The following is a 72089-nucleotide window of genomic DNA, read 5'->3' on the forward strand; positions in this document are numbered from 1 at the left end:
TAAAAATTTATCGATAAATTTATTAATTTTATAGACGAAAATAATGTTCATGAGAAAATTTTGGGTGAAAAAATTTTGGAAATGTCCAATGAAAAATTTTCTTTTAAATTTGTTTATTTTTCAAATTTTAGGGATGTTCAAGAGGAAAGGGTGGATCTGCCCCAACTGCTTTTAACTGTGCAACATTCCTTTAATATTAGTATAGATATTTATGGTCATGCACTCCTGATTGAATTTGATGTCTCAAGCGATCGCAACTACTTAGGTGGCAAAAAAAATTATAACAAAAATTTTAAATAAAAGATACATATGTGTTTTCACTTTTAAAAAATTACTCATCTTTTTTTACATATTATTTTTTTTCAAAACATTATTTTTTTTTTCATTGTATCAAAAGGCTAGTGCTAATATAAATTTTTTGGTTAAAATTTATGTTATGAGTCAAATAACACAAATTTAGTTGAATAAATTGATAAAAAAGTAAAATATTATAAAAAACTCAAAATTAAAAGATACATACATATATCCACTTAAAAAAAATCTATCTACATACACTTTTCTACGTATATATATTTTTCGAAACAAAACATTTTTTTCAATACAATATTTTTTTCACCCGAATAGTAAATGTGTCAAATTTTGATAAATGAAAATGGAAAAGCTAAAGGTAAGTCATTAAAAGTTACTTAAATCTAAACTTGTTTGAAAAAACTAAGGTAATTTTTTTACAAAAAAAAATTATTTCCTTTTAACAAATGTATGTTTATTTTAAATGATACAAGCAAACAAATTTTTACAAAAACACAAAATGTAAAAGAGAGCAAAATCTTGAAAGGACAAAGAAAACTTCTATTCGTTCAACCATACCTTTAATTTTTATCGGCTCTAATATCTCTTCCATCAATATTTATCATTTTTTGTGTTAGAAGTTACAGCCATCTATAAGCAAAGAACAAAAGGGAATGGAATCAAATCTTCATTGGGAATTTTTTTCTAGATATAAGTGATTAACTTTTTATCTTTGGTTTTTATCAACCTTTTTAGATGAAGATGTGAGAAAATGAATTAGCTTTCCCTAATTTTTTAAATTTTATTTTAATTAATTATTTTTAAATAAGTTAATTAGTGTCAAATTTTAAAATCAATATTCATTTGATGTTGGTAAGTGTATAATACTTATAAACGATCATTATAATATAAATTTAAACTCTTATTTTCTTGATATTTGAATGTGTCAGGCATTAAATTATGCTCATAGAAATTAAGAGTTTAATGTTTTATTAAGTACCAAATGACTACAAGATTATTAGCATATTTTATATAATTCAACACTATATAAATTGATTATATTTTTAAAAAAATTATAAATGATAAACCCCTCTAACATTAATTTAACCCAACCTAATCTCCTTTCCCCAAATCTAAAATATGAATGATAAATTTAGATGTATTTTATGACATTATTATTAGAAAAAAATTGAATAACATTATTTTATAATTGCTAATCTCTATATATAATTGTTTGAGCGTATCCATGTATACAATTGGACAACTATTATAGTATAATAGATTTGACTTTTTTAGTCATTTTACTTCTATTTTGTTATATAAAAATAGATAAAATTTTATTTTTTAGTTATTTTTATTTTTATTTAAATTTAGTGGGATCAATGTAGAAAAAAAGCCAAACAATTCTATGAATATATTTTATTTATTTATATATATATATATATATTTATGTCTACGCCCCTGACTATAGCCATGGTTAGCAATCGATACCTCATGGCTGCAATCCCACCACCACCTCAGAGATCACACACATTATTAAGTTCAGTGTCTTTCTATCTCTTTAAAGTTCTTAAGCTCCACTACATAATTTTCGTAATTGATATGTATTTATTTGAATAATTATTTTTGTTTTATGATTTTTTTAGTTGTAGTTTAGTGAATATCAATAACTTAAACATTTTTCTTAAGTTTAATTTGTGCCCATGAACCATTACAAATTCAGTGGAATATATTTTTTTGAGGACAAATGTCATTAAATTAAATTAATTCAATTTACAAATGTCAAGTTAATGCTCGGGATCCTTAGTAGTAAGGTATAGATTAAATTTTTTCAGATTAATCTTAAGACTGAATCAAAACAAATTTTTAAACAATTTCGATCTCGCTCGACTTCACTAGATTCAGGTCCGTTTGATTATTACAGTCGATTGCTGTCTTGTTAGGTCTGATGAGTTTGGTTCGGCGATCAAATGGGTAAAATTGTAAATCAATCCAATTCTTAATTTTATTTAAGTGATTTGGGCTTAAAATCCATTTTCCAAGGTATTTGGGTTTGATGACCCAAGCCCAATGAAATCTTTTAAGCTCAAAACTACTTTTTTCATTTTTTCATTTATTTTTATTTTATTTTATTTCATTAATTAATTATACTGCCAATCCAACCAACACTTCATCCAACAACCCAACACCTCTCCGTGGTTTACCCATAACCAACTCACAAACCCAAATCCACCATCAGCTCTAAAACACCACCAAACGTTAGCCGAATCACCTGCCTAAACCTAGACCACCCAGCATCCACCGCTACTACCCCAATGCCTACCCGTCACCGATCAAAATGAATTTTTCAACGATAAATGCTTGTTTAGCCCATTTTATCAACTAATACTAATTTCAGAAAGACAAAAAATTAATATTAAGTAATTTTAAATAAAAATATAACCTTTATAAAAAAGCAAGAAATGAGAAATTGATAAATAAATTCATCGAGCAAAAAAAAAAAAAAACACATTATTGACTATTCCATATTATTTCAATATGATAGAATTTCTTTTAAAAATTCGATATATTCTTAATTATTGACTTACTGTGATGTATGTCATTTAAAATTCAAATTCGTACTAATACTACAAGTATTATTTTTGTTTAATATCCAATTTTTTAAGCATAAAAAATTTAAAAACAACTTTAAGTCTGGTTAAAACAAATGAATCCGATTAATTGAACTTTAAAAATTTTCTTGGTATGCCACAACTAGCAATCTTTGCCTCTATTACAATCTATGCCAAAAATCATTCGCTAGAAACCCAAAATTAATTCAAAAGTAACGAGAAAAAAATTTGCCAGTTTGAAAGATAACTTGGAAAAGATACTAATAATAACTTGGATAAGATGAAGAATAGAGAATTAACTATTTGTATACAAACATAAAATCAACAAGCCACAACACTACAAGCTTCCTTCAAAACAAAACAAATACAAAAATCAAACTTTGAGTTCTGACAAAGATAAAAAGCTCTGCTGAAAATTCAAAATCATCAAAGTACTCTCTAAATAATTTGACCAACAAAAATCCACACAACCATCTTAACAGAATACACAGCTAAAAGAAATTCCTCATTTAAAAAATCAAATCACCAAACTTTCTTTTGACAACAGGAATAAACTTTAACCAAATCTTCACCCTATTCAAATGAAAGGCAAATCATAAGAGCTCCGATGGCACCTAAATATATCTTTTGAAGATGTGTAACTCAAGAAAATTGCCCACAACTGAGTAGCGACAGGTAATGATGCAACTTTGAATGAAAGAAAACCATGCTTGTCACCAATATGGATTTATGTATAGAACAACAAAAATTCCCAATAAAACAACTACATATGAAACCAGAAAGCTCACACAAAAAGCATATGTGTCCATAAAACTGCCTTCTTCTTCATCATCTGATGTAGTTGTTTCTGTTGATGGTGGTTCAATATTAGTGCAACTTTATGCAATAAAGGTCCACAGAGAAAAGGGTTTCCCTCGTAACTATTTTCATCAAAAGTCCCAAACTGAGCTTTTGGTTCTGGAATACTACCTGACAAGTTGTTGTGTGCCACGCTGAAAACCTCTAGAAAGTGCAATTCAATCAGCTGTACTGGGATTCTACCACTCAAGTTGTCGTAAGAAAGGTCCAAACTCTCAATTTGCTTTAGTTGTGAAAATGATGAGGGTATAACTCTGATCAAGCTATTATGTGATAAGTTTAATGAATGGATTTCACTCAACTTTCCTAGTTCGAGTGGGATTTGCCCAGTTAACCTATTGCAAGATAAATCAATCCCAGACATGTACTCAAGAATGTCACCGCCGTACGAGTAAGACACAGTTTTTGTTGTAAACTCTATCCATTCTTCCATGTGGCTGGTGGGATAATGACGCGATACTCCATATTCCATTTTTGTCATCCCAATGTATGTTGATGCATCCTTTTGTATAGTTGCTATATATCAAAAATATTTGTCAAAGACTTCTCATGTTTCATTGCTAGAGTTAAATTACCCAAACAAGAAGGAATAAGACCAGAAAACATATTTTCAGAAAGATCTATGATGCTCAATGAATACAACTTGCATAATTTTTTTACTGGAATTTCACCATCTAGATGATTATCTTTCAAAAGAAGGACACTTAAAGTAGAAAGTGTGCCAATCCATTCTGGAATATAATCGGTCAGATTGTTACTTTTAAGATCCAATGTCACTAATGAAGAGCTGTTAAAAGCAAGTGTCAATGGACTGCTTAGTTTGTTCCCATCTAGGTGAACATGTCTTATGGATGGTAGATTCAAACAAGATGGAATAGAGCCAGATAAATTGTTTTGAGAAAGCTCTAAAAATTCAAGCTCATACAAGTTGCACAATTCTGTTGGAATAGAACCTTCGAAATGATTGTTGGCCAACCCCAGTCTCTTTAAATACGATACATTCCCTATCCATCTTGGGAGTTTTCCATTCAAATTGTTATTACTAAGATCAATGTCCTCTAGTGATGAATATGAAAAATCAGTAGTCGTGATATCAATATCAGGAATCTCTCCAGCAAAATTATTACCGTCCAAATACAAATATGACAACTTGCTTGTGTTGAACATCATAGGAACAATCTTTCCACTTAGGTTGTTGTTTGATAGCCCAAGAATACCTAATGAGCTTCTCATGATCAACTCTTTTGGTATTCTTCCAGACAAATGATTGTCCGATAGGTCTAAAACTGATAAAGTGTTCATGCCACTTAAACAAGGAGGGATATTACCTTCAATGGCATTCTTAGATAAGAATAATAATTCCAAATTTGGAAAAGTTGCACATATATTTGTTGGAATTTGACCATGTAATTTGTTATTAGATATGTCAACTGAAGACATATTAGGATTAAGAAACTGTGGTAACAAGAGAGGACCAGTGAAAGAATTACCCAACAAGAGGAGATCTTCTAATTTTTTGTTGTTTTCTAACAACCATAATGGGATTGCTCCACTAATTGTTATAGGAAAGATCAACATATCTCTAGTCATATTGGTAATAAAGGAACTTAGGAGGTTGTAGACTAAGTCCTTTATCTGTTGTACACTTTGACAAACTGATGATATTTAGTTGGAACTTTGGAATTGAAGCATGAAGGGAATTAGGTTCCATTATCATTTTGTTTCCATCACCTAAGAGAATCTTGAGTTTGGAAGGTTTGCAAGTGAGAAGAATGACATTAAAATTTGAAAGCGATTTGTTGAAAGGGAGATGAATCTAACTGATGAAAGATTTGCTAAAGGAGTCAAATTTCCAATAAATCGATTGTAGGAGATATCTAATAGACGAAGAGCTATCAAGTTACCCAAATAATAAGGAAGTATCCCCTCAAGTGCATTCCTATTGATATCCAACTCTTCAAGGTTTCTTAAATCACACCAACCTGAAAATTTTATAATTCATGGAAGAAAATTTAATTTCCAAAATAGAATATATAGGAGATATTAGATAAAAGAAATAGAATAAAGGATTATTGGAAAGAGATGTATTTAATAAGTTATGTTGGAGAAATTATGGAGCTTTAATTTACCTCAATTCGGTAAGGAACCAATAAGTCCACAGCTAACTAAATACAAAGTTTTAAGAGAAGTGAATACTCCAATGCTTTGCAAAATGTTGTTGTTAAGATAAGAAAAGTCTAGAAATATTTCCTCTACATTGCTCCACACATGCAATTCTGAGTAATCATAGCATAGGAGGTATTATTAGATGTTAGTCAACAAAAATCTACTAATTTTTAGTCTTTTTGGAATAAATTAATGACTTACCTTGACTTTGAGTAGCTATAGTCTTGTTTAAGTAATTCCCGTATAGATAAAAGATCTTAACTGATGAGAATGCCTCTACTAATTTTATTAGTAGTGGAATGCTTCCATTGGTGAAAACCTCGTCTAGTCGGAGAACTTTTAACTCAAATTCTTATATTCTGTGAGTGAAAAAGATAAACAAATATAATTTTATATTTTTGTAAATAAGATTATATATCTAAGATTTATGCAAGATAAATTTTTAATAGAGAAGAACATCAAAACATTAACAATTTTTAATATAAATTTTAATATATGAAACAATCAAGAAGATGAAAATCAAACAAAATGGTAACATGGAAAAGCAAAAATTTTTAAAGGGGAATAAAAATAACAGAATGACAAAATGCAAACAAATGCAACTTTAAAACACAACAAGCTAATACAAACAAAAAGGGAAATATTTGATATGCAGCTGCAACACTTCTTAAAGAAAGCAATTATCTAATGGAAATACATATCATTTTGTGATCAATAATCAAATGAATAATTAATTTCTTCCTTTAAAAAATGAGTATTTAATGAGAGCATTTTACCTATAATTATTTTAGTATAATTAACTAATCATAGTTTAGAATTATGTGGGTTCCAATAAAATTTTATGTAGAGATCACACTTATAAGTGGTGGATACCTAAATAATTTTTTGTTGTGATTGGAGAATTGCAGTATTGTAGTAAAAAGTATATAATAAATAATTAATTTTTTCTTTCAAACAATTGATCATTAATTTTTAATATGCTAAATTTGTTAATCGTTAAAACATATACATCATTATAAACCTCAGAATTAAAAATAGAAAAGTTATTAAATCCATACCTTTACAGGCCACAAATTCATTGAGATCATTAAAGCTCATATCCAGTTCCTCCAAGTTGATAAAAACACCTAAGTCTAGGAAAATAAAAGTAATAGATAAAGTTCATTAAATCATCCAAAAATTTGAAGTATGTATTTTTAAGTATTTGTAACAGAGTTGAAATTTTTGCTGAAAGTAATAATTAATGAGGTTATAACTTAATCAAGTTCTTTGAAATTGGTTAATTTCAGCTGTCTCCCAGTATCTATAGGTAATTTACATAATTTCATAATTAAAGAAAAGAAACTAATGAACTTGTTTGTTATATCGTCTTGAAACACAAATTAGGATTTTTGTTAACAAATTCAGAAAAAGTACTTTTACCTTTCATATCTAGTGATCCTTTTAACTGATTGTAACTTGCATCCAAAAACTTCAAATTTGAAAGCCCGCTAAGGGATGCAAATATGTTATCATTAATGAGATTATTACTCAAATTAAGTTCTTCTAAATGGGTCAAGTTCAGCTGTCTCCCACTATCTACATAAGATTTATATAATTTCATCACTAAAATTATTTACTTATTATTTAATTATATGTAAAAACTTAACTAATTGAGCAAATATAAGCGCATACCTTGGAAGGATTGAAGGCTTTCAATGTTGTTGTTGCTTAAATCCAACATCTTCAAATTCATCAAGTTATTCAATTCTATGTCCCAGTTCAATTCAAGTAATCATTATGTCAGCCTGGTTATTCAGATAATCTTTTGCTGAATATTTTTAATGACTTTATAACGAAACAAATGGCAAAACAAATCTAAAGCTTTAAGTGAAGAGGAAAATCTCCAAATGTGATATGAGATTGTACGGACTTGATGAGCTAAAGGGCTGTACTAGCTTTACCTTTAATATCTATTGAGCCTTGCAATTGGTTCCACCTCATATCTAAGGACTTTAAACTTGAAAGCCCCTGAAGGAAAGAAAATATGCTGTTCCTAAAGAGATTTTCTCTCAAATCAAGTTCTTCTAAATTAGTCAACCTCAGTTGTGTTTCATTTCCTGTACAAGAATATAAAATTCTATTATATGCTATTGTCAATGGAAAATTTTATGCACTGATTATATAATTAAGAACTTAGTTGAATGAATTACAATATAATTTATACCTTGCTTTGATGGTCGGAAGCTTTCAATTGTATTGTAGCTTAAATCCAAGTTTTTCAAATTTGCCAAATTAGTCAATCCTATTCAATGCCAATAAATAATAAATATTTCGTATAAAAGCAAATGATATGTAACATCTTTTCCTAAAACTACAATTGATTTTAGCGTAAAAGAAAGGTAAATCAAGTTTGCCATGAATATTTTTTAATGGCTTTATAAGGAAATAAAAGGCAAAGCAAATCAAACACTTTAAGCGAAGAGGAAAAATCCCAAATGTGAAAAGTGATTGTACCCATTTGATGAGTTTAAGGGTTCTAAAAAGAATTAAAAAAAAAAAAAAGGCTATAATAGCTTTACCTTTAATATCTATTAAGCCTTGCAATTGGTTCCCCCACATATACAAGGACTTTAGATTTGGAAGGCCAAAAAGGAATGCAAAAGTGTCGTTCTTGAAGAGATTATTATTTAAATTAAGAACCTCCAAATTGGTCATCTTCAATTGTATCTCCTTTCCTGTAGAAGAATATTTCTATTATATATTACTGTCAATGAGAAACTTTATATGTTGATCACTTAATTAAAAACTTAGTTGAATGGATTGAAATATATATACCTTGCTTTAGTGGTTGAAAGCTTTCAATTCTATTGGCGCTTAAATCCAAGTTCTTCAAATTTGTCAAATTATGCAATTCTATACAACCTCAATGAGTAATTAATTATATTATAAATAAAATCAAATGATATGCAAGAGCTTTTCTTGAAACAACAATTAACTTTAACATAAATAAAAAGTAAAACGAGTTTACCGTGAAAATGAACGATTCCTTCCAAGTGAATTTCACTCAAACTTAAAGTCTTTAAAGATAAAGAACGATTCATATGAAACAATATGTTATTTTTCAAAGAGTTGTCCCCTAAATCAAGAGTTTCCAAATTACTAAGTCTTGAAAGCCATTGGAAACCTGTAATGAAGATAGATTAATATTTTAATTACTGTATACCATTCATAATCATTAATAGATTAATTTTAACTTTACCATTTGCATGATTTGATCCAGTGAACAAGTTTCCTGCTAGATTTAAATCCGTGAGAGATGAAAGCTGACTCAAAGATAATAAAATTGTATCATTGAGGTAATTGTAACTTAAGTCAAGGATCTCCAAATTTAGTTTTGCAAAACCTGTAAGAGAGTTCTTTTAAATATATAATAAGGATTTATTGGCTTTTCATCAATAAAACAAAAATAGAAATAAATATGAAATTGTAAAAATGAAAAACTGATGAATGAATTTTCATATTGCAAATTAACAATGGAATAATTAAAGATTAAAAGGCAAAAGGGACCTTCATTTTCAACAAAACCAGCAATGTTATTTTGTGGCAAATAAAGACGCTTCAATTCCTTGAAAGGAAGAAACAAAGAGGCATCGAGATACCAGCGTTGGTCATTGAACCTTCTTGTGTAATTAAGAGAGAGTCCTATGAATCGCCTGGAGGAGGAGGAGGAGGTGTTGCACTCGACCCCTTCCCATTGGCAGCAGTCTGAATCCGTGACCTCCTCCGCCCAGCTGTTCAGATAATTATGAGAATTGAATAAAGGTTTGAGTTGCAAAAGAGCAATCCTCTCATCCTCCCAACAAGCATCAGTACTACACCATCTGCATCCTTCCAACAACAATAACAACACACTCAACCACAACCATTTGGGATCCATCATCTCTTTCTCTGTTATATCTCTATATTTTCCATTCTCCCTCAACTGCGACTTCTAAATATATAATAATAACCCTTGCATTGAGCTTAATATTTATAGACAATCAAGGAGTTAGGCAATAATAGCCATCCCTATAAAATGGCTTTTGAATGCAAAGCGATGAAATTGATGAAAATTTGTTATTTTCATACTGATAGAATATTTCGCTAAATATTTCAATTTCATTAATTTTTATTCAAAATCAACATTAGTTTACAGTGTATTGAGAGATTTGTCATTTGCGTAAATAAATTATTTCTTGAAATATTCCAATTTCTTTAGTTTTTGTTAAAAAGTCTCCGAAATTAAAAGTAAAATGAAAATATTCAACAAATTAAATTATAAGGACAAAATTCAATATTAATCCTTAGTACAATTTCAAATTTTTTTCAATGGTTAATACTATATCCATTTCAATTTATTTGTTTTTAATGACCTTTTTTTATTAAATGAACTTAACTTTAACTATTATTTTTCAACAGATTAGAATGCCATAAATTTTTAAAAACTAAGACTAGAAATTTTGAATTCCACAGTTTTCAAGTTATATATTTTTGAAAATTTATTATTACATTATATTTTCAAAATTAATGGTTAGAATTGAGTTAATTTGATAAAAGAAAATCAATGAGAGAAAAAAAAAGTGCTATTACATACTATTTCTTAGTGGAAAGAAGAAAATCTTATTGCAAGTTCCGGTCAACATCAAACATTGACAATGGCGTCAACCTTGAAATTGACATTGCCTTCATACGTGTGTGTGTGTGTACTTAGATTCTTAAAGTATGAATATAAAATATTTTGATTTGTTTATGATTATGAGTTTTTCTTTTTCTTTTCAGATTTTTTTGTAAACTCAAATTTATAACGTGCTCAAAAAATTGCTTGAGAAATGAACAATGATATTATTTCTACCATAATAAAATTTTGCAAATTTACTTTTATGCTCTTGTTGGTTTCATCAAATTCTTTCATTTAATTATATATAATTTATTTTGGGTTTATATTTGATGTATTAGCAATATATATTATATACACTATAAATAAATCAAAATGATGTTAATTCATTAATAAGTAAATATCAACTTTTAAAATAAATATATAAAAATTAATATTATTTTAAAAACTTATTTATTAATGAGATTGTATCATCTAATTTACCTCATGACATTAAATATATATATATTCTCAATATATATGATGCCGGCTCAAAGGCAACATGTTTAACTTTAAAGTCTCAATTTTAAATCTCAGCAAGAAAATGTTAGGAGTAACAGCTAAAGTAAGAGTAAATTACAAGGTTATTTGCTTTTATAAGATTTTATTATATATATATATATATTTATCTATACTATATTAAAAACGACAAACTTTAAAAGTGCAAATAATGGACATATATGTCTTTGATAATTTATTAAATTAACTATTTCATCTTTAATTAATAATGTTATCCTTAAATTAGTTAATATTTTGAAATGATAAAATTTTTAAATGCATATTTTAAGTCGAGTTTGCTTAAAATTTTAATGTACTATTTCTCAAAAAAATATTTTTTAAAGATTATTTTATTTGAATCTAAATGGAAATTTAACTTTTGTTTAAAAAAAAAATTTATTTTTGGTTCAATATAATTTTGATAATAGATTTAATCAAAACGGACTAATCGGCTCGAGCTCCCCTTGATCCTTTGGTTTTCATTTTGTCATTTTGTAATTAGCCAAAAGTGTGATTTGTACGTGAAATAGTGTAGTTTGGGTTAAAAACTCTTTTCACTCTTATCCATTTGGCTTCCTATTACATATTTCTTCGTGGAAAAAAATTTTATTGCGTAAAACTTCATGCTACTTTATTTTACTATTTAAAGATAATAAATTTAATTCATGTTGGTAGTTAGAAATTAAATTGCTTAAAATTTTAAAAGATAAAGTAGTAAAATGGAAACCAATTGAAGCGTTAATATAATGTATAAATTCTCTTCATAATACATTAATAACACATAATTGTAATTTATATATATAAATCTCTACAGTTACCTATCCCTTGCAAACAACATGATTAGGATGTTTATATTCAATAATTATTTCCCTTATTAACAAATTATTACTATGTTTAATTTGAAAGGCACAACATATAAAGACACTGAATTAGCCAATTGTATAGTTCCCTTGGATCTTAATTTTATTGGCACCCAACTAACTCTTTGATACTACAATTAAATGACCTGATAAACAAGACTTCATTCCATTTATTTTTTACAAAGTTGTTCAAAATCTTTGGATTTCTCAAATGCATTCTTGCATCTAGCTTTTTCTACATGAAAAATCCAATTCATACAAAAGTAATAACCGCGTTTGGGGTCAGAACGAAATTGTGTTTGGGGTCAAAAACGTCGATGGCAATTCAGGTCGTGCATTTAAGGATGTTGGGTGGTCCTGATAGACAGTAATTGGTGAAATTAACTCCAATTTGCTTGAGAATGAGTTTCTACTTTCTAGTTTGTAGAGTCAACAAAGTTTTGTAATTTTGTGGAAAATAAGTTCTTCTGTTTTGTTTTACACGCTAAGGAAACTATTTCTTGTTTTGTTGTAGACTTTTTTATAACGTTGTGGCTACGTTTGGAAGAGTGTGATATTAATAACTAATTCATTCAAATATTGAATTGAAGAATAATGAAATTTATCAACAACGAGAAAAACAACTTTGGTAGGATTCGCCAATATTAATTTCCTTTAAATTGCAATTTAGTCAAGTGCAATGTTAGAGTATTATATTTGCATTGGAAACGCGTTTGGGTCAAAACGTCACAGCCACTTCAATTCATGGACTTAATGATGTTGGAGAGTTTCTACCTTGACTTTGTAGCATGAAGAAAGTTTTAGTTTTGTGGAAATTAAGGTCATCTGTTTGGTTCTACACGCAAAATACTAATTGTCTCATTACATAATTTTTCTATAACATTTCGAACACATTCAAGATAGTGTGATGTTAGTTCTTTGAAGTGTCATTTCGAAGAATATATTCTAGTAAAATACATTTTCAATTAAGGTAAAAATTGTTGTTAAAAATATAAATTTATCACTATATAGTAAAATTTACAGCTGATGAGATCTAGAAGACAGAGATGCATTTGCCAAAGTTTCCTTCAATTTGCAATTTAATTAATTACAACTTATGATGTTGATGCATTTACTTTTCTTTTATCCTACAAATCTTTGATCATTGGGGTAAATGAATGGTCTTGCATTTTTTTTTAAGTAATATATTCGATTGCAATGAAATAAAGAACATGCATAGTTGCATTAAGTAACCCAATTGATAAACAGGCAAAATACCTAACCTGAAACACTTTTGTTGTTCAAAGAGGAGAAGAAAAAAAGAGAACATCGAGACGGTTGAGGAGACGAGCGAAAGAGAGAGGAGATTTATTTTTGGGGGGTAAAATATTATTTGAGGGATGCGTTTATTTGGTGTGCCTGACTGAGCCGTGAGAAAAGGTTGGGGGCAGGGGGGAGAAGTTTTCCGTTTTGGTGTTCTTAACGTTTTTAAGCTAAACATTTATTATGATATTTTTAAGTTAAAATATTAAAAGTAAATATTCATATTTAAAAAATTTGTAATATAATTTTAAATTAAAAATTTATTAATTAATTTAATATTTATTTTTAATCTCATAAGTTTAAATAATAATACATAATTAACAAATAATGTATCATATTATTAATAAAATTATAATTCAAATATTATATTAAAATTTTTTAAAATTCAAATATTACATCAAACATTTTAATCCTCCTCTTTTACTGTCAGATTATTTTCATTAAAAATTAAAATAAAACTTTTGTAGAAAACGCTTCACAATTATCAAATCTATGTGAAAAAAATATAATTTTGAAATTATCTAAATCAATTAACCATGAAAAATTTTGAAAATATTTTTAATTATCTTAAAAGAATAAAATATGTTTAAATTATATTCTTTTTCATTAAATAAATAAACAAATTTATGTATTTTCACTAAATTTAGGTGATAGTTTTACATTTAACAAGTTTTAAGTTAAAAAAGAAAAAGTAGTATTATAAGTTTTTTTTTCCAATGGCACCGTTATGAAAAATAAAAACAATTCATGCATCCATTAAGTATGGTTTTTACTTATAAAAGAAGTATTCCTAAAATCCCTCCTATTAATTTTATCCATTATTATTTGAGAATCATTGATCATCATCTTAATTCTTAACTTTTAATTCTTAACTTTCTTTTGGTGATTTTTTGTATTTAGCCAAAATAATATTCATTTAAACTTATTTTCTTTTTTTTTTATAAACATATAACCTCATTTTTCTAGCATACACTTCAAAAAATCAAGAATAGCAATTGATCATTTGGCTTATAAGAGTTTGAATTCTTTTCTCAAAAATAAAATAAAATAAAAATCAAGAGTAAAAACAGTTTTGGTTTTTTCCATTTTCCATTATGTCTTCTTCCATCCCTTTTTTTTTTTCTATTTTCCTCACCAAACCAAACATTGAAATTAAAAACTTAAGAATCCTCACACTAAAAAATGATTTTACAATATTCTATCTTAATAAACAAGGATATTTTATGTGAAAGTTATTTGTATTTGTGTAATTTCATTAGCCATAATAGTAGACAAGCAAATAAATAAAGCCTTTTGAAGAAAATTTTTTGCATATATATGCTATATTGAAAACATGTATCCTATAGATAAGACATAGCAACAAGGTTTTCATTTTTGACAAGAGTGTTTTGATATATATGTGTGTATCTCTGTGTGTGTGTGTGTGTGTGTATGAAAATTTAAGTTATAAATTTTTGTATTTTGACAAGAATAAATAATTCTTTTTTTGTAATTTTCTAAGATTGATTGTTAGCAGAATTAAATTATTAAAAACACTAAATATTTATTAAGAGTTTTTAATTTTTCAAGATTGTAAATGTGATTGAACTACTACATTATATACTAACTTCTACCAATTTTCTTAATTAATATTCCATAATTATGAAATTTAAGTGAGCAATTTTGGTATTTTGATAAAAGTAGATATATTTTTTTAATTTTCCAAAATTGTCAATGGAATTGAATTATTAAAAACTCGTAATATTATTAAGAGCTTTTAATTTTTTAAGATTGTTAGTGGGATCAAACTATTACATTATATATCAACTTCTATCAAAGTTCCTTAATATTCAATAATTATCAAATCTAAATTAGTAATTTTGATATTTTGACTAAAGTAGAAATATATTTTTTTTGTAATTTTTCAAAGTTGTTAATGGGATAGTATTATTAAAAATTTTAAAGCTGTTAATATTTTCTAAGAGATTTTAATTTTTTAAGATTGTTAGTGTGATTGGAACATTGCATCATACACTAACTTCCATAAAAAAAATAGTTTTTTGCAAAATATTATATAAATCTCGACAATGATAGATTCAAGATTTTTTAGGTGTTTACTTATAATTATATAAAAAATTTATGACGAATTTATTAATTTCATCCATAAAATAATGTCAAAGTAAAAATTTTACTACAAATTCTTTTATTTTTTTTAATTTTTGAAAGTTTCTGTAAAAATTGTGCTTGAATAAGTGCATCGGCCCTGAGTTTCAAGGGAAGTTTGAGAACTACTATTATAAGAAGCTCAAAAAAAAAAAAAAAAAGGTTAAGAAAACAACGTTTATATGCTAGCATCCTATCATAAAAAAATAAACAAAAAAATAAACAAAATAAATAAATCTATTATCAATTTTATATATATTTAAAAAAATTTGAAAGATTTTGCTTCGAGAATACCAATAAAAAACTTTATGTTTTCATGTGTGACCATGATTGTATCTATAGTACTAAAAATCGTAACGTGTGGCTCCGTGACCTCGATCATACGGCATAAAAATTTGTAAAAATTGAAAAAAAAGTCACTATCAATATTTTTTTTGTTAAGTATGATTGATCACTTAAGTTTTTTTTAATAAAACAAAAAAAAAAAATTTGTGATTTATTAAATAGATAATTTTGATTTTTGAAAATAGAGTTAAATTCGAGAGGACGATTGCGTATGAAGTAAAATTAGCATCCCTAAAGCACCTATTTTAAAAAAAATACTAATTAAAGATACGTTATCTTTGATATTGGGCAAAAAATGTTTCAATTTGAAATTTAATAATATTTCCATTAACTTTTATGAAAAAGAAAGTTAATTTTATTAAAAATTTTTATTTAAAAATATTGTGCAAGTTTTTAGGTTAAAAAATTAGCTAAAAATTTTCTAACATCTAGGTAGAATTTAAAGATAATTTTTTATGCTTAAAATTCATTACTATATTCCTTAAAAATGAAAATAACATTCTTTGTAGATGATAACTATTAGTGACTCTCCGATATTTAAGTAAGGTATCAAAAATTATTTTCCTTGAAATATTATACTGTTTCATTTCAAAATCCATTTTTTAAATAGCAATTTCCATGAAAAAAATTTTTATGCAAAAAGAATGATGTTATAATTAACCGAGAAACAATAATAACAATTAAAAGACATGAGCATGTGAATTAAATACAAACAATAATCTCAAAATAAACTTATGCAAATGAACGTCATGCTAAATGATGAAATGCAAATTTGAAATCAAGTCCTTAAATATAAAGAGATCACCCAAATTTCTTAACTTTTAAGCAGGGTTTAAGTGAGATTATTTATACTTAAAATTTCATTTTTATTTCTTTCCCTTTTATTTAATCTTATTATTATTTGGTTAAAGAATCATATGAAAAGTTCAATAAAATAAAAGTTTATTAGCATCTTTTTTCTACACTGGAGAATAAATTTCCGCTATTTTTGTAGCTGAAAATGACAATGAAAGAAAAATTTGTAAACTTAAGCAAGAAGATTACATGTGACCAAACAAAGACAATAACAATACTGTCTATTCTTGCAACAACAGGAGCACAAATTTTCAACTTCAGATTATACTAAATGGTAGTTTACCAACAAAATCAACAAAAAGATGAACAAATTCCAAAACAAAAAATTTCACTTTCACTTAATAACAAGGACAAAGCTTTCTATTCATAATAATAAAAAAAGATGAAATATTCAGGCTGAGATTCATTAACAAATAAGTATGAAAATATACTAAGTACCTAATGAGACTATTTCTTCATTCTCAAGCTGGCCTCCAACAATTGATAGCACACATGTCTGGTTGACATGGCAACATTTGTGAAATACCATGACCTGCAAGATACAATCATGAAGTCATTCTCTAGTTTAATTGGTGCTTGATTATTTAACTAGCAAAAGAAGAAAATTAAAAGCAAACCAAGACAGCAATTAAAAATTGCAGTACCCAAATTTGGAGCTCCAGCATGTAAATGATTGGCAGAAGCAATCAGAAAACCCATCTCATTTGAGGGTGGTCTTTCAACAGGTGTTCTAAAGTAACCTGCCAAAGAATTAACATAAGTGTCATCAAAAGGTAGAGACTATCTATAGAGGGCCCATAGATTCATCTTATCAACACTTTAAGGATATACACAAGAAAGAGGAGGCTACGCACATAAAATATGCATGAAGAAGTACAAACAACAGAACATTTCACATACTTATTCATGGACTTAAATCTGTGAGTTCTTAAAAGAGATTCCATACCAGCAAAGACCCATAAAAAAAAGTAAGAAATTAGCCATGACATCAGTTCAAAGCAAGATAATAAGGGGATACTAAAAGAGTTTCCTACAAATAGCAATGAAAATTTTCAGATACTGCACAAGGCATGCTTTTCATATTTATATGGTCCGCATGTTCTATATTTTTTGGATTTTTCTCTTTTAGTTTGGTAGAGGATCCATCACAACAACATGAAACACTTGAAATGAGTGAAGGTTTGATTGCCACCATCATAAATGGGCATATGTTTAATTTGCAGGAAATAACAATATGATCAGATCAAAAACACAAATTAATGCCCCTAAACATCCATCTGATAATCATGGAAACTTCATAAGGATTAGGATTACAAATTTCATTTAAATTTACAATGAGTCAAACACTCAAGCCAAAATTTTGTTTTAAGGACAAGATAATGCATACCTTCCTGGACAAACAAAGGACCAGCAGCTGATGGATTTCTTCCTGCTATCCACCCATCACACTGATTATCAGTGTCATATTCTCCTGCAGGCATGCTCCACTGTTCATCAGCAACAAATGGCCTTCGGCCATCATGTTGCAAGCAGAGAGTATTGAGGACATGAATGCTGATAATGTGGAGGCATAGCAGGCTTTGTGAATGAGAAATGGCTAGATGAGGTTTGTGGCAGACTAGGGGGTAAAGGTATTTGCACAAAGGCTGCATTACCAGGTTGAAACTGTTGACTTGGTTGAGAGGATTGGTCATTTAAGTACATTTCATTATGTCCATATTCCAGTTGCCTTGAAGAATTATATCCAGAAGGCTCTCAAGAATTGCAGACTCCTGTTGGAAAGCAAGGTGATTCCTGTGGAAACAATTCGCTTTTCACACCAGCATCAATATGGCCCCCAAGAGGAGTATTTCCAGCCATTTGAACTATTTGATTACCCTGCTTACAAAGGCATAGGTTATATAAATAAAAAAGTATCAACATACTCCATAACAAGCAAAGAAGGCATATTAGGAATCTCACATTTGGTGTGCGCCAGAGTTCATGAGGTACAGGTGGTTGATATGCCAACTGTGGTCAACACTGTACTGATGACTAGGGCGGTAGCATGGATTGAGATAGCAGTGAAGGTTGAGTTGGCACTGGTGGTTGAGGTATAAAGACTGAAGGGTAGGAAAGTGGTGCAGGGGGAGGAGGTGGTTGTGTTGGTAGAGGAGGAGGTGGAAGTGGAGGTGGAGGTGGAGATGAAGATGATGGAGGTGGGGGTGGGGGTGATGAAGGTGGAAAAGGTGGTGGGGATGGAGGAGAATCAGGGGGCAATCGCAGGGAACCCTCTGGTAGAGGAGGGAATTCATTGGAGGTATTTGAAGCTGGTTCCACAATACTATCAGTGCCCTGCTGCTGCAAGTCCATTTCAAGACTATCATTTGTCAATGATGGTCGATCATCCTTCTGGTGTCCAGAAACATCTTCATTTCGAGCTCACCATCCACATCTTCTTAGATGCAATGACACCTATCACTTGGAGTAACTGTACATGTTTCTAACTCTCCTAAAGCATGAGCTGGTTCTAATGGTGATGCATCAGCAGAATCTCTGCAAGGACTGTTTGAAAGATCTTCTTCCTCTTCATCTTCAAATGCATTAGAAGACAAAAGGCGAGGAAGCTGAAATGTAGCATTACTGCTTATAAGAACCAACAAAATTGATGTCAGAAAGTTCATATCCCTTTCAAGTGACAAACACTAGAAACTAGAGGATGGGACACAAATGCTACAAGAAACACTGAACTAACTTCAAATTTAGTAATTTAAAAAAAATATTATGCAAGATAACTAAAAACATAGTAGCTCTATATTCAAATCAGATCAAACAACAGTGGCATATCAGCGAAATGGTGTGTTCCTAATTTGGTTTCAGCTGAATATCAGATTAAAGTGACCAATATGGGTTGGTTGGTTTGGTTGGAAAAGCAAAAAGTTTTAGTTTGGCCTGCAAATCAAACTGACAAGTAAATTTGGTCTTTGTTTGGTTTCAAATATATCTGAAACCAAACCAAAACAAAAACCAAACTTCAATGGTAATATAGTAGATATTATATTTGTTATCATTATAATAATTTGGTGTAAATGGTTGAAAGTGTTTTCAGACCTGCCATACTCGTCAACAAGCATGCCTTCCATTTCCCTAATAGGATCATCTATAGCACGTTCAGCTTGTGACGGGCGCCATAGGGAAAATCCAGAAATTGTATCATCATTTGAAACTCCAATGTCGTCCATATAACACTGCAGAATAGATTCGGGTAAAATCTTCCTCTCAAGCCACAACCATAAAACCTGGTATAGACAAAGATCCCTTTATCCTTAAGAGAGTGGGGGAAAGGAAACAAAAGACAAATAATCTCTTACAATTGAAAAAAAATAATATACCTTGAGGCATTGGCAACAATTTTCACGAGCACTTGCTCCAGGTGGAGCAGCTGCACCAAGGAGACAGGCAATGCTGTTTGAACTGTAGGGATATATGAAGCACCAGCAATGCCTAAATAAACATTAACCACAATCATTTACATGAATTGCTGCAACAATAGATCACATATGACTATTTCAGCATGTGTGCACAAGTTAAAGAGCAATTCAAAGAGTGTTCTTGTAAAAATAAACATGCACTCATTCCAAAGTCTAAAGGAGAATTCATCTAGTAAGAATACTCTTTGTCATAACAAATATTAAGAAAATAATGCTAAACCAGCAAGAAAAATGATAAACTACACCCTTTTCTAAATAAAACTAAACATTTTTTCTTAATGCCTGCACCAAATAAATTCAGTATTAGAGAGTAATTGAACACATTCATCAAGACAGCACAACCAACCTTTCTGATTATGTGAACATTGGGTGATTGAATCAACAAGAAAGAACAGGTCAACTTTACGATGAAAACTGGGCTCGCTTTCCAACTTCCGGATGAGAAGTTCAACAACCTGCATACAAATAATGTATTCTAAGACTCCCTCCAAAAAGTAGTCTTCAATAGAATTTTGCCATCATGAACATCATATGCAATAATTACCATTTTGTTTAAAACACAATAAAAAATCATAATATATAAATCTGGGGTTAAACAAGCTCATCTTGACATTGTTGAACCAACACCAAACATAAATATGCATATTATTTAACTTACTTCATTTGCAATGCCATACTTGGCACAATCAATAGCAAGGCGAGTTGCTTGTCCAATACTTTCTTCAGTCCTTGATAAAGTCTCTATCATTCCTTCAAAAGCATCCCATGCAACAGCTGCCTCAGTACCACCACTGAGAGAGCCTCCAGGTGCCATGTGTCCTGAACTAGATCTTCTCTCTTCGATCTCTTCAGTATCCTGTTGATTTTGGGATCCTGAGTGGGGACCAAGAGTTGAGGGAGAATCTAGGTTTGTTTGATAAGCAAATCCCTGCACATCAGGCTGCATTGCATTGTTGATTGCAGATACAAAAGGCTGAACTGCAGGACTGGGACTTGCCCCCTGAATATTAGACACTGACACAAAAACAGAACAAGGATTTCCAAGAGAATATCGTTGAGAGTGAGCTTGTCTCCTTTTTGCCTGGGCAGCGGCAATAAGATGTTTCATAGACATAGCAAAATCCAGAGTCTTCAAATCAATCAACGAACCACTTCTATCTTCTCTAAAGACATCCAATCTGTACAGGAAGAGATTGGTCTACAATATGAAATGAAGATTAATATAATAGCTCTAAAAATGGTTAATTAGATATAATAAATAATAACAACAACACAGATAATGCAGAGCCATACTCCATTGAAGTTTCGGTAACAAAAGCAGTGTCATTAATACGTGAAATTACTTTTGGAGTAGATTTCAGTCTTCCTACAGAAGAAGCTGGGCTATATCTTTGACTCAAAACCTGATTTTGAGAAGACTTTGGACCATCAGAAACAACATCCAATCCCTTAACAGAGCCTGATGGAGCCTTTTTCTGAGTTCCATGACCGGAAACCTTAACAGTAGCTTTAGGAGTTCTGTGTTGTTCAACAACTTCTTTGGTGGCAGAAACCAGATAAGGAGACTTCGTTGAAGGCCTCCTTTCAACAGTTCATGGTTGAAGAGGTGACACAAAATCATTTGCTAATCGTAAAGAAGCCTCCTTAGGATCACTATTCTCATATTGGGTGGAATCTCCAACACTATGTTGAGCATTGATAGCACTTGCATGACTTACATAAATGCTCTTTGAAACAACAGAAGTTACCTTGACATTCCTGGCAGATCCTCCATGAACTGGAGTTTTGGGATCTTCTTCTTCATCTTCATCAAAAAGGCAAACAGCTCTCTGCCTCTTGGACAACTGGGTAGCTGGAATTTTCACATTACTAGAACTTGTAAGTGTCTCAACAAGATTTTTTTAAATTTTATCATTGGAAATAAGAGAGGCAGAACCAGAAATTGCCTCCTGAGCCCGCCAATGGCGATTTGATAAGGGCAGCATAGCTTCATCACCAGAAACGTAATGGCTGTTGGGACTCTCAATGCTAAAATATGCAATGTGGATTTTTTCAACTCTAATTGTTTAACTGCCTTGTTATTGACATTATTAGAACTTGGAGAATCTTTCATGTTTTTGGCAAGAGATCCCTGCGAAGCATCATTTTTCATATCTACAAACTTTGAATTTTTGGCAGGATGTAAAATTTCATCTGTTCCCAATTTTGGCTTTTCAAGTCCAGGTTCTCCCCTTTTTTTCTTGCCAGTAGTCTCACCTTTGGAATTGGCCACAGCATCCCATACATCATCCTCAGCATTGAAGTTGCTTTTGGTTTTCAGCAATTCCTTTGCATTTTTACTACCAGTGTAATTAGAATCTGAGTTGAGAGCATCTGGTGAGAATTTTCTTACAGCACTGCCCGAGACTTTGCCTTTTACTCTATCTTTCAATTGCTCCTCAGAGTCAGGCCGATCAAGACAACCACCAGATTTATCATCCCTCAATAATGTTGTGGCTGAGCTGCTGCTTTTGTGTCCTTCCTCAGTTCTTTTCTTTGGCCCAGGACCCATCTTCTTTGACTTCTGAGCATCCCTCAATGTTTTCTTAGTACAATTGACAGTAGCAATTTTATCATCAGAGAATTCCTCCTTTATATGAGAAGGCTCATCTAAAGATGAAGATAACACCTCCTTTTTAGGTTGTTCACCATTTGATATTTTTTGTTTCCCTCCAGAACACATAACCAGAGATAAGCCATCATTCACATGATCTGAAATTGATGACTTTACATCGTCATTATTATTCTCACCTCCACATGAACAGCCAAAATTAGAAGCAAGATAACCGTTTCTGTCACTAGTGGTTTCTGTGCCAAGAGCTAGTGCACCTGTTCCATTCATTAAGTCAGCCTCCGCATCATCATCCTCAACCCCATCAACAGATGAAGCCTCACAGCCAGGTGTCGATCTATCAGTTCCATCTCTCAAACCACTGGACTTCTCGTTATGTAATTCATCAAATGCCACACAGATTTCCTTCACAGCTTGGACAAAGTACTTAGTTTTAACACCTTGACACTTAGCCGAAAATTTACTCTTTGTCTCAATAGTAAATGCTTGAATATCGCCAGGTGCAACAAAAGCTCTGTAAAAGAAGAAAAACGTAGGGAGAAAAATAAGCAACTAGAACACAAGTGAACTAAAGTTCAAAGAGTAGTGTAAGAGAAAATAATGATGCATGCATGCATCTCTTGGCTGGGATGAAAAGCATTGCTCCTTTTTACACTAAAAATGCAGAGTCAAAAACTTCAATAATGAAATATGAAAATCCAATTACATAAACACTATCTTTAAGGAAAAAAAAGATGCAGATATTTAAATTTATCAACTTGCTCACATGTGCATGAACATGATGCCCTAAAGGAATATGAGAAAATACATCACCAAGTATTAAAAAATAAACAAAAGACAAGAATTCAACAAATTAAAATGTCTTCTACATAATTCAGTAGCAGAAGCATCATCATCTAAAAATTATGATCCAAAAGGGAATAAAGTTTTCCATCCAAGGTTTAAGGATTAAGCCTCACAGCTTAAGCATGATTAAAAATATGCAAATATGGATGGAAAAAAATGTCCAAGACTTTAGAAAGGAAAAATCCCAAATGAAGCCCTGAGCTTATGAAAGTTTCCAAAAAACAAAATATTCCCAAAACCACTTCAATGGTTCCACATAAATAAACCACTTATGCAAATGTTCTAAGGAAAACTCCAGCTGTACTTATTTTCAGGGCATTTAAAATGCCATTACTCAAAGGCTTCCCAGCATACCATATCTAAACCACCACATGTTGATGCCCAACAAACTTCACCTAAAATCTCAAACTGCTCAACTATAACATAGAGAGTATGAACAGAACCAGAAATGCTCCTCCAATTCATGGTTAGAATTTGGGAGGCTAATCAGACACAACTTAAGTAATTTATTCAAGCAAACCTTGACGTGATAGTAAAACTGAAAACCTTATATTTCCAACTATATACAAGATTGGTTTGAACTTTATTTCTTTTCAAGATACTTGTAGCTACAGAAACTGTCCAATCAACATTCAAGAAGATCCATTATACAAACATAAAAGTTCCATTGTACAAAATAAAGATCCATTATTGTGCCCTAAATATGTTACAGCCACATATTATGAATAAGTCTTCCATCAAGAATGGTCATTATCAACAATAAATTTAAAAAATAATTCTAAAATTCCATGTCAATATATATGTGAGAATAACATAGCATAAAAAAATAACTAAATCACAAATCCGTTTAACACCAACAATAAAAAAAATGGAAAATTGCAATGCCATTCAATTCAAACACCCAAAAAGCTACACCAACTTTCAAGTTCAGCAAGTTACAATTTAGTGATAAAGAAATGATCATGCCTACTAATTAAGCTAAACACATTGCTTTCTTGAATATGACTTCAACATTCACTACAAGCCACAAATACACATACATTAAGAGCCCAAGCATTGTTGAAATAGAGTATTTAAGAAAATAATAATAACAAATAAAATTATTTAAAATAGGTGTTTTGATCTGTTAAATAATTTTTCTTATATAGACCTGTCACCTTCTGCAAGCAGAAATTTCAATTTGGAGCTTAACCGTTAGCTGTCACAAACTCATTCCATTGGCTATAAAGGATAAAATCTAATTTCCCAATCCATGTTTCACCTACTTCAGTTTTCTAAAGTAGAGAAGATAGATATTTCAGAAGCCAAACCAATCATGAGTAAAGCACACATAATTGCCCATATAAGCTCACATCAACAAAAAAAAAATACTTAAATTATGAGAAAAGGTAACAAAATGGTCTGAGAATGAAACCACTAAATAGATTTTAACAATTATCAAATTCAACATCTACATAGCATCTAACTCCTTTGGTAACAGACTGGAGATTAGGAATAAACTTGAACCTCCAATCCTAACTAACCCAAGTATGCTATACCAATGTTCCTGAGCACAACACAAGTCCAAGACAGCCTCATCAACTAACATCAGCTGCTTAGCTAAAAACCACCACAAAATGGAGGAAAGACCAAAAGAAATAATAACTCAAATATTAAAATTACATTAAAAAAGATTAATTAAGGCAACGTGAGATGCACATGCTATATCAAGAACATGTAGAAGTAGAAAAATATTGCACCATTTGTCATTGTATCATTATTTGGTTTTCTGCATCGTAGATTGAAAAGCTTGGTTAGCTAAAGGACATCTCACTATTTCTCAAATTATCATATTAAAAAACTATAAGACGTAAATTTCCCAGATAATCTGCATGGCTATCACATCTGCCAAATAGTACTCCCTGAATATTAGAATGGTGAGCTCCATGAGTTTATATTATGCAATCTAAAGCTAAATGACAGAGCTGCCTAGAGTTCAGTACTTTAACACATAAAGGACTCAGCATAGAGCCCTCCCGATTACAATTTTTCCCCTATTGTAATCACAATGTGCATTCTACAATTTCTTGATCATGGGAGCCGGATGGAAAGAAAAGCAACAATGTATACAAACAGCACAGAGATAGAATAAATCAAGTCAGTTTCAATTTATTCTCTAGTCGGCAAGCACCCTATGTGAACAACATTGACAGGAAATTAAAAAGAGTACATCAAGGTTTGTCTGCTAGGATCGGCATAGGTAACAAGTTACTTGGAATACAACAAAATTAATATTTTTTTCACGGAAATTATCCCGTAACACCTTTCATGTATTTATCTCATGTTCCATCTTATGGTAAAATGTGGTTTCCCTCCTACCAGAAAACAGATGCAAACCATAAAACAGACATATCACATATCTTTATTCATCACGTTGCCATCTCCCTTATTCACTAAACATGTACAAATTGAACATAAGTATGCTTACATTTCTCATGTTCCAAAGAATTGGACAAAATATTTCCTAGAGTCAGGTTCTCGCTCCCAATCTTCAGGCTGGCTAATCTGAAATTCATAACCCATAGAATCTACCTCAAAAACCAACCGTAAACCAAAATCGCAAAAAACCAACTGAGTTCTAAGTAACAAAATAATAAAAACAAAAAAATAAATTGAAAATCTCTCGCTAAATTTCTGACGACACTTTCTAGGATCAAATCAATCTAGCATGCAATAAAAAAATACACATATTTGTCCCTTTTTTTTCAGACCCAAAATAAAGAACTTGCATAGTTGCATTAAGTAACCCAATTGATAAACAGGCAAAGTACCAAACCTGAAACACTAAAAACACAATCAGCTAACATACGCATGGCAAAACTTTTAACTCCAAAAATAGGCCTTTCACAAAATAAAACAAAATTTACTAAAGGAAACGAATTGAGTACAAAACCAACAAATAAAATACAAAGCAAGACAATGTAAGCATAAAATAAACTTACCTACATCATGCAAAAGTTAAAAAAAAAAAAATCCCAAACTCATCATGGATTTATTCAAATTCATAAGTTCAAATAAACATATAAGAAATTAAAAATATAATCATCAAAATATAAAATACCCATAATTCAGGATAAAAAAAGTAGCAATAATAATCAAATAAAAGGGAAGAGACCTTGGCAGGCCAAGCAGGGAAACCCTTGACTTTGGCAAGAACAAGATCTCCTAAACTTAAATTCTTAACTTTTGCTTTGTTTCCTCGCCTTTTACGAGTCCCAGCTATTGCCCTTTGGGGTTTCGGCAATGGAAGGCGGCTAAGACATTGGGAGAGACAGAGAGAGATATTAGAAAAATAAGTGAAGAAAGGCCTTTTTTTTTATTTTTCATAGTGGAGAAGAAAAAAATGAGAATATCGAGACGGTTGAGGAGACGAGTGAGAGAGAAGAGATTTATTTTTTGGGGGGTAAAATTTTGGTTCAGGGATGCTTTTGTTTGGCGCGCGTGACTGAGCCGTTAGAAAGGTTGGAGGCGGAGGGGAGAAGTTTTGTATTTTGGTGTTGTGGGAGTTTTTGATGTTGGACTAGCGTGCGATCGCCACTATATTGAGGATTAAATATTTTTTATTTTTAAATATAAAATTATTTAATTTTTTCATTTTAATAAAATTATAATTATTTAGTTTATTTGATAATTTAATTTTAATTATTTTTAATAAAATGATACATATTAAATTTTATAAAGTAATGATAAGAGTATTTTAATAATTTAATGTAGTTAATTTTATAATATAATAAATTTAATACATAATTTAATATGGATATTAGAATAATTTTAAAACAAAATGTCATATATCAACTTCTTATAAAGCACTCATAAAGATATTTACGTAATTATGATATAAGAAGTATTATAGTAATTTTGAAAAAAGATATTTTCATGAGTATGGTATGAGGGGTACTATAATAATTTTGATCAAATATAGTTTTTTTTTTTTAATTTTATTAATTTTGGTTAATTATAGTAGGAAAGATATATCTATAATTATGGTAGGAAGGTATATAATACTTTTGGCTAATTATGAAAAGAGTCATATTTTCCTAATTATAACTGGAAGGCATTATAGTAAAATTGGATACATGTTAAAATCATATCAAATATATGAAAAGGTGTTATAGTAATTTCAATGGGAATTATTTCAGTATATATTATTTAACATTTAATAAGTAATTTAATTAGACTATTATAGTGAATTTCAAACAAAATTTCACATGTCAAATTTTTATGAAGTAACGACAATGGTATTTTGATAATTTAGTATGTAGTTAATTTTATATGATGTTAAAATTTCATATGTAATTTAATAGTGGTATTATAGTAATTTTTAAATAAAATATCACATGTCAAATTTTCATAAACCAATTGTAATGATATTTTAATAATTTAATATGTGGTTAATTTTATATTATGTTAAAAATTAATATATAATTTAATAAAAGTATTATAGTAATTTTGAAACAAAATGTTACATGTTAACTTCTTATGAAGTACTCATAAAAGCATTTCAATATAAGATGCATTATAGTAATATGGTAGAGGTATTTTTGTAATTTTTATAGGATAGATTTTTCTGTAATTTTAGTCAATTATGGGGTATTTTGTAATTATTGAAGAGGGTATTATAATAATTTTAATTAATTATAAGAAGATAAGTATTTTGTAATTATGGTAAAAAAATATTGTAGTAAATTTGAACACATATCGATATCATATCAAACAAACAAAGAGTTATTATAGTAATTATCAAAGAATTGTTTTAATATATGTTATTAATTTTGAAACAAAGTATCACATGTCAACTTTTTATGAAGTACTCATAAAAGCATTTTCATATGAGATGCATTATAGTAAATTTTTACCAATTATGGTAAGGGTATTTTTATAATTTTTGTAGGAAAGATATTTTTGTAATTTAGTCAATTATACTTTGAGGGATATTTTGTAATTATTGTAAGAGGATATTATAATAATTTTAATTAATTATTAAAAAATAAGTATTTTGTAATTATGATAAAAAGTATTATAATAAATTTGAACACACATCGATATCAAATAAACAAAAGGCTATTATAGTAACTATCAAAGGATTGTTTTAACATACGTTATTAATTTTGAAACAAAAGTATCACATGTCAACTTCCTATTAAGTATTCATAAAATCATTTTCGTAATTATGGTAGGAAAAGTATTATAGTAGATTTGATCAATTATGAAAAAGGTTTTCTATAATTATGTTAGGATGGTATTATAGTAATTTGGATCAATAATAAGAGTTTTGTAATTTAATAATAAAATGAGTATTTTTGTAATTATGGTACAAAGGTATTATAGTAAATAATTATAAGAGAATAGTTATTTTCTTAATTATGGTATGAAGACATAATAATCAATTTAAGAGAAAAATATTTTTGTAATTATGATATGGGGTATTATAGTAATTTTTATAATTATAGTATGAGGGTAAAATAGTTAATTTAGTCATGTGTCGAATTCTTATTAAATCAAAAGAGGGGTAGTTTGATAATTTTTAGGGGTTTATTTTCAATCTATAAATAGATTTTTAAGTTAAATATTAAAAACTAAGTATTTGAAATTTTTAAAATTTTAATAATTTAAATTAAAAATTTATTAATTTATTTGATATCTACTTTTAATCTTGTAAGTTTTAAATAATGACACGTGATTGATAAATAGTACTTCATATTAATTAATAAAATTATAATTCAACTATTATATTAAAAATTTTTTAAATTCAAATCACATACAACATTTTAATCTTCCTCTTCAACTACTAAATTATTTTCATTGAAAATTAAAATAAGACTTTTGCAAAAAATCACTTCAAAATTATCAAATCAATATGAAAGAATATATTTTTAAAATTATCTAAAAATAAATCGAAGTTAAAATTTGAAAATATTTTTAATTATCTTAAAAGAATAAAGTAAAGTAGGTTTAAATTATATTCTTTGTCAATAAATAAAAAAAATTATGTATTTACACTAAATTTAATGGAAAAGTTTTATATTTAACAAATTTTAAGTTAAAAATGAAAAAGTAGTACTATAAATAAAATTAACCATGCAAAGCATGAATTTAGAAATTTTAGTTTTTTTTCTTTTTATTTTTTATAATAATAACAATCAAGTATTACATTCATATAATGAATTGAATAATCAATTATTACATCGTCATCAAGGTACAATCAAAAAATAATTAATTAACAAACTATACTAAGCCATGGTCTCATTGGCTAACACCTTATGTTTATTGTTGCTTTGGAAGATTATGCATTTAATTTATTTATTTGATGAGATTTGCATGTGTATGAGATATATACATTTTTTTTTTAATTTTGGAATAATTTGTAATCCTATAAAAGAAAATAATTGCATTTTGCGATCAAAATGATATTTTCAACGATCAATGCTTATTTGGCTCATTTTATAAACTAATATTGATTTCCAAATGACAACAAATATTAAGTAATTTTAAATAAAAATAAAACCTCTATAAAAGGGCAAGAAATAAGAAATTGATAAATAAAAGAAAAAGCACATTCTTAACTATTTCATATTATTGCAATATGATGGAAACTCTTTTAAAGATTCTGATATATTCTTAATTATTGACTTATTGTGATGTATTTCATTTAAAATTCAAATTCTTACTAATACTACTTGAATAATAGCTTGGAAAAGATATTAGCAATAAATTGGAGAATATGGAGAATAGAGAATTGAATATTTGTATACAAACATAAAATCAACAAGTTCCTTCAAAACAAAACGAATACCAAAAACAGAGTTCCGACAGAGACAAAAAGCTCTGTTGAAAGTGCAAAATCATCAAAGGACTCTTTCTCAACAATATGAGTAACCAAATCCACAACTCGTCCTACAACCATCTTAGAAGAATAGTGTGCTAAAAGAAATCCCTCATTTAAAAGATCAAATCCCCAAACTTCTTTTGATAACAAAAATCGACTTCATCCAAATCTTCACCACATTCAAACAAAAGGCAAATCATAAGAGCTCCCATGACACCTAAGCACATCTTTTAAAGATGTATAACTCAAGAAAATTGCCCACAACTGAGTGGCGACAAGTAGTGATGCAACTCTCGATGAAAGAAAACCATGCTTGTCGCCAATATGGATTTATGTATAGAACAACAAAAATTCCCAATAAAACAATTACATATGAAACCATAAAGCTCACACAAAAAACATATGTATCCATGAAACTACCTTCTCCTTCATTGTCTGTTGTAGTTGGTACTGTTGGTGGTGACTCAATTTTAGAGCAGTTATTTTGCAGTGGAGGCCCACAAAGAAGAGGATTTCCCTCGTAACTGCTTTCATCAAAGGTCCCAAACTGAGCTTTTGGTTTTGGAGTACTACCTGACAAGTTGTTGTGTGCCACACTGAAAACCTCTAGAAAGTTCAGCTCAACCAACTGTATAGGGATTCTACCACTCAAGTTGTTGTAAGAAAGGTCCAAACTCTCAATTTGCTTAAGTTGTGAAAATGATGAAGGTATAACTCCGACCAAGTTATTGTGTGATAAGTTTAACGAACGGATTTCACTCAAGTTTCCCAGTTCGAATGGGATTTGCCCAGTTAACCTGTTACAAGATAAATCAATCCCAGACATGTACTCAAGAATGTCACCACCGTATGAATAGGAAACACTCTTTGTTGTAAACTCTATCCATTCTTCCATGTAGCTATTAGGATAATGATATAAATAAAATGAATTGTATATTGAATTTGGTGTATACCAAGAAACATCTACGAAAGACTTCACCACATTCATTGCCAGAGTTAAATTACCCAAACAAGAAGGTATTGGACCAGAAAACATATTTCCAGAAAGATCTATGATGCTCAATAAATCCAACTTGCATAATTGAACTGGAATTCTACCGTCTAGATGATTATCTTTCAAAAGAAGGACACTTAAAGCAGAAAGTGTGCCAACCCATTTTGAAATATTACCAGTCAAATCATTCCCTCTAAGATCTAATGTCACTAATGAAGAGCTATTAAAAGCAAGTGTCAATGGACCACTTAGTTTATTTCTCTTCACGTGGACATGTGTCAAATATGGTGAATTGAAACAAGATGGAATAGAGCCAGATAAATTGTTTTGAGAAAGCTCCAAAAATTCAAGCTCATACAAGTCGCACAATTCCATTGGAATAGAACCTTCGAAATGGTTGTTGGACAATGCCAATCCCTTCAAATGCGATAAATTCCCTATCCATCTTGGGAGCTTTCCATTAAAACTGTTATTACTGAGATCAATATTCTCTAGTGATGAATGTGAAAAATCAATAGCAGAGACATCGATATCAGGAATCTCTCCAGCAAAATTATTGCCATCCAAATACAAATTTGACAACTTGCTTGTGTTGAACATCATAGGAACAATTTTTCCACTTAGGTTGTTTTTCGATAGCCTAAGAATATCTAATGAGCTTCTCTTGATCAACTCTTCTGGTACTCTTCCAGACAAATGATTGCCCGATAAGTCTAAAATTGATAACGTGTTCATGCCACTTAAACAAGGAGGGATATTACCTTCAAAGGCATTCTTAGATAAGAATAACAATTCCAAATTTGGAAAAGTTGAACATATGTTTGTCGAAATTTGACCTTGTAATTTATTTTCAGATATGTCAATTAAAGACACATTAGGATGAAAAAGATGTGGTAACAAGAGAGAACCAGTGAAAGAATTACCCAACAAGATGAGATTTTCTAATTTTGTGTTGTTTTCTAGCAACCAAAACGGGACTGTTCCACTGAAATTGTTATGGGAAAGATCAACATATCTCAAGTCATATTGGTAATAAAGGAACTTAGGAGGTTGTAGACTAGGTCCTTTATCTGTTGTACACTTTGACAAGCTAATGAAATTTAGTTGGAACTTCGGAGTTGAAGTATGAAAGGAATTTGGTTCCATTACCATATTATTTTCATCAGCCCAAAGACACTTGAGATTTGGAAGGTTTGCAAGTGACAAGAATGGCATTGAAATTTGCAAACAATTTTTGAAAAGGAAGACAAATCTAAGTGATGAAAGATTTGCTAAAGGAGTCAAATTTCCAGTAAATTGATTGTTGGAGATATCTAACTCAAGAAGAGATGTCAAGTTACCCAAACAATAAGGAAGTATCCCCTCAAGTGCATTCCCACTGATATCCAAACTCTTAAGGTTCCTTAGATCACACCAACCTGAAAATTTTATAAATTCATGAAAGAAATTTTAATTAAATTTTGATTTCCAAAACAGAATATATATAAAAGATATTAGATGAAAGAAAAAGAATAAAGGATTATTGGAAAGAGGTGTATTCCATGAGTTATATTGGAGAATAATAGTCTTTAATTTACCTTGAATAGGCAAGGAACCAATAAGTCGACAGTTACTTAAAGACAAAGTTTTAAGAGAAGTGAATACTCCAATGCTTTGCAAAATGTTGTTGTTGAGATAAGAAAAGTCTAGAAATATTTCCTCCACATTGCTCCACACATGCAATTCTGAGTAATCATAGCATAGGGGGTATTATTAGATGTTAATCAACAAACAACTACTAATTTACGTTCTTTTGGAATAAATTAATGACTTACCTTGATCTTGAGTAGCCATAGTCTTGTTTAAGTAATTCCCTTGTAGATAGAAGGTCTTAACTGATGGGAATGCATATACTAATTTTAGTAGTCGTGGAATGCTTCCATTGGTGAAAACCGCATCTAGATAAAGAACTTTTAACTTTTTCAAACTCTTATACTCTGTAAATGAAAAAAATAAATAAGTGAAAATTTTCATTTTTGTAGATAAGATTATATATTCAAGATTAATGCAAGATGAATTTTTAATAGAGAAGAATATTGAATCGTTAAATATTTTTAATATAAATTTTAATATACGAAACAATCAAAAAGATGAAAATCAAACAAAACGGTAAAAAGAATATGTAATAATCTAAAACAGAATGACAAAAGGCAAACAAGTCCAACTCTGAGACACAACAAGGTAATACAAACAAAAAGGCAAATATTTGATATTCAGCTGCAACACTTCTTAAAGAAAGCAACTATCTAATGCAAGTATCCATCATTTTCTAGTTAGTAATAAAATTATAATGAATTTCTTCCTTTAAAAAATTGGGCATTAATTTTAATGATAGCATTTCACTTACAATCATTGTAGTACGATTAAGTAATCATAATTTAAAATTGCATGAGGTCCAACAAAATTTTATATGAAGATCACACTTATAAGTAGTGGACTATTACGTAATTCTTTATTATAATTAGAGAATTGTAGTATTGTAGTAAAAGGCATATAATAAATAATTAATTTCTTCCTTTAAAAAATTGAGCATTAAATTTTAATATGCTAAATTTTTTGGTCATTAAAACATCTACATCATTATAAACCTCATAAATAAAAATAAAAAATTTATTTAAATACATACCTTTACAGCCCACAAATTCATTCAAATCATTATAACTCATATCCAGTTCCTCTAAGTTGGTAAAAGCACCTAAGTCTGGAAAAAAAAGTAATGAATAAACTTCATTAAATCATCTAAATATATGAAATGTATTTTTTTAAAAGTATTTATAATAGAGTTGAAAATTTGGTTGAAAAGTAATAATTAATTAGATTATGACTTAAATCAAGCGTTTAGAAATTGGTCAATTTTAACTGTCTCCCAATATCTATAAATAATTTACATAATTTCATCATTAAAGAAAAGAAACAGATGAACTTATTTGTTATATCATCTTGAAACATGAATTAAGATTTTTGTTAACAAATTCAAAATTTTTGCAAAAAAAATAATTTTACCTTTCATATCTATTGATCCATTTAACTGATTGGAGCTTACATTCAAAGATTTCAAATTTGAAAGCCCGCTAAGTGATGCAAATATGTTGTCATTAATGAGATTATCACTCAAATCAAATTCTTCTAAATGGGTCAAGTTCAGCTGTCTCCCACTATCTACATAAGGTTTGCATAATTTCATCACTAAAAAAAGATTTACATAATATTTAATTATATATAACAACTTAACTAATTGAGCAAATATAAATGCATACCTTGTAAGGATTGAAGGCTTTCAATTTTGTTGGAGTATAAATACAACTTCTTCAAATTCATCAAATTATTCAATTCTATGTCCATGTTCAATTCAAATAATCATTATGTTAGCCTGGTTACTCAAATAATCTTTTACTGAATATTTTTAATGACTTTATAATGAAGTAAACGGCAAAACAAATCTAAGCCTTTAAGTGAAGAGGAAAAATCCCCAAATGTGATATGAGATTTTACCTATTTGATGAGAAAAAAGGTTCTAAAACAGAATTAAAAAAAAAAAAAAACTGTAATACCTTTACCTTGAATATCTATTGAGCCTTGCAATTGGTTGTACCCCATATACAGGGACTTTAGACTCGGAAGGCCAGAAAGGAATGCAAAAGTGTCGTTCCTGAATAGATTATTACTTAAATCAAGAACCTCCAAATTGGTCATACTTAGTTGTATCTCCTTTCCTGTAGAAGAATATTTCTATTATATGCCATTGTTAAAGGAAAATTTTATACATTGATCACATAATTAAAAACTTAGTTGAGTGAATTGAAATATATAGTTATACCTTGTTTTGATGGTCGGAAGCTTTTAATTTTATTGTGGCTTAGATCCAAGTTCTTCAAATTTGTTAGATTATTCAATCCTATTCAATGCCATAAGTAATTAATATTACATATAAAAGCAAATGACACGCAACACCTTTTCCTGAAACAATAATTGATTTGAACGTAAAAGAAAGATAAATGATTCCTTCCAAGTAATTTCTCATCAAACTTAAAGTCCTTAAAGATAAAAGACCATTGATATGAAACAATATGTTATTTTTCAAAAAGTTGTATTCTAAATCAAGAGTTTCCAAATCATTGAGTCTTGAAAGCCATTGTACCATATTACTTTTAATCTTATAAGTTTAAATAATAATATACAATTAACAAATAATGTACCATATTAGATAATAAAATTATAATTCAAATATCATATTAAAAATTTTTAAAATTCAAATATTACATAAAACATTGTAATCCTCCTCTCTTACTGTCAGATTATTTTCATTAAAAATTAAAATAAAACTTTTGTAGAAAACACTTCACAATTATCAAATCTATGTGAAAAAATATATTTTTAAAATGATCTAAATCAATTAACCATGAAAAATTTTGAAAATATTTTTAATTATCTTAAAAGAATAAAATATGTTTAAATTATATTCTTTTTTAATAAATAAATAAACAAATTTATGTATTTTCACTAAATTTAATGGTGAGAGTTTTACATTTAACAAGTTTTAAGTTAAAAAAGAAAAAGTAGTACTATAAGTTTTTTTTCCAATGGCACCGTTATGAAAAATAAAAACAATTCATGCATCCATTAAGTATGGTTTTTACTTATAAAAGAAGTATTCCTAAAATCCCTCCTATTAATTTTATCCATTATTATTTGAGAATCATTGATCATCATCTTAATTCTTAACTTTTAATTCTTAACTTTCTTTTGGTGATTTTTTGTATTTAGCCAAAATTATATTCATTTAAACTTATTTTCTTTTTTTTTTTATAAACATATAACCTCATTTTTCTAGCATACACTTCAAAAAATCAAGAATAGCAATTGATCATTTGGCTTAAAAGAGTTTGAATTCTTTTCTCAAAAATAAAATAAAATAAAAATCAAGAGTAAAAACAGTTTTTGTTTTTTCCATTTTCCATTATGTCTTCTTCATATATCATTCCATCCCTTTTTTTTTTCTATTTTCCTCACCAAGCCAAACATTGAAATTAAGAACTTAAGAATCCTCACACTAAAAAATGATTTTACAATATTCTATCTTAATAAACAAGGATATTTTATGTGAAAGTTATTTGTATTTGTGTAATTTCATTAGCCATAATACTAGACAAGCAAATAAATAAAGCCTTTTAAAGAAAAATTTTTGCATATATATACTATATTGAAAACATGTATCCTATAAATAAGACACAGCTACAAGGTTTTCATTTTTGACAAGAGTGTTTTGATATCTATGTGTGTATCTATGTGTGTGTGTGTGTGTGTGTGTGTGAAAATTTAAGTTATAAATTTTTGTATTTTGACAAGAATAAATAATTCTTTTTTTATAATTTTCTAAGGTTGATTGTTAATAGAATTAAATTATTAAAAGCACTAAATATTTATTAAGAGTTCTTAATTTTTCAAGATTGTAAATGTGATTGAACTACTACTTTATATACTAACTTCTACCAATTTTCTTAATTAATATTCCATAATTATGAAATTTAAGTGAGCAATTTTGGTATTTTGATAAAAATAGATATATTTTTTTAATTTTCCAAAATTGTCAATGGAATTGAATTATTAAAAACTCGTAATATTATTAAGAGCTTTTAATTTTTTAAGATTGTTAGTGGGATCAAACTATCACATTATATATCAACTTCTATCAAAGTTCCTTAATATTCAATAATTATCAAATCTAAATTAGTAATTTTGATATTTTGACTAAAGTAGAAATATATATATATATTTTTTTTAATTTTTCAAGGTTGTTAATGGGATAGTATTATTAAAAATTTTAAAGCTGTTAATATTTTCTAAGAGATTTTAGTTTTTTAAGATTGTTAGTGTGATTGGAACATTGCATCATACACTAACTTCCATAAAAAAAAATAGTTTTTTGCAAAATATTATATAAATCTCGACAATGATAGATTCAAGATTGTTTAGGTGTTTACTTATAATTATATAAAAAATTTGACGAATTTATTAATTTTATCAATAAAATAATGTCAAAGTAAAAATTTTACTACAAATTCTTTTATTTTTTTTAATTTTTGAAAGTTTCTGAAAAAATTGTGCTTGAATAAGTGCATCGGCCCTGAGTTTCGAAGGGAAGTTTGAGAACTACTATTATAAGAAGCTCAAAAAAAAAAAAAGTTAAGAAAACAACGTTTATATGCTAGCATCCTACCATAAAAAAAAAAAAACAAAATAAACAAAATAAATAAATCTATTATCAATTTCATATACATTTAAAAAAATTTGAAAGATTTTGCTTCGAGAATATCAATAAAAAACTTTATGTTTTCATGTGTGATCACGATTGTATCTATAGTACTAAAGATCGTAACATGTGGCTCCGTGATCTCGATCATATGACATAAAAATTTTTAAAAATTGAAAAAAAATGGTCACTATCAATATTTTTTTTGTTAAGTATGATTGAACACTTAAGGTTTTTTTTAATAAAACAAAAAAAAAATTTGTGATTTATTAAATAGATAATTTTGGTTTTTAAAAACAGAGTTAAGTTTGAGAGTATTATTGCATATGAAGTAAAATTAACATCCCTAAAGCACTTATTTTAAAAAAAAAAATACTAATTAAACATGCGTTATCTTTGATATTGGGCAAAAAATGTTTCAATTTGAAATTTAATAATATATTTCCATTAACTTTTATGAAAAAGAAAGTTAATTTTATTAAAAATCTTTATTTAAAAATATTATGCAAATTTTTAGGTTAAAAAATTAGCTAAAAATTTTCTAACATCTAGACAAAATTTAAAGATAATTTTTTATGCTTAAGATTCATTACTATATTCCTTAAAAATAAAAATAACATTCTTTGTAGATGATAACTATTAGTGACTCTTCAATATTTAAGCAAGATATCAGAAATTATTTCCCTTGAAATATTATATTGTTTCATTTCAAAATCCATTTTTTAAATAGCAATTTCCATGAAAAAAATTTTTATGCAAAAAGAATGATGTTATAATCAACCGAGAAACAATAATAACAATTAATAGACATGAGCATGTGAATTAAATACAAACAATAATCTCAAAATAAACTTATGCAAATGAACGTCATGCTAGATGATGAAATGCAAATTTGAAATCAAGTCCTTAAATATAAAGAGATCACCCAAATTTCTTAACTTTTAGACAAAGTTTAAATGGGATTATTTATACTTAAAATTTTATTTTTATTTCTTTCCCTTTTATTTAATCTTATTATTATTTGGTTAAAGAATCATATGAAAAGTTTAATAAAATAAAAGTTTATTAGCATCTTTTTTCTACACTGGAGAATAAATTTCCGCTATTTTGGTAGCTGAAAATGACAATGAAAGAAAAATTTGTAAACTTAAGCAAGAAGATTACATGTGACCAAACAAAGACAATAACAATACTCTCTATTCTTGCAACAACAGGAGCACAAATTTTCAACTTCAGATTATACTAAATGGTAGTTTACCAGCAAAATCAACAGAAAGATGAACAAATTCCAAAACAAAAAATTTCACTTTCACTTAATAACAAGGACAAAGCTTTCTATTCATAATAATAAAAAAAGATGAAATATTCAGGCTGAGATTCATTAACAAATAAGTACGAAAATATACTAAGTACCTAATGAGACTATTTCTTCATTCTCAAGCTGGCCTCCAACAATTGATAGCACACGTGTCTGGTTGACATGGCAACATTTGTGAAATACCATGACCTGAAAGATACAATCATGAAGTCATTCTCCAGTTTAATTGGTGCTTGATTATTTAACTAGCAAAAGAAGAAAATTAAAAGCAAACCAAGACAGCAATTAAAAATTGCAGTACCCAAATTTGGAGCTCCAGCTGGTAAATGATTGGCAGAAGCAATCAGAAAACCCATCTCATTTGAGGGTGGTCTTTCAACAGGTGTTCTAAAGTAACCTGCCAAAGAATTAACATAAGTGTCATCAAAAGGTAGAGACTATCTATAGAGGGCCCATAGATTCATCTTATCAACACTTTAAGGATATACACAAGAAAGAGGAGGCTACGCACATAAAATATGCATGAAGAAGTACAAACAACAGAACATTTCACATACTTATTCATGGACTTAAATCTGTGAGTTCTTAAAAGAGATTCCATACCAGCAAAGACTCATAAAAAAAAGTAAGAAATTAGGCACGACATCAGTTCAAAGCAAGATAATAAGGGGATACTAAAAGAGTGTCCTACAAATAGCAATGAAAATTTTCAGATACTGCACAAGGCATGCTTTTCATATTTATATGGTCCGCATGTTCTATTTTTTTTGGATTTTTCTCTTTTAGTTTGGTAGAGGATCCATCACAACAACATGAAACACTTGAAATGAGTGAAGGTTTGATTGCCACCCTCATAAATGGGCATATGTTTAATTTGCAGGAAATAACAATATGATCAGATCAAAAACACAAATTAATGCCCCTAAACATCCATCTGATAATCTTGGAAACTTCATAAGGATTAGGGTTACAAATTTCATTTAAATTTACAATGAGTCAAACACTCAAGCCAAAATTTTGTTTTAAGGACAAGATAATGCATACCTTCCTGGACAAACAATGGACCAGCAGCTGATGGATTTCTTCCTGCTATCCACCCATCACACTGATTATCAGTGTCATATTCTCCTGCAGGCATGCTCCACTGTTCATCAGCAACAAATGGCCTTCGGCCATCATGTTGCACGCAGAGAGTATTGAGGACATGAATGCTAATAATGTGGAGGCATAGCGGGCTTTGTGAATGAGAAATGGCTAGATGAGGTTTGTGGCAGACTAGGGGGTAAAGGTATTTGCACAAAGGCTGCACTACCAGGTTGAAACTGTTGACTTGGTTGAGAGGATTGGTCATTTAAGTACATTTCATTATGTCCATATTCCAGTTGCCTTGAAGAATTATATCCAGAAGGCTCTCAAGAATTGCAGACTCCTGTTGGAAAGCAAGGTGATTCCTGTGGAAACAATTCGCTTTTCACACCAGCATCAATATGGCCCCCAAGAGGAGTATTTCCAGCCATTTGAACTATTTGATTACCCTGCTTACAAAGGCATAGGTTATATAAATAAAAAAGTAACAACATACTCCATAACAAGCAAAGAAGGCATATTAGGAGTCTCACATTTGGTGTGCGCCAGATTCATGAGGTACAGGTGGTTGATATGCCAACTGTGGTCAACACTGTACCGATGACTAGGGCGGTAGCATGGATTGAGATAGCAGTGAAGGTTGAGTTGGCACTGGTGGTTGAGGTATAAAGACTGAAGGGTAGGAAAGTGGTGCAGGGGGAGGAGGTGGTTGTGTTGGTAGAGGAGGAGGTGGAAGTGGAGGTGGAGGTGGAGATGGAGATGATGGAGGTGGGGGTGGGGGTGATGAAGGTGGAAAAGGTGGTGGGGATGGAGGAGAATCAGGGGGCAATCGCAGGGAACCCTCTGGTAGAGGAGGGAATTCATTGGAGGTATTTGAAGCCGGTTCCACAATACTATCAGTGCCCTGCTGCTGCAAGTCCATTTCAAGACTATCATTTGTCAATGATGGTCGATCATCCTTCTGGTGTCCAGAAACATCTTCATTTCGAGCTCACCGTCCACATCTTCTGAGATGCAATGACGCCTGTCACTTGGAGTAACTGTACATGTTTCTAACTCTCCTAAAGCATGAGCTGGTTCTAATGGTGATGCATCAGCAGAATCTCTGCAAGGACTGTTTGAAAGATCTTCTTCCTCTTCATCTTCAAATGCATTAGAAGACAAAAGGCGAGGAAGCTGAAATGTAGCATTACTGCTTATAAGAACCAACAAAATTGATGTCAGAAAGTTCATATCCCTTTCAAGTGACAAACACTAGAAACTAGAGGATGGGACACAAATGCTACAAGAAACACTGAACTAACTACAAATTTAGTAATTTAAAAAAAATATTATGCAAGATAACTAAAAACATAGTAGCTCTATATTCAAATCAGATCAAACAACAGTGGCATATCAGCGAAATGGTGTGTTCCTAATTTGGTTTCAGCTGAATATCAGATTAAAGTGACCAATATGGGTTGGTTGGTTTGGTTTGAAAAGCAAAAAGTTTTAGTTTGGCCTGCAAATCAAACTGACAAGTAAATTTGGTCTTAGTTTGGTTTCAAATATATCTGAAACCAAACCAAAACAAAAACCAAACTTCAATGGTAATATAGTAGATATTATATTTGTTATCATTATAATAATTTGGTGTAAATGGTTGAAAGTGTTTTCAGACCTGCCATACTCGTCAACAAGCATGCCTTCCATTTCCCTAATAGGATCATCTATAGCACGTTCAGCTTGTGACGAGCGCCATAGGGAAAATCCAGAAATTGTATCATCATTTGAAACTCCAATGTCGTCCCTATAACACTGCAGAATAGATTCGGGTAAAATCTTCCTCTCAAGCCACAACCATAAAACCTGGTATAGACAAAGATCCCTTTATCCTTAAGAGAGTGGGGGAAAGGAAACAAAAGACGAATAATCTCTTACAATTGAAAAAAAATAATATACCTTGAGGCATTGACGACGATTTCCATGAGCACTTGCTCCAGGTGGAGCAGCTGCACCAAGGAGACAGGCAATGCTGTTTGAACTGTAGGGATATATGAAGCACCAGCTATGCCTAAATAAACATTAACCACAATCATTTACATGAATTGCTGCAACAATAGATCACATATGACTATTTCAGCATGTGTGCACAAGTTAAAGAGCAATTCAAAGAGTGTTCTTGTAAAAATAAACATGCACTCGTTCCAAAGTCTAAAGGAGAATTCACCTAGTAAGAATACTCTTTGTCATAACAAATATTAAGAAAATAATGCTAAACCAGCAAGAAAAATGATAAACTATACCCTTTTCTAAATAAAACTAAACATTTTTTCTTAATGCCTGCACCAAATAAATTCAGTATTAGAGAGTAATTGAACACATTCATCAAGACAGCACAACCAACCTTTCTGATTGTGTGAACATTGGGTGATTGAATCAACAAGAAAGAACAGGTCAACTTTACGATGAAAACTGGGCTCGCTTTCCAACTTCCGGATGAGAAGTTCAACAACCTGCATACAAATAATGTATTCTAAGACTCCCTCCAAAAAGTAGTCTTCAATAGAATTTTGCCATCATGAACATCATATGCAATAATTACCATTTTGTTTAAAACACAACAAAAAATCATAATATATAAATCTGGGGTTAAACAAGCTCATCTTGACATTGTTGAACCAACACCAAACATAAATATGCATATTATTTAACTTACTTCATTTGCAATGCCATACTTGGCACAATCAATAGCAAGGCGAGTTGCTTGTCCAATACTTTCTTCAGTCCTTGATAAAGTCTCTATCATTCCTTCAAAAGCATCCCATGCAACAGCTGCCTCAGTACCACCACTGAGAGAGCCTCCAGGTGCCATGTGTCCTGAACTAGATCTTCTCTCTTCGATCTCTTCAGTATCCTGTTGATTTTGGGATCCTGACTGGGGACCAAGAGTTGATGGCGAATCTAGGTTTGTTTGATAAGCAAATCCCTGCGCATCAGGCTGCATTGCATTGTTGATTGCAGATACAAAAGGCTGAACTGCAGGACTGGGACTTGCCCCCTGAATATTAGACACTGACACAAAAACAGAACTAGGATTTCCAAGAGAATATTGTTGAGAGTGAGCTTGTCTCCTTTTTGCCAGGGCAGCGGCAATAAGATGCTTCATAGACATAGCAGAATCTAGAGTCTTCAAATCAATCAACGAACCACTTATATCTTCTCTAAAGACATCCAATCTGTACAGGAAGAGATTGGTCTACAATATGAAATGAAGATTAATATAATAGCTCTAAAAATGGTTAATTAGATATAATAAATAATAACAACAACACAGATAATGCAGAGCCATACTCCATTGAAGTTTCGGTAACAAAAGCAGTGTCATTAATACGTGAAATTACTTTTGGAGTAGATTTCAGTCTTCCTACAGAAGAAGCTGGGCTATATCTTTGACTCAAAACCTGATTTTGAGAAGACTTTGGACCATCAGAAACAACATCCGATCCCTTAACAGAGCCAGATGGAGCCTTTTTCTGAGTTCCATGACTGGAAACCTTAACAGTAGCTTTAGGAGTTCTGTGTTGTTCAACAACTTCTTTGGTGGCAGAAACCAGATAAGGAGACTTCGTTGAAGGCCTCCTTTCAACAGTTCATGGTTGAAGAGGTGACACAAAATCATTTGCTAATCGTAAAGAAGCCTCCTTAGGATCACTATTCTCATATTGGGTGGAATCTCCAACACTATGTTGAGCATTGATAGCACTTGCATGACTTACATAAATGCTCTTTGAAACAACAGAAGTTACCTTGACATTCCTGGCAGATCCTCCATGAACTGGAGTTTGGGATCTTCTTCTTCATCTTCATCAAAAAGGCAAACAGCTCTCTGCCTCTTGGACAACTGGGTAGCTGGAATTTTCACATTACTAGAACTTGTAAGTGTCTCAACAAGATTTTTTAAAATTTTATCATCGGAAATAAGAGAGGCAGAACCAGAAATTGCCTCCTGAGCCCGCCAATGGCGATTTGATAAGGGCAGCATAGCTTCATCACCAGAAACGTAATGGCTGTTGGGACTCTCAATGCTAAAATATTCAATGTGGATTTTTTCAACTCTAATTGTTTAACTGCCTTGTTATTGACATTATTAGAACTTGGAGAATCTTTCATGTTTTTGGCAAGAGATCCCTGGGAAGCATCATTTTTCATATCTACAAACTTTGAATTTTTGGCAGGATGTAAAATTTCATCTGTTCCCAATTTTGGCTTTTCAAGTCCAGGTTCTCCCCTTTTTTTCTTGCCAGTAGTCTCACCTTTGGAATTGGCCACAGCATCCCATACATCATCCTCAGCATTGAAGTTGCTTTTGGTTTTCAGCAATTCCTTTGCATTTTTACTACCAGTGTAATTAGAATCTGAGTTGAGAGCATCTGGTGAGAATTTTCTTACAGCACTGCCAGAGACTTTGCCTTTTACTCTATCTTTCAATTGCTCCTCAGAGTCAGGCCGATCAAGACAACCACCAGATTTATCATCCCTCAATAATGTTGTGGCTGAGCTGCTGCTTTTGTGTCCTTCCTCAGTTCTTTTCTTTGGCCCAGGACCCATCTTCTTTGACTTCTGAGCATCCCTCAATGTTTTCTTAGTACAATTGACAGTAGCAATTTTATCATCAGAGAATTCCTCCTTTATATGAGAAGGCTCATCAAAAGATGAAGATAACACCTCCTTTTTAGGTTGTTCACCATTTGATATTTTTTGTTTCCCTCCAGAAGACATAACCAGAGATAAGCCATCATCCACATGATCTGAAATTGATGACTTTACATCGTCATTATTATTCTCACCTCCACATGAACAGCCCAAATTAGAAGCAAGATAACCGTTTCTGTCACTAGTGGTTTCTGTGCCAAGAGCTAGTGCACCTGTTCCATTCATTAAGTCAGCCTCCGCATCATCATCCTCAACCCCATCAACAGATGAAGCCTCACAGCCAGGTGTTGATCTATCAGTTCCATCTCTCAAACCACTGGACTTCTCGTTATGTAATTCATCAAATGCCACACAGATTTCCTTCACAGCTTGGACAAAGTACTTAGTTTTAACACCTTGACACTTAGCCGAAAATTTACTCTTTGTCTCAATAGTAAATGCGTGAATATCGCCAGGTGCAACAAAAGCTCTGTAAAAGAAGAAAAACGTAGGGAGAAAAATAAGCAACTAGAACACAAGTGAACTAAAGTTCAAAGAGTAGTGTAAGAGAAAATAATGATGCATGCATGCATCTCTTGGCTGGGATGAAAAGCATTGCTCCTTTTTACACTAAAAATGCAGAGTCAAAAACTTCAATAATGAAATATGAAAATCCAATTACATAAACACTATCTTTAAGGAAAAAAAAGATGCAGATATTTAAATTTATCAACTTGCTCATATGTGCATGAACATGATGCCCTAAAGGAATATGAGAAAATACATCACCAAGTATTAAAAAATAAACAAAAGACAAGAATTCAACAAATTAAAATGTCTTCTACATAATTCAGTAGCAGAAGCATCATCATCTAAAAATTATGATCCAAAAGGGAATAAAGTTTTCCATCCAAGGTTTAAGGATTAAGCCTCACAGCTTAAGCATGATTAAAAATATGCAAATATGGATGGAAAAAAATGTCCAAGAATTTAGAAAGGAAAAATCCCAAAAGAAGCCCTGAGCTTATGAAAGTTTCCAAAAAACAAAATATTCCCAAAACCACTTCAATGGTTCCACATAAATAAACCACTTATGCAAATGTTCTAAGGAAAACTCCAGCTGTACTTATTTTCAGGGCATTTAAAATGCCATTACTCAAAGGCTTCCCAGCATACCATATCTAAACCACCACATGTTGACGCCCAACAAACTTCACCTAAAATCTCAAACTGCTCAACTATAACATAGAGAGTATGAACAGAACCAGAAATGCTCCTCCAATTCATGGTTAGAATTTGGGAGGCTACTCAGACACAACTTAAGTAATTTATTCAAGCAAACCTTGACGTGATAGTAAAACTGAAAACCTTATATTTCCAACTATATACAAGATTGGTTTGAACTTTATTTCTTTTCAAGATACTTGTAGCTACAGAAACTGTCCAATCAACATTCAAGAAGATCCATTATACAAACATAAAAGTTCCATTGTACAAAGTAAAGATCCATTATTGTGCCCTAAATGTGTTACAGCCACATATTATGAATAAGTCTTCCATCAAGAATGGTCATTATCAACAATAAATTTAAAAAATAATTCTAAAATTCCATGTCAATATATATGTGAGAATAACATAGCATAAAAAAATAACTAAATCACAAATCCGTTTAACACCAACAATAAAAAAAAATGGAAAATTGCAATGCCATTCAATTCAAACACCCAAAAAGCTACACCAACTTTCAAGTTCAGCAAGTTACAATTTAGTGATAAAGAAATGATCATGCCTACTAATTAAGCTAAACACATTGCTTTCTTGAATATGACTTCAACATTCACTACAAGCCACAAATACACATACATTAAGAGCCCAAGCATTGTTGAAATAGAGTATTTAAGAAAATAATAATAACAAATAAAATTATTTAAAATAGGTGTTTTGATCTGTTAAACAATTTTTCTTATATAGACCTGTCACCTTCTGCAAGCAGTAATTTCAATTTGGAGCTTAACCGTTAGCTGTCACAAACTCATTCCATTGGCTATAAAGGATAAAATCTAATTTCCCAATCCATGTTTCACCTACTTCAGTTTTCTAAAGAAGAGAAGATAGATATTTCAGAAGCCAAACCAATCATGAGTAAAGCACACATAATTGCCCATATAAGCTGACATCAACAAAAAAAAAATACTTAAATTATGAGAAAAGGTAACAAAGTGGTCTGAGAATGAAACCACTAAATAGATTTTAACAATTATCAAATTCAACATCTACATAGCATCTAACTCCTTTGGTAACAGACTGGAGATTAGGAATAAACTTGAACCTCCAATCCTAACTAACCCAAATATGCTATACCAATGTTCCTGAGCACAACACAAGTCCAAGACAGCCTCATCAACTAACATCAGCTGCTTAGCTAACAACCACCACAAAATGGAGGAAAGACCAAAAGAAATAATAACTCAAATATTAAAATTACATTAAAAAAGATTAATTAAGGCAACATGAGATGCACATGCTATATCAAGAACATGTAGAAGTAGAAAAATATTGCACCATTTGTCATTGTATCATTATTTGATTTTCTGCATCCTAGATTGAAAAGCTTGGTTAGCTAAAGGACATCTCACTATTTCTCAAATTATCATATTAAAAAACTATAAGACGTAAATTTCCCAGATAATCTGCATGGCTATCACATCTGCCAAATAGTACTCCCTGAACATTAGAATGGTGAGCTCCATGAGTTTATATTATGCAATCTAAAGCTAAATGAGAGAGCTGCCTAGAGTTCAGTACTTTAACACATAAAGGACTCAGCATAGAGCCCTCCCGATTACAATTTTTCCCCTATTGTAATCACAATGTGCATTCTACAATTTCTTGATCATGGGAGCTGGATGGAAAGAAAAGCAATGATGTATACAAACAGCACGGAGATAGAATAAATCAAGTCAATTTCAATGTATTCTCTAGTCAGCAAGCACCTTATGTGAACAACATTGACAGGAAATTAAAAAGAGTACATCAAGGTTTGTCTGCTAGGATCGGCATAGGTAACAAGTTACTTGGAATACAACAAAATTAATATTTTTTTCACGGAAATTATCCCGTAACACCTTTCATGTATTTATCTCATGTTCCATCTTATGGTAAAATGTGGTTTCCCTCCTACCAGAAAACAGATGCAAACCATAAAACAGACATATCACATATCTTTATTCATCACGTTGCCATCTCCCTTATTCACTAAACATGTACAAATTGAACATAAGTATGCTTACATTTCTCGTGTTCCAATGAATTGGACAAAATATTTCCTAGAGTCAGGTTCTCGCTCCCAATCTTCAGGCCGGCTAATCTGAAATTCATAACCCATAGAATCTACCTCAAAAACCAACCGTAAACCAAAATTGCGAAAAACCAACTGAGTTCTAAGTAACAAAATAATAAAAACAAAAAAATAAATTGAAAATCTCTCGCTAAATTTCTGACGACACTTTCTAGGATCAAATCAATCTAGCATGCAATAAAAAAAATACATATATTTGTCCCTTTTTTTTCAGACCCAAAATAAAGAACTTGCATAGTTGCATTAAGTAACCCAATTGATAAACAGGCAAAGTACCAAACCTGAAACACTAAAAACACAATCAGCTAACATACGCATGGCAAAACTTTTAACTCCAAAAATAGGCCTTTCACAAAATAAAACAAAATTTACTAAAGGAAACAAATTGAGTACAAAACCAACAAATAAAATACAAAGCAAGACAATGTAAGCATAAAAGAAACTTACCTACATCATGCAAAACTTAAAAAAAAAAAAATCCCAAACTCATCATGGATTTATTCAAATTCATAAGTTCAAATAAACATATAAGAAATTAAAAATATAATCATCAAAATATAAAATACCCATAATTCAGGATAAAAAAAAGTAGCAATAATAATCAAATAAAAGGGAGGAGACCTTGGCAGGCCAAGCAGGGAAACCCTTGACTTTGGCAAGAACAAGATCTCCTAAACTTAAATTCTTAACTTTTGCTTTGTTTCCTCCCCTTTTACGAGTCCCAGCTATTGCCCTTTGGGGTTCCGGCAATGGAAGGCGGCTAAGTCATCGGGAGAGACAGAGAGAGATATTAGAAAAATAAGTGAAGAAAGGCCTTTTTTTTTTTTTTCATAGTGGAGAAGAAAAAAATGAGAATATCGAGACGGTTGAGGAGACGAGTGAGAGAGAAGAGATTTATTTTTTGGGGGGTAAAATTTTGGTTCAGGGATGCTTTTGTTTGGCGCGCGTGACTGAGCCGTTAGAAAGGTTGGAGGCGGAGGGGAGAAGTTTTGTATTTTGGTGTTGCGGGTGTTTTTGATGTTAGACTAGCGTGCGATCACCACTATATTGAGGATTAAATATTTTTTATTTTTAAATATAAAATTATTTAATTTTTTCATTTTAATAAAATTATAATTATTTAGTTTATTTGATCATTTAATTTTAATTATTTTTAATAAAATGATACATATTAAATTTTATAAAGTAATGATAAGAGTATTTTAATAATTTAATGTAGTTAATTTTATAATATATTAAATTTAATACGTAATTTAAGATGGATATTACAATAATTTTAAAACAAAATATTATATATCAACTTTTTATAAAGCACTCATAAAGATATTTACGTAATTATGATATAAAAAGCATTATAGTAATTTTAAAAAAAGATATTTTCATAAGTATAGTATGAGGGGTACTATAATAATTTTGATCAAATATAGTAAAAGAGTTTTTTTTTTTTAATTTTATTAATTTTGGTTAATTATAATAGGAAAGATATATCTATAATTATGGTAGGAAGGTATATAATATTTTCGGCTAATTATGGAAAGAGTCATATTTTCCTAATTATAATTGAAAGGCAATATAGTAAAATTGGATACATGTTAAAATCATATCAAATATATGAAAGGGTGTTATAGTAATTTCAATGGGAATTATTTCAGTATATATTATTTAACATTTAATAATTAATTTAATTGGACTATTATAGTGAATTTCAAACAAAATTTCACATGTCAAATTTTTATGAAGTAACGACAAGGGTATTTTAATAATTTAATATATACTTAATTTTATATTATGTTAAAATTTCATATGTAATTTAATAGTGGTATTATAGTAATTTTTAAATAAAATATCACATGTCAAATTTTCATAAACCAATTGTAATGATATTTTAATAATTTAATATGTGGTTAATTTTATATTATATTAAAAATTAATATATAATTCAATAAAAGTATTATAATAATTTTGAAATAAAATGTCACATGTTAACTTCTTATGAAGTACTCATAAAAGCATTTCAATATAAGATGCATTACAGTAATATTTTGCCAATTATGATAGAGGTATTTTCGTAATTTTTATAAGACAGATATTTTTGTAATTTTAGTCAATTATACTATGAGGGGTATTTTGTAATTATTGAAGAGGGTATTATAATAATTTTAATTAATTATAAAAAGATAAGTATTTTGTAATTATGGTAAAAAAATATTATAGTAAATTTGAACACATATCATATCAAGTAAACAAAGAATTATTATAGTAACTATCAAAGAATTATTTTAATATATGTTATTAATTTTGAAACAAAGTATCACATGTCAACTTTTTATGAAGTACTCACAAAAGCATTTTCATATGAGATGCATTATAGTAAATTTTTGCCAATTATGGTAAGGGTATTTTTGTAATTTTTGTAGGAAAGATATTTTTGTAATTTAGTCAATTATACTTTGAGGGATATTTTAAAATTATTGTAAGAAGGTATTATAATAATTTTAATTAATTATAAAAAATAAGTATTTTGTAATTATGATAAAAAGTATTATAGTAAATTTGAACACACATCGATATCAAATAAACAAAAGGTTATTATAATAATTATCAAAGGATTGTTTTAATATATGTTATTAATTTTGAAACAAAAGTATCACATGTCAACTTCTTATTAAGTATTCATAAAAGCATTTTCGTAATTATGGTAGGAAAAGTATTATAGTAATTTTGATTAATTATGAAAAAGGTTTTCTATAATTATGTTAGGATGGTATTATAGTAATTTGGATCAATAATAAGAGTTTTGTAATTTAATAATAAAATGAGTATTTTTGTAATTATGGTACGAAGGCATTATAGTAAATAATTATAAGAGAATAGTTATTTTCTTAATTATGGTATGAAGACATAATAATCAATTTAAGAAAAAAATATTTTTGTAATTATGATATGGGGTATTATAGTAAATAATTATAAAAAAGGTATTTTTATAATTATAGTATGAGGGTAAAATAGTCAATTTAGTCATGTGTCAAATTCTTATTAAATCAAGAGAGGGATAGTTTGATAATTTTTTAAGGGTTTATTTTCAATCTATAAATAGATTTTTAAGTTAAATATTAAAAACTAAGAAATTGAAATTTTAAAAATTTTAATAATTTAAATTACAAATTTATTAATTTATTTGATATCTATTTTTAATCTTGTAAGTTTTAAATAATGACACGTGATTAATAAATAGTACTTCATATTAATTAATAAAATTATAATTCAAATATTATATTAAAAAATTTTTAAATTCAAATCACATACAACATTTTAATCCTTCTCTTCTACTACTAAATTATTTTCATTAAAAATTAAAATAAGACTTTTGCAAAAAAACACTTCAAAATTATCAAATCAATATGAAAGAATATATTTTTAAAATTATCTAAAAATAAATCAAAGTTAAAATTTGAAAATATTTTTAATTATCTTAAAAGAATAAAGTAAAATAGGTTTAAATTATATTTTTTGTCAATAAATAAAAAAATTATGTATTTACACTAAATTTAATGGAAAAGTTTTATATTTAACAAATTTTAAGTTAAAAATGAAAAAGTAGTACTATAAATAAAATTAACCATGCAAAGCATGAATTTAGAAATTTTAGTTTTTTTTCTTTTTATTTTTTATAATAATAACAATCAAGTATTACATTCATATAATGAATTGAATAATCAATTATTACATCGTCATCAAGGTACAATCATAAAATAATTAATTAACAAACTATACTAAGCCATGGTCTCATTGGCTAACACCTTATGTTTATTGTTGCTTTGGAAGATTATGCATTTTATTTATTTATTTATTTGATGAGATTTGCATCTGTGTGAGATATGTAAATCTTTTTTTTATTATTTTGGAATAATTTGTAATCCTATCAAAGAAAATAATTGCATTTTGCGATCAAAATGATATTTTCAACGACTAATGCTTATTTGGCTCATTTTATAAATTAATATTAATTTCCAAATGACAACAAATATTTAGTAATTTTAAATAAAAATAAAACCTCTATAAAAGGGCAAGAAATGAGAAATTGATAAATAAAAGAAAAAGAAAAGAAAAAGCACATTCTTAACTATTTCATATTACTGCAATATGATGGAAACTCTTTCAAAGATTCTGATATATTCTTAATTATTGACTTATTGTGATGTATTTCATTTAAAATTCAAATTCTTATTAATACTACTTGAATAATAGCTTGGAAAAGATATTAGCAATAAATTGGAGAAGATGGAGAATAGAGAATTGAATATTTGTATACAAACATAAAATCAACAAGTTCCTTCAAAACAAAACGAATACCAAAAACAGAGTTCCGACAGAGACAAAAGCTCTGTTGAAAGTTTAAAATCATCAAAGGACTCTTTCTAAGCAATATGAGTAACCAAATCCACAACTCGTCCTACAACCATCTTAGAAGAACAGTGTGCTAAAAGAAATCCCTCATTTAAAAGATCAAATCACCAAACTTCTTTTGATAACAAAAATCAACTTCATCCAAATCTTCACCACATTCAAACAAAAGGCAAATCACAAGAGCTCCCATGACACCTAAGCACATCTTTTGAAGATCTATAACTCAAGAAAATTGCCTAGAACTGAGTAGCGACAAGTAGTGATGCAACTCTCGATGAAAAAAAACCATACTTGTCGCCAATAAGGATTTATGTATAGAACAACAAAAATTCCCAATAAAACAATTACATATGAAACCAGAAAGCTCAGACAAAAAACATATATGTCCATGAAACTACCTTCTCCTCCATTGTCCATTGTAATCGGTACTGTTGGTGGTGACTCAATTTTTGAGCAGTTATTTTGCAATGGAGGCCCACAGAGAAAAGGGTTTCCTTCGTAACTGCTTTCATTAAAGGTCCCAAACTGAGCTTTTGGTTCTGGAGTACTACCTGACAAGTTGTTATGTGCCACGCTGAAAACCTCTAGAAAGTTCAACTCAACCAACTGTATAGGGATTCTACCACTCAAGTTGTTGTAAGAAAGGTCCAAACTCTCAATTGACTTAAGTTGTGAAAATGATGAAGGTATAACTCCGACCAAGTTATTGTGAGATAAGTTTAACGAATGGATTTCACTTAAATTTCCCATTTCGAGTGGGATTTGCCCAGTTAACCTGTTACAAGATAAATCAATCCCAGACATGTACTTAAGAATGTCACCACCATATGAATAGGACACACTCTTTGTTGTAAACTCTATCCATTCTTCCATGTAGCTACTAGGATAATTATGTGATAAATAAAATGGAACGTCTATTGGTATATCATTCATTGAACTTGGGCTAGACCAAACAACATCTATAGAAGACTTCTTCTCTTTCATTGCTAGAGTTAAATTACCCAAACAAGAAGGTATAGGACCAGAAAACATATTTCCAGAAAGATCTATGATGCTCAATGAATACAACTTGCATAATTGAACTGGAATTCCACCATCTAGATGATTATCTTTCAAAAGAAGGACGCTTAAAGAAGAAAATGTGCCAATCCATTTTGGAATATTACCGATCAAATTATTCCCTCTAAGATCTAATGTCACTAATGAAGAGCTATTAAAAGTAAGTGTCAATGGACCACTTAGTCTGTTTCTCTTCACGTGGACATGTCTCAAATATGGTGGATTGAAACAATAAGGAATAGAGCCAGATAAATTATTTTGAGAAAGCTCCAAAAATTCAAGCTCAAACAAGTTGCAAAATTCCATTGGAATAGAACCTTCAAAATGATTGTTTGACAAAGCCAATCTCTTCAAATGTGATATATTCCCTATCCATCTTGGGAGCTTTCCATTAAAACTATTATTACTGAGATCAATATCCTCTAGTGATGAATGTGAAAAATCAGTAGTAGAGACATCAATATCAGGAATCTCTCCAGCAAAATTATTGCCATCCAAATACAAATTTGACAACTTTCTTGTGTTGAACATCAAAGGAACAATCTTTCCACTTAGGTTGTTATTTGATAGCCTAAGAACATCTAATGAGCTTCTCATGATCAACTCTTCTGGTACTCTTCCAAACAAATGATTGTCCGATAGATCTAAAAATGATAAAGTGTTCATGCCACTTAAACAAGGAGGGATATTACCTTCAAAGGCATTCTTAGATAAGAATAACAATTCCAAATTTGGAAAAGTTGAACATATATTTGTCGAAATTTGACCTTGTAATTTGTTTTCAGATATGTCAATTAAAGACACATTAAGATGAAAAAGATGTGGTAACAAGAGAGGACCAGTGAAAGAATTACCCAACAAGAAGAGATTTTCTAATTTTGTGTTGTTTTCTAGCAACCATAACGGGACTGTTCCACTGAAATTGTTATGGGAAAGATCAACATATCTCAAGTCATATTGGTAATAAAGGAACTTAGGAGGTTGTAGACTAAGTCCTTTGTCTGTTATACACTCTGACAAACTGATGATGTTTAGTTGGAACTTCGGAATTGAAGTATGAAAGGAATTAGGTTCCATTACTATCTTGTTTTCATCAGCCAAAAGAAACTTGAGATTTGAAAGGTTTGCAAGTGACAAGAATGGCATTGAAATTTGCAAATGATTTCTTAAAAGGGAGACAAATCTAAGTGATGAAAGATTTGCTAAAGGAGTCAAATTTCCAGTAAATTGATTGTTGGAGATATCTAACTCAAGAAGAGATGTCAAGTTACCCAAACAATAAGGAAGTATCCCCTCAAGTGCATTCCAACTGATATCCAAACTCTTAAGGTTCCTTAGATCACACCAACCTGAAAATTTTATAAATTCATGGAAGAAATTTTAATTAAATTTTGATTTCCAAAACAGAATATATATAAAAGATATTATATGAAAGAAATAGAATAAAGGATTATTGGAAATAGATGTATTCCATGAGTTATATTGGAGAAATTATAAAGTCTTTAATTTACCTTGATTAGGTAAGGAACCCATAAGTCCACAGTCACGTAAAGACAAAGTTTTAAGAGAAGTGAATACTCCAATGCTTTGCAAAATGTTGTTGTTGAGATAAGAACTGTCTAGAAATATTTCCTCCACATTGCTCCACACATACAATTCTGAGTAATCGTAGCATAGGAGGTATTATTAGATGTTAATCAACAAACAACTACTAATTTACGTTCTTTTGGAATAAATTAATGATTTACCTTGATCTTGAGTAGCCATAGTATTGGTTAAGTAGTTCCCTTGTAGATAGAAGGTCTTAACTGATGGGAATGCATATACTAATTTTAGTAGTCGTGGAATGCTTCCATTGGTGAAAACCTCATATAGACGAAGAACTTTTAATTTTTTCAAACTCTTATACTCTGCAAATGAAAAAAATAAATAAGTGAAAATTTTCATTTTTGTAGATAAGATTATATATTCAAGATTAATGCAAGATGAATTTTTAATAGAGAAGAATATTGAATCGTTAAATATTTTTAATATAAATTTTAATATACGAAACAATCAAAAAGATGAAAATCAAACAAAACGGTAATATGAATACGTAGTAATCTAAAACAGAATGACAAAAGGCAAACAAGTCCAACTCTAAGACACAACAAGCTAACACAAACAAAAAGGGAAATATTTGTTATGCCGTTGCAACACTTCTTAAAGAAAGCAATTATCTAAGGCAAATATATATCATTTTCTAATTAGTAATCAAATTACAATGAATTTCTTCCTTTAAAAAATTGGGCATTAATTTTAATAAGAGCATTTCACCTATAATCATTGTAACACGATTAAGCAATCACAATTCAAAATTGCATGAGGTCTAACAAAATTTTATGTGAAGGTCACACTTATAAATGGTGGATTCTTACATAATTCTTTATTATAATTAGAGAATTGTAGTATTGTTGTAAAAAGTATATAATAAAAAATTAATTTCTTCCTTTAAAAAATTGAGATTAAATTTTAATATGCTAAATTTGTTGATCAGTAAAACATCTACATCATTATAAACCTCACAAATTAAAATAGAAAATTTATTTAAATCCATACCTTTGTAGGCCACAAATTCATTCAAATCATTATAGCTCATATCCAGTTCCTCTAAGTTGGTAAAAGTACTCAAGTCTGGAAAAAAAAAGTAATAAATAAACTTCATTAAATCATCTGAAAACATGAATTGTGTTTTTTTTTTAAGTATTTATAACAGAGTTGAAAGTTTGGTTGAAAAGTAATAATTAATTAGATTATGACTTAAATCAAGCATTTAGAAATTGGTCAATTTTAATTGTCTCCCAATATCTATAAATAATTTACATAATTTCATCATTAAAGAAAAAAACATATGAACTTATTTGTTATATCATCTTGAAACATGAATTAAGATTTTTATTAACAAATTCAAAATTTTTGCCAAAAAAGTAATGTTACCTTTCATATCTATTGATCCATTTAACTGATTGGACCTTATATCCAAATACTTCAAATTTGAAAGCCCGCTAAGTGATGCAAATATGCTGTCCTTAATGAGATTATCACTCAAATCAAATTCTTCTAAATGGGTCAAGTTCAGCTGTCGCCCACGATCTACATAAGGTTTGCATAATTTCATCACTAAAAAAAGATTTACATAATATTTAATTATATATAACAACTTAACTAATTGAGCAAATATAAATGCATACCTTGTAAGGAATGAAGGCTTTCAATTTTGTTGGAGTATAAATACAACTTCTTCAAATTCATCAAATTATTCAATTCTATGTCCAAATTCAATTCAAATAATCATTATGTTAGCCTGGTTACTCAAATAATCTTTTACTGAATATTTTTAATGACTTTATAATGAAGTAAACGGCAAAACAAATCTAAAGCTTTAAGTGAAGAGGAAAAATCCCCAAATGTGATATGAGATTTTACCTATTTGATGAGCAAAAGGGTTCTGAAACAGAATTAAAAAAAAAAAAAAAACTAATAGCTAATAGCTTTTTTCCTACCAGACAGTATGAACAAGAAATGTTATTTTGCAGCCAAAAGTTTTAATATTAGCAACTGCAACTATCCAAGAGTCAAAAGGTACAATTAACATCTTAACTGGCTTTCATTTCACATTTTGAAAATAATATAATATTTGTTAACTTAATATTAATGTAATTATACAATCAAACATAATAATATTAAGATTATGGTATTATAATTAACACAATAAGAATTAAAATACGATGATTGTAATTAAAAAGCCTCCATCGAGTAACATGTGCTATGCGGAAATCATTGGTAAAGACTGCCCTTGTGAGGGAAAGGCTAGAACTGGTTGCCCAACCAACTATGATCTCGAGGAAGCCACAAGGATAGAGTTGGCAACCTCCTGTACTGGATATGTTAAAGCTCATTGTGGATGCAGTGTATAGGTTCAGAGAACAGGAAGCTGGGCTAGGTGCTGTTCTTAGAGATTCAAAGAGTAACGTGGTTTTTTCAGCAGTGACTTGAGTAGACTGGACTGAAAGTTCCTTTCATACGGAGGCAAAAGCGATCCTTTGGGGACTGCAACTAGCTTTTGAACAGGGTACAGAGCATGTGATAGTGGAGACTGATTCTATGCCGACAATACACGAAATTGAAAACACACATAGCTCGCTTTGGTCGGGAGGTAATTGGCTTATGGGTAAGGTTGTGTAACTTTTAAGTTTTTTGTCTTCAGTTATATACTTTGGGTGGTGTTTTGTCTGTCTGGTTTGAATGCATAGATCTATTTGCTTTGCTGAATTAACTTTATGCTGGCTTTGTGCCCTTTTGATTAATTAATAAATACCTTTGACTTAGCAAAAAATTTTTTTTTTATGAGTTTAAGGCTTTTAAAAAGAATTAAAAAAAAAAAAAAAGGTAGTAAAAGCTTTACCTTTAACATCTATTGAGCCTTGCAATTGGTTCCCCTGCATATATAAGGACTTTAGACTTGAAAACCCCTGAACGGAGGAAAAAGTATTGTTCCTGAAGAGATTATAGCTCAAATAAAGTTCCTCCAAATTGGTCAACCTCAGTTGTGTCTCGTTTCCTATACAAGAATATATAATTCTATTATATACTATAGTCAATCAAAAATTTTATATGCTGATCACATAATTAAGATTTTAGTTCAGTGAATTGAAATATATATTTATACCTTGCTTTGATGGTTGGAAGCTTTCAATTCTATTGAAGCTTAAATCCAAGTTCTTCAAGTTTGTCAAATTATTCAATTCTATTCAACCTCAACAAGTAATTAATTATATTATATATAAAATCAAATAATATGCAAGAACTTTCCTTGAAACAACAATTGACTTTAATATCAATTAGAGGTAAAATGAGTTTACCGTGAATATGAACGGTTCCTTCCAAGTAATTTCCACTTAAACTTAAAGTCTTTAAAGATGAAAGACCATTCATATGAAACACTATATCATTTTTCAAAGAATTGCCCCATAAATCAAGAGTTTCCAAATTACCAAGTCTTGAGAGCCATTGGAAACCTGTAATAAACACAAGTTAATATTTTAATTACTGTATATCATTCATAATCATAATTAGAGCAATTTTAACTCTACCGTTTGTATGACTTGATCCTCTGAAGGAGTTTGCTCCTAGATATAAATGCTTAAGAGATGAAAGCTCACTCAAAGATAACAAAATTGTATCATTGAGGTAATTGTCTCTTAAATCAAGGATCTCCAAATTTAGCTTTGCAAAACCTGCAAGAGAGTTCTTTTAAATATATAAAAAGGACTTAGTGGCTTTCATCAATAAAACAAAATTAGAATTAAATATGAAGTTGTAAAAATGAAAAGTGATGAATGAATTTTCATATTGCAAATTAACAATGGAATAATTAAACATGAAATGGCAAAAAGGACCTTCATTTTCAACAAAACCAGCGATGTTACTCCCTGGCAAATAAAGATGCTTCAGTTCCTTGAAAGGAAGAAACAAAGAGGCATTAAGATACCATCTTTCTTCGCTGAGCCATCTTGTATAATTAAGAGAGAGTCCTATGACTCGCTTGGAGGAGGAGGAGGAGGAGGAGGTGTTGCACGCGACCCCATCCCATCGACAGCAATCTGAACCCTTGATCTCATCAACCCAGCTCTTCAGATGGTTGTAAGGATTGAAGAAAGGTTTGAGTTGCAAAAGAGCAATCCTTTCATCCTCCCAACATGCATCAGTACTATACCATCTGCATCCGTCTAACAACAACAACAACAAAACACTCAACCACAACCATTTGGGTTCCATCATCTCTTTTTCTTTATATATGATCTCTATATTTTCAATTCTCTCTCAACTGCTACTTCTAAATATATAACGATAAGCCTTGCATCAAGCTTAATATATATAGACAATCAAGGTGGTCCTCGATCGTTTAGACTCTGTGTGGTAGGAAAGAAAGAAAAGGGAAAGTAAAAAAAATATATTACAACTTTTTTTTCCTCGTCCTTTCCTTCTTACCAAAAGGAGTGTTAGTCCCTTTCTTTGTCTTCGGTGGTAAATTCTACTATTCTTGGAATTGAAATTTGAATAAACTAGTCACTGAAATTATTCTCTTTCGAAAGTGGCCGACATAATTTAGAAAAAAAAATTGCAATAAGACAATGACTTTTATTTTCCACAAATTAAAAATTTGTTCATGCTATATATAAATGAGGTTTTGTCTCAATAATAAGAAAGAGTGATTGGAAGAATTAGATTTTATGATCGAATCTCATTGTATATATATTGGATTTAATTTAAATTTTCTATAAATATACTAATATTCTATTATTCAATTGTTTTATTATTATTTTTTTTTACCAAATGATCAATCTTGATAAAAAATCATTCATTTCACAATCGTTCTCTTGGTTGTTATAGTTGGAGTACTTGTTAAACCCAACTACTCTCTAGGCTATTTGGTCAAAAAACTTGGATCCAGTCCCAAATATGATTTTTAAAACTTGAGTTCAACTTGAGAATTTTATTATATTAATAAATAATATATTTTAATTAATTTTAATTTTATAATATTAATATAAAATATTTTTAACATTTTAATAACAAATTTAATTGAAATAAGTAAATGAGTTTGGGAACATTTCACCTATAATTTTTTTTATTACAATATTATAATTATTTAATTACATTAAATAATTATATATGGGTCCACCACTTATAAGTGTGACTTTTATATAAAATTTTAATAAATTTTACATAATTTTAAATTGTGATTAGTTACTATAATAATTGTAAATGATACAATTGATTTTTCTTTTTTTTTTTTTCATTTTGTAATAAATACTTTAGGCCATAATGTGACTTACGTGAAATCGTGGAGTATGGGTTAAAAATTGTTTCCACGTTTTCCATGTGACTTCCTGTTGCAGTTTATTTCTTCCTGGAAGAACCTTTTATTGCATGTTCCATTTGATTTCTATTTTTTTAAAGGCATTTCATATTTACTTTTAAATCTATAAGTCTATAACATCTAATATAGCATTGTTTGAAAGGATCTTCAAAATGGCGTCAACTTAAAATTCACATTGTCTTCATATCCACGTTATTTAATTGGATTATTTACTTGGATTCTTAAAGTATATATGAATATAAAATGTTGTGATTTGTCTACGAGTTTTTCATTTTCTTTTCTGATTTCTTTGTAAATGATTAATAAAATAGTAGTAAACGATCAATAATATGATATTAAATTTCATAATTTTAATACTAAAAATTTACATAAACTATTAATAAAGGATAAAAGAAATTTATGCTTTCATATATCAATAGAATGAAGGTTTCGCTTTTTATGGGATATATTTTTTTAAAAAAAATTATTTATAAAAAATAATTTTAAAGTGAATAATATGGTAAATAATAATACTTAAAAAATTGCTTTTTCTTTAATGTTTAGTTTTTCAAAATACTTACTTTAATATCAAATTGCACTTTTGGCTTTTCTAACTAAAAAAAAATTCCAAAAAGTGAAAAAAAATTAAAATACAAATAGAAAAAACTGAATTAAAAAAATAACTATTGGTCTTTTAAAAGCAAATGCAATGTCGGTTGTTGGCCAAACCCAAAAGAAAGTTACTGAGAAATTAACTCCAACTTGCTTGACACTTCAGTCATATCTTCCCCGTTAGTTTTACTTTAGCGTGAATAACATTTTAATTTGTTGAAAGTCTTCTGCTTCGTTTTACACACAAAGGCACGTACTTTACCACATTGCAAAATTTTTGTAAAGTACATCGGCAACTTTCAAGAAAATGTGATTTTAATAATAAATTAATTTATTCAAGTTTCAATTCCTGGAATTTACCATCGATGAGAGAAGACAGCGAAAGACACTAATAGTCGTTTAGGTAAAAAGGAAAAGAAACTAAACAGAGTCAACGCAAGGACTTGACTTGCCAAAGTTTTTTAAATTTACTTCATATTGATTGTGTTATTATATTATAAAAAAAATTATTTTTTAATTTTATTTTATAATATTTTAAAAATATTAAAAGATTAGTATAAATATATTTTTAATATTTTAATGATAAATAAAAATGAAATGCAAAGCCCACCAAACCTAAGATTTCTTGATTTCAACCATGCTCAGCTCCTCTTATTTCATGGACACGTTTTTTTATTCTCAAATAATATATTTTTGGAGAATTAAGAAAGCCAATTATTTTTGCAGCTCCACAATTACTCACTTCTTGCAAATAACACTGATTAGGATGTTACTATTTTTAAAATTTATTATATTTTAGGTGTTATATTAAAAATGTTCAAAATTTAAATATCTAATTAAATATTTTATTATAATTTAAAAATAATTCGTAATAATAATTATTTTTATAATTTACCACCATAAATAGAACGTTGGCTATATAAAATAATGTAAATGTTTCTATGATAGCTTGATATTAGACTTGTTTATGTGTCGGACCATATGCTGGTCTCAATTCAATCATGTCTGGAACAAAATTTTTAAAGCTTTTAACAACGCATATTGCTTATATTGTTCTTGTTAAACAATATTTGTTAATTTAATTTAAAATATATTTAAAAATAGTAAATTGTTAATATAAAAATCCTTTTAATGATAAATAAAAATGAAATGCTGAGCCGACCAAACCTAAGATTTTTAGGTTTCAACCAAACTCGGCTCATTTTTGTACATTTACACCTTTATTTTTTTTTTTTTCAAATAATATATTTTTAGAAAATTAGGAAAGCCAATTATTTTTGCAGCTCTACGGTTACTCACCCCTTGCAAATACCATGATTAGGATGTTACTTTATTTTTAAAATTTATAGATTTGATATTATTTTAGGTATTTTTAAAATTTAAATATCATATTAAATATTTCATTATAATTTAAAAATCATATATAATATTAATCATTTTTATAATTTGCTACCATAAATTAGACGTTGTCTACATAAAACATTGTAAATGCTTCTATGATATCTTGTTATTAAACTATACTTAACCATTTGTGTATTTGTATTATTTAAAATACTAAAATTCATGTACTTATATTGTATTTTGTACGAAAATTACATATTATAATTTACATATTTAATTATTTTTATTACTATTTTTTTTTACCAATGATCGATCTTGATTAAAAATCATTCATTTCACTATCATTCTCTTAGTTTTTATAATTGGAGTACTTGTTAATTATTAGGTGTTTATAGACCCAATTACTATCTAGGCTGTTGGTCAAAGACTTTAATCCAATCCTAAATATGTTTTTTTCTGCTTAAGTAGATCTGTTCTAAAGTCAGGCTATCCTCCTAGGTCTAAAAATTTACATAAGCTATTAATAAAGGATAAAAAAATTATTCTTTCAGATATCACTAGAATGAAGCCCTCGCTTTGCATGGGATTTTAAAAAAAATTATTTATAAAAAATAATTTTAAACTGAATAATATGATAAATAATAATACTTAAAAAATAATGCTTTTTTCTTTAATTTTTAGTTTTTATAAAATACTTAATTTAATATCCAATTGCACTTTTGGCTTTTATACACAAAAAAAAAATCTAAAAAGTGAAAAAATGTAAGATACAAGTAGAAAAAACTAAGTACAAAAAGTAAATATGTCTGCCACTTTCAACAAGTGTGATTTTAGTAATAAATTAATTTATTCAAGTTTCAATTCTTAGAATTTCCCATCGATGAGTGAAGACAGCGAAAGACACTAATACTCATTTGGTAAAAAGGAAAGGAAAACAAACAGGGTTTAAGCAAGGACCTTGACTTGCCAAAGTTTTTTAAGTCTAGTTCAGATTGATTGTGCTATTATATTATAAAATAATTTATTTTTTAATTTTATTTTAGAATATATTTAAAACCATTAAAAGATTAGTATAAATATATTTTTAATTTTTTAATGATAAACAAAAATGAAATGCAAAGTCCACCAAACCTAAGATTTCTAGATTTCAACCATGCTCGGCTCCTCTTAGTTCATGAACACCTTTTTTTTTTCAAATAATATATTTTTAGAGAATTAAGAAAGCCAATTATTTTTGCAGCTCCACCGTTACTCACTTCTTGCAAATAACACGATTAGGACGTTACTATTTTTAAAATTAACTATATTTTAGGTGTTATATTAGAAATGTTCAAAATTCAAGTAGGATATTAAATATTTTATTATAATTTAAAGACCATTTATATTATTAATAATATTTATAATTTTCCACCATAAATTGAATGTTGGCTATATAAAATAATATAAATATTTCTATGATTTAGACTCGTCTATGTGTCAGACCATCTGCTAGTCTCAACTCAATCAAGTCTTGAACAAAATTTTTAAAGTTTTTATCAAGCTTAATTGCTTATTTTGTTCTTGTTAAAGAATATTGGTTTATTTAATTTAAAATATATTTAAAAATAGTAAATTATTAATATAAAAAGCTTTTTAATATTTTAATAATAAATAAAAAATGAAATGGAAGATTTGCCCAAACGTAAAATTTTAAGGTGTTAACCACGTTTGACTTTTTTAGATGAAAATGTGAGAAACTACTTTAGGTTTTCCTAAATTCTTTTTAATTTTATTTAATTAATTATTTTTAAATAAGTTAACTAGTATTAAGATTTAAATGAGAATTGTTTTAATCTTGCTAAGTGTATAATATTCATCAAAAGCTTCTAAATAATTATATTGGCATGTCTCTGATTGATGCCTAAAAAATCATTTTTTTTAGATCGTGCTAATATAATTTAAACTTTAATTTTTTTATATTTGAGAGTGTCAAGGATTTATTTCTAATTGAAAATTTTGCACAAAACTTGAATTCCAATATAAATTATAATTTATCTTTTCCTTGTTAAATATTGCAGTTTCTTTATAAATTCAAACTTTTAATGTATTCAAAAAATTGCTTCAGAAATGAAGAATGATATTATAAGTTCTACCACAATAAAAGTAAATGAATCAAATGATGCTAACTTATTATATAAGTAAATATTAGCCCTTAAAATAAATATACAAAAATTAAATATTTTTTAAAATTTATTTATTAATGAGATAGTATCATTTGATTCACCTCATGACATTGAGTTAAATATATATGATTATATTCTCAATATATAAGAGGCCTGCTCAAAGGTAACATATTTAACTTGAAAGTCTCAATTTTAAATCTCAGCAAGAAAATGTTAGGAGTAATACCTAGAGTGAGAGTAAATTACAATTTTTGTTAGTCAAACTCTATATGCTTCCATAAACACCAAAAGAAAAATGTAACACCCCTCTGCTAATTCCATTTTTTGATACATCTAAGGAAGTTTAAAGGGAAGAGAAAAACTTGAATATATTAGTTACTTTCATGGGTTCATGTTATTTGCTTTATAAGAATTTAATATATATATATATACTATATTAAAAATGATAAATTTTAAAAGTGCAAATAATGAACTTCATAAATGTCTTTGATAATTTATTAAATTAACTATTTCATCCTTAATTAATAATGTTATCCTTAAATTAGTTAATATTTTGAAATGACAAATTTTAAGTGCGTATTTTGAATTGAATTTTCTTAAAATTGTAATGTACTATTTCTCAAACAATTTTTTTAATTATTTATTTGAATCTAATTGAAATTTAATTATTGTTTTAAAGAAAATTTATTTGGGATTCAATATAATTTTGATAATAAATTTAATAAAAACGGATAAATTGGCTCGAGCTCTCGCTGATGCTTGGGTTTTCATTTTGTCACTTTGTAATTAGCCAAAAGTGTGATTTGTGCCTGAAATAGTAAAGTTTGGGTTAAAAACTCTTTTCATCATCATCTATGTGGGTTTCTACTGCATCCTATTTCTTCATGGAAAAAAGAAACTTTTATTATGGTAAAACCTCATGCTACATTATTTTATTTTTTAAAGATAATAAATTTAATTCATGTTGGTAGTTAGAAATTAATAAGCGTAAAATTTTAAAAGATAAAATAGTAAATGGAAACCAATTGAAGCGTTAATATAATGTATAAATTCTCTTGATAACACATTAATAACACATAATTGTAATTTATATATATAAATCTCTATAGTTACTTGTCCCTTGCAAACAGCATGATTAGGATGTTTATATTCAATAATTATTTTCCTTATTAACAAATTATTACTATGTTTAATTGGAAAGGCACAACATATATGTAGACACCAAATTAGGTCCAGGCCCAGATCAATTGGGCCTAGCCCAAATGGGTAAGGCCCAATTCAATCCTGTATTATTATTATTTTTTTTCCTTTTCCTTTTCTTTTTTTTTTCTTTTCTTTTGTATTTTATGTATTTTTATATTTATTATTATTAATATATGTATATCTGTATTTATTTATTTATTTATTTAGAATAGATTTATATGTATATTATTATTATTATTATTATTATTTTTATTATTATTTTTATATTTTATTTATTTTTGTATTTTTATTTATCTAATTATATATCTGTTATTTTTTTATTTATCCTATAATATATCTGTTTTTTTTATTATTTATCTGTTCTAATTATCTATTATTTTTTTTATTTATTTGATTTTTTTTTTTGAAGGTTGAGATTGAAGCTGAAGAATCCTACTGGGAGTGGGGATTCAATCTAAAGAGTCCAATTGGATTCAAAGACTGAATCCCCGTCCAAGGAGGAGTTGGGATTGATCAGAAACTCCTGATCAATCCCTATATAAAGCACCCTCTGGAACAGAATGAAAGACACACAGAAAACAGTAAGCAAAGCTACTGATTTGAGAGAAAAGGAAGCGTATAGGAAGCTAAGAAAAGTTCAGGAGTGGTCTGGGAGTGAGAAAAAATTTTTAGAAGTTTTTGGCGAAAAAAATTTTCTGAAAATTTCTGGGAAATTTCCAGATTCCGACCAATTTTCCGGCAAGGCTTGAATTTTCCGGCCAGAATTCCGGCCAAGTTTAAAGTTTCCGACGATCTGCCCAGTTTCCGGTGAAGAATCCCAAAAACCGGCGAAGATTCCCAGAAATCGACGAAATTCCGGCCAGATTCCGGCGAAATTTCCAGATTCCGGCGACTTTTCCAGAATCCAGCACCGGTGTTCTTCGGTTTCTAGAGAGAAGGGAGAGAAAAGGGAAGGAAGAGAGAGAGAGGGGAGGAGCGTTCTGCTGAAAAACAGAGGGGACTGCCTTTTATACCCTCTCAAAACGACGTCGTTTTGGCTTTAAGTTAACTAGGGGATCCGCGCGTTTTGCCGAACCCGACCCGACCCGAGTGTCGACCCGCTTTCCTGACCCGCGCGTACTGCCCCTCCTCCAAGCCGAGCCGAGCCGAGCCGAGCTTCCAAGCCGCTCCCCCGAGCCGTTTTTTCTTCCTTGAGCCGAGCCGAGCCGAGCCGCGATCCGAGCCGCTCCAGGTTTTTTTTTTTTTTTTTCATTTATTTGTTTATTTTTTTTGTTTTTTTATTAGGTTTATTTAATATTATTTTTATCTTTATTTTATTTTTATTTTTGTTTTACTTTTCTTTATTTTTTATTATTTTATTTTCTTTAAATAAAAATCAAAATTTCTAAAAAAAAAATATTTTTGAGGAAAAGTTGAAAGTATCAATTTTCCTTAGAAATAAATTTCCAAAAAAGTATTTTTAGGGAAAAGTTGAAAGTATCAATTTTCTTTGAAAATAAGCTTTCCAAAAAATAAATTTTCAAAAAAAAAATATTTTTGAGGAAAAGTTGAAAGTATCAATTTTCCTTAGAAATAAATTTCCAAAAAAAATATTTTTGGGGAAAAGTTGAAAGTATCAATTTTCCTTGAAAATAAGCTTTCCAAAAAATAAATTTTCAAAAAAAAAGGTTTGAGGAAAAGTTGAAAGTATCAATTTTCCTTAGAAATAAATTTCCAAAAAAATATTTTTGGGGAAAAGTTGAAAGTATCAATTTTCCTTGAAAATAAGCTTTCCAAAAAATAAATTTTCAAAAAAGGTTTAGGGAAAAGTTGAAAGTATCAATTTTCCTTAAAAATAAAATTTCAAAAAAAAAAGGATTTTTGAGGAAAAGTTGAAAGTATCAATTTTCTTCGAAATTAAAGTTTCCAAAAAACGTTTTTGGGGAAAAGTTGAAAGTATCAATTTTTCCCACACACAAAAAAATCATTCTTTTCTTCCTTTTTATTTTGATTTTGATTTTTGATTTTTCTTTAAATAATCCGACGACGGAGCCTCTGTAAGTGAAACAGTAGTTTTTCTTGCATACTCCTGAGGTGAGGGAATTTTCTCAATTTTCTGCTAAAAGTATTAGAGTCAATTGAGAATAATTTCCAACAATTAATTACTTGGTAAAATTTTAAGGCTTTTGGATAACACAAATTTAAGCTGGTACCATCTTTTGATGGGCGTTGTGAGGGTGCTATAACCTTCCTCACACGTAACCGAACTCCCGAACTCTGTTCTGGTTAGCAGACCCGAACCTATTCTTTTAGGGACCCTTGAACATAGGTGTTCCCTGAAAGGACAGATTCCTTAGGTGGCCAATCGCACCTAGATAAAAAAGATTGGTGGTGACTCCCTTTAGTCAATGTCTAGCGATAGATCCCCGGATCTAGACGTTATGACAGCTTGGCGACTCCGCTGGGGAATTTGAGAGTCAGGCCAGCAAATAATTTGTGTTATCCAAAAGCCTAATAAAATTGAGCCATTTTTGTATATATGTATTATTATTCATTCATATTTATTTACCTTGTTAATTATGTCATTCATATGCATGTGCATAACATGAGCTCTACACCCGAGCTCCGTCCCTCTAGGAGGGAGTAAAGTACCTATTGCTTTCGTGAGGTCTAATGCCTCCGCAGTGGCTAGCGAAATACTCCCACTCAAATTGAATCTTTTCCGCTTGTAGCCTGTAATGGGTGAGGATTAGGGTGCCTTACTAGTCTGTGATGGACAAGGATGTAAAGAACAATTTGAGGACCTTTAGACTTTGATCTTAAAACCACATATAGTGAACCTTAAGAGTGCCTAACCCATAGATAGAGCCATCACTCTTCCCTGTTAGAATTAACCAAAAGCATAGGATTCATCCTTTTTACTTTGTATGATGTCCAAATTTATTTAGTTATTTATTCTCTTTTTGGGTATACTAACTTTCTTTTCTTTTTGCATTGGTTCATGTGCATATCATAAAGTTGCATAAAGAACATTTGTCTGAAAAACGATCTTCAACAAATTTTTTCATGGACACCAATGAACGCCTAGTTTGTTCGTCATCAGTATTAGCACCCTGTGGGACACCTAATGAAGTAAGGGCCCTGTCAGAAAAGACTCAACTGAAGATGAGAGATTGCTTGCCAATTGGGTATGAGTCTACTTTGTCTCAAGAAACATCTATCCTCCTCAAACAGAATAATTTAAGAGATTTGGTTGACATCTGGAAGAAGATGAGTCCGGCAAGACAAGAGCAGTTCTTTCAGAAACATGGGCATATAGCACATCTTCTAGCAGTGGTTGTTGATGATCAACTAATCAGAGCTGTAACATAATTTTGGGATCCTGCATACAAGTGTTTCATCTTTAATGAAGCTGATATGACTCCCACCATCGAAGAATACTCGGTTTTGTTGGGTCTACACCTCAAGACTCCTGACAAGATATATGTCAAAAAACATAAGTCAGGATTTCGTAAAAGTCTGGCTCAACTCATGGGGATAGACAAGGAAGTTGTGGATTCTCATACGAAGAAGAAACAGGAACAAGTTTGCCTACCTTGGAAGTTCTTTCATGAGTTTCTGATGCAACACGCCAATGAAGAACGGGGGTTAGACATATTTGCCTTGGCTATATATGGACTGGTGATCTTCCCAAAGGTTTTGGGACATATTGAGATAACGGTAGTTGATCTCTTCGAGAGTGTGATCAATGGCTGTAATCCTTCAACGGTAATATTAGCAGAGACTATCAGATCTTTGAGTTATTATCGTCGGAATGGAGGGCGCTTCATATGATGCATACAGTTATTGTACGTATGGATGAAAAGCCATTTTGAACAAGGAAAAGGTGCTTTCTCGAAGCTTTATATCCGTAATCGTTTTTCGATCAAGGAGTTCTGCAAAAGTGGGTGGTCAAAGCGGAAGTCTAAACAAGAATGGATAACTTTCTTACAAAAGTTAGAAAGTGCCAGGGTGAGATGGTTAGCCCCATGGATGAATCGTGAGCCTATGTTATACCAATGTGGTGATAGTACAGTGGTTCCGCTTCTGGGTTTATGGGGAGTGACGAATTATGCACCACTGCTAGTGAGAAGGCAATTTGGGGGAGAACAGTTCATTCCTATGACTTATGGGCTTCATCAGTTAGACTTCTCTTACAGTGAGCCTAAAGCATTTCAGAGGATGAATGAGATGATTAAAGCATGGAAAAATCCCCGAAGAGTGAGTCCTGGACCATTCACTGATAAGGTCACCCCAGGGTACTTGGTTTGGAGAGCAAAGAGAAGACAAGGAATGGTATTCACTTATGAAATCTCTCAACCACCAACAGAAAAAAAACTTGAAGAGACACCATCAGAGTTAGAGCTGGCAACAAAAGAATTCGAGTCTGAAAAGAGCCAGTTAAAGCAAGAGATTCAGAAACTTCAGGAAGAAAAAGCCCAGTGGAAAGGTAGAGCCGAAAGGTATAAAGTTGAAGTTCACAAGATTGCTAGGGAACGTGATACAGCTACTGAAGATCTAGCCAAGTTACACCAGGAGCATAAGAGGCTGTGTGTGAGGGAAAGAGCCAAAGGGATAACCATTACCGAGCTGACTGAGGAAAATACAAGACTGAAGCAAGAGTATACCGAATTGGAAGAAGAAAGTACCGAAGCACAGGCAGAACTTAACATGCTAAACAGTTATTTGAGCGGGCTAAGTCAAAAGTTGGAAGAACAAGGAGACCACATCGCTGCATTGGTTAGAGAACATAGAGAATTATCATACCAAGTCTGGTGTGGTAAAAGAGAGAACCTAGGAAGGCAAAAATACATTGAGCACTTAACAACCCAGATCCATAAAGGGGTGTGTAAGGCAAGAGAGATGGTGGAAGAGGCAGAGGCATTAAGACAAGTGGTGGCCCCAGTAGGAGAACATGGACAGCGTCTGTTGAACTTCATAGAAGAAGCCAAAGTCCAGTATGAACAGATCAAACAATTTTATGGCTATAATTCTAGAGGGATAAACTCAATGTAGATCAAAGTTTTTTGGAATAAATGAAATTTTTTAGTTGAATACTGTTTTAAGGCAAATGTTCTTTGCATACATACATTTTTCATTCATTGCATTCTCATTCATTGCATTCTCATACATTACACTTACAAAATAACCATGTGATGATCATGCCAATTCACTAATTCTGAGATATGGTACTCAAGGTTCCAGGATAGCTCCGTCTAGCGAAAACTCTGCCCATCGATTCAATACAAGATTCAGAGCAAGGCAAATGGAGCAAGAAAATTCCCAAAGATTTGAAAAGATAGAAAAAGCCCAAGAAAAGATTAAAAGTGAGCTAAGCAAGATTCTGGAGGCTCTAAATAACATGAATAATGGGAAAGGAGTTGAAGGAAGTACAAGCCAGCAAGAAGTGGCTGACCCTTTGTACCCTTCAGGTTTTGGCCCGCCTCAAGCTCAGTCTGTCCAAGAGGTCCCGCCACAACACTTCGCATATCCAACATATCCTGGAATGCCACCAGCTTTCAACCCAGGGCAGTATAACAGCTATGTAAATCCTGTCTTCACTGAAAAGGCAGCAGAACCAATTCCTGATTTAGATGACTTAAAAGAGAAGGAGAAGGAAAAAATGAGGGTGGAAGCTGAAGAAAGTTCCAAGATTAGCATGCTAGAGCAAAGGCTAAGAGCTGTGGAAGGATTTAGCTTTTATGGGTCAGTTGATGCTGCTGGGCTCTGCCTAGTTCCTGATGTGGTTATCCCTCATAAGTTTAAAGTATCAAAATTTAAAAAATATGATGGTACAAAATGCCTTAAAACCCATATCACCATGTATTGCAGGAAGATGGCAGCTCATGCACATGATGAAAAGCTATTGATGCACGTTTTCCAAGACAGTCTTACTGGCTCTGCGGCCAGATGGTATGTTCAACTGGACAGAACTCGCATTCGCTCTTGGAGCGATATGGCACATGACTTTATCAGTCAATACCGACATATCATCGATTTGGCCACAGATCGTTTGTCTTTGTAAAATCTGGAGAAAAAGTCAAACGAATCTTTTAAAGAGTATGCCCAAAGGTGGAGGGATGTTGCTTCTCAAGTACAACCTCCTCTGACCGAGAAAGAAACTACAGTGCTGTTTGTCAGCACTTTAAAACCTCCCTATTATGAGAAGATGATAGGGAATGCAACAAAGAACTTTGCTGATATGGTAATCTCGGGAGAGATCATTGAGAGTGCCATCAAGAATGGTAAGCTAGAAGGAAATGAAGCATCTAGC

The 72089-nt window shown here is 29.9% G+C and overlaps 2 protein-coding genes and 3 pseudogenes across 4 annotated transcripts; all 5 read right to left on the reverse strand.

Annotated features, from left to right (window-relative positions):
• Window positions 1-3514: 3514 nt before the first annotated feature.
• Window positions 3515-9846, reverse strand: LOC111279538 (cuscuta receptor 1-like; annotated as a pseudogene).
• Window positions 9847-16843: 6997 nt separating this feature from the next.
• Window positions 16844-30471, reverse strand: LOC111279544 (ENHANCER OF AG-4 protein 2-like; annotated as a pseudogene). Its single transcript, XR_016334667.1, has 12 exons — window positions 30368-30471; window positions 26683-26875; window positions 25996-26072; window positions 21365-23196; window positions 20730-21249; window positions 20418-20526; window positions 19973-20084; window positions 19692-19879; window positions 18564-19223; window positions 17989-18479; window positions 17246-17341; window positions 16844-17133 (listed from the first exon to the last, which is right to left on the reverse strand). The product of XR_016334667.1 is annotated as an ENHANCER OF AG-4 protein 2-like (transcript).
• LOC111279543 (cuscuta receptor 1-like) lies at window positions 30271-35119 on the reverse strand. Its single transcript, XM_089756383.1, has 6 exons — window positions 34984-35119; window positions 34430-34585; window positions 34053-34127; window positions 33202-33324; window positions 32965-33138; window positions 30271-32805 (listed from the first exon to the last, which is right to left on the reverse strand). The coding sequence occupies exons 1-6, from the start codon at window positions 35117-35119 to the stop codon at window positions 30611-30613; spliced, it is 2859 nt and encodes a 952-aa protein (XP_089612509.1). The 3' UTR covers window positions 30271-30610.
• Window positions 35120-38891: 3772 nt separating this feature from the next.
• On the reverse strand, window positions 38892-52724 carry LOC111279542 (ENHANCER OF AG-4 protein 2-like; annotated as a pseudogene). The gene is made up of 13 exons (XR_016334668.1): window positions 52656-52724; window positions 52429-52565; window positions 48734-48872; window positions 48045-48121; window positions 43414-45244; window positions 42779-43298; window positions 42467-42575; window positions 42022-42133; window positions 41741-41928; window positions 40614-41272; window positions 40039-40529; window positions 39296-39391; window positions 38892-39183 (listed from the first exon to the last, which is right to left on the reverse strand). The product of XR_016334668.1 is annotated as an ENHANCER OF AG-4 protein 2-like (transcript).
• LOC111279528 (cuscuta receptor 1-like) lies at window positions 52448-59798 on the reverse strand. Its single transcript, XM_089756607.1, has 11 exons — window positions 59017-59798; window positions 58711-58854; window positions 58480-58635; window positions 58287-58364; window positions 58023-58178; window positions 56809-56883; window positions 56555-56710; window positions 56177-56251; window positions 55327-55488; window positions 55090-55236; window positions 52448-54927 (listed from the first exon to the last, which is right to left on the reverse strand). The coding sequence occupies exons 1-11, from the start codon at window positions 59396-59398 to the stop codon at window positions 52736-52738; spliced, it is 3723 nt and encodes a 1240-aa protein (XP_089612733.1). The 5' UTR covers window positions 59399-59798; the 3' UTR covers window positions 52448-52735.
• Between the last annotated feature and the right edge of the window lie 12291 nt (window positions 59799-72089).

This window comes from Durio zibethinus, chromosome 27, assembly GCF_047325235.1.
Source record: "Durio zibethinus cultivar Kanyao isolate XHJ-2024 chromosome 27, ASM4732523v1, whole genome shotgun sequence".
Lineage (NCBI taxonomy): Eukaryota > Viridiplantae > Streptophyta > Magnoliopsida > Malvales > Malvaceae > Durio > Durio zibethinus.

Bases quoted from the DNA above. Each gene is read 5' to 3' on its own strand.
- LOC111279543 (XM_089756383.1), bottom strand. From the start codon at position 35,119: ATGACCAATTTGGAGGTTCTTGATTTAAGTAATAATCTATTCAGGAAC. The intron at 34,586-34,983 runs GTAAAGGTATTA...AACCTTATGTAG, and splicing joins AGGCTCAATAGATATTCAAG to ATAGTGGGAGACAGCTGAAC. The intron at 34,128-34,429 runs GTAAAATTATTT...TTTTTTTTCCAG, and splicing joins TGGATCAATAGATATGAAAG to ACTTAGGTGCTTTTACCAAC.
- LOC111279528 (XM_089756607.1), bottom strand. From the start codon at position 59,398: ATGATGGAACCCAAATGGTTGTGGTTGAGTGTTTTGTTGTTGTTGTTG. The intron at 58,179-58,286 runs GTATAAATATAT...ATTCTTGTATAG, and splicing joins CTTCCAACCATCAAAGCAAG to GAAACGAGACACAACTGAGG. The intron at 54,928-55,089 runs GTAAATTAAAGA...TAAAATTTTCAG, and splicing joins GGGTTCCTTACCTAATCAAG to GTTGGTGTGATCTAAGGAAC.